This window comes from Saccostrea cucullata, unplaced genomic scaffold (genome assembly GCF_032062105.1).
Source record: "Saccostrea cucullata isolate Sc308-1 unplaced genomic scaffold, CSIRO_AGI_Scuc_v1 ctg2713, whole genome shotgun sequence".
NCBI lineage: Eukaryota > Metazoa > Mollusca > Bivalvia > Ostreida > Ostreidae > Saccostrea > Saccostrea cuccullata.
The window spans coordinates 53-72,141 of record NW_026936214.1 but is presented as its reverse complement, the minus strand read 5'-3'; the positions used below and the strand labels follow the sequence as shown (position 1 = coordinate 72,141).

At 33.0% G+C, this 72,089-nt stretch overlaps 2 protein-coding genes across 2 annotated transcripts; one reads left to right on the top strand and one right to left on the bottom strand.

Annotated features, from left to right (window-relative positions):
- The first annotated feature begins 19,000 nt into the window (after positions 1 to 19,000).
- Positions 19,001 to 38,447, top strand: LOC134244999 (uncharacterized). Its single transcript, XM_062727244.1, has 3 exons — positions 19,001 to 19,157; positions 34,918 to 35,142; positions 37,798 to 38,447. Exons 2-3 carry the CDS (start codon positions 34,929 to 34,931, stop codon positions 38,445 to 38,447), a joined length of 864 nt encoding a protein of 287 aa, XP_062583228.1. The 5' UTR covers positions 19,001 to 19,157; positions 34,918 to 34,928.
- Positions 38,448 to 51,906: 13,459 nt separating this feature from the next.
- On the bottom strand, positions 51,907 to 55,306 carry LOC134244998 (toll-like receptor 4). The gene has a single exon (XM_062727243.1). It carries the CDS (start codon positions 55,283 to 55,285, stop codon positions 52,787 to 52,789), a length of 2,499 nt encoding a protein of 832 aa, XP_062583227.1. The 5' UTR covers positions 55,286 to 55,306; the 3' UTR covers positions 51,907 to 52,786.
- Positions 55,307 to 72,089: the final 16,783 nt, after the last annotated feature.

Genomic DNA, 72,089 nt, shown 5'->3' with positions numbered 1-72,089 from the left:
TATCTCCTCATAATATACAACAAATTCATTTTACTTATCATGATCTTGAGATTTTTAAACTGTTTTAAAATGTTGAAGTAGATTAATAAGACACCAAAGATATGTCCTATTGGCCATGCTAGTAATTGTCAATACGATTATTATAGTATATTATCCTCTGGAATCAAAAATACACGGTAAGGTACCTTAATTGTTTGAGATGAAACTTGTTAAAGTAGACATACTTCAGTTACAATTTCTTTGGAAAAAGAATTATAAACTATTGGAGCATGGATCGAGTGACCTAAATAAGATATAGTAATGACAAGGTGAATTACCTTCCGGTCTACTTTTCCCGAGAACATATAACGTACTTGTCGTGGCAAGTCCACATACGAGAAGGATAAATAGAAGAACTGCCAAAACATGCTTCAAAGATCTCCTTGATGTGGTTGGATGCTCAATGCTAATTTGTTCTACCTTTCGTGTTTTTGTTGGCTGACCCCAAAGCTTTATATTATTATCAATAATGACTTGTTAATGAGACGTTATGACAAAAATATTTTTAAAACGTAGTAAACATTAAATAAAATAGATTCATAAACTGAAAACGTTTTGTTTCTTTAGGATTTACCTCTTCATATCTGTGATCATCTTCCGTTTTTAAAAAAAGAAATAAGAATATATGATTTATTTGAATACATATCTTGTAAAAGTGTCGTGCAATTTATTCTATCAGTGAAAAAGATCGTAGACCTCATATTTTTGAGAGTAATAAACATCGACAGGAACATTTTATATGCATGCAGAAATATATACGGCATAAAAGATAAAATTATGATAACGAACTTACTTCTATTAAAACTTTAAAATATATAAAAATATTTCCATTTCCAATTGTTTTCCATATGATAAACACTACAAAAGTGAATCTTGTTTATTTCGCCGTGATTCCTGTGGCATGTATTTCTCTGTAGATTGAAATACTACTGAAAGGTCAAATGTCAAACTTGCATGTATATGACTGGCGTATAAATATATTGAAAGAACAATGTTTTGTTTAATTGTTTACTAAGTATTTAGATGTGATAAATCTTTTTACAAACAAAATAAATAATGAACTATCTTCGGATCAAAAGCAAATCACTTGTGCAACGCTGTCAATTATCAACGAGGCCTCGCGAGACCGAGAACTTCATTCCGTAAACATGTAAACAGCCCATCTGAACCACGTGGAGAAATCAGCATTGCCACTAGATCATCCGATACAGACATCGTCCGTCAGTCATTACCATCCAACTTCTTATGCAATTCAACGTCTTCTGTTTTTTTGACACACACAATTCTTTTTCCTGACCATGCTGACCAACTCCTGTTTCATCAACTGCAACATTGCATTCAATATGGCGGCGGAGAAGTGACCTAGTGCCTACAATCGTAACTACTCGGCCATTTTCCGAAAGAGAAATAACTTATTTATCGTTCACGGAAATGGCCGAGTAGTTACGATTGCTAGTGCCTATACACGTGATCCTGCTTCTGACAACCTAAATCTAGGTCACATATATAATTAAAGTTAGCAAGATTGCTTTGATCGAAATATAATTTTTTTTTGGTTTATTTTATAAATGTTGATATTTGACTGCAATATAATTTAATCATTATTAAGATTGTTTCGTGTTTGTATGGGGCTATTTTTTTATAGTAAAATTTGACGTCACAGGTCGGTCAATGAAAAATAACGTCGAATGTCTTGTCTTGTAGATTTCCAATCTACTAAATTGGACGATTACAAAAACAAATAAAAATGAAAATATAAGGAATCACTGTCTAGTTTTGAGAGTCTGTCAGGGACATCAACAAATAGTGGGAAACATGGGATAATTTTTGCATAACGGGCGAAGCCCTGACATATACTATCAAAACTAGACAGTGATTCCTTAAATTGTTTCCTTCGAATGTTTTCGGAAGAGTGACAGGGACAACTGCACTTTACCGGTACGTACAAATTACATGGAAATAGCAATTAAGTGCTCTTTCTCAATAACAGAGTCACGTGTCAGCGTGACGATTTCGCTAAAAACGCAATAAAACCCAAAAATAACCCCGTTTTTAATTCCTCGTCATTTTTTATGTTAATAAACTTCGTTTTATTAACGAAGTTATTAATTAGAAATGAATGTATTTTAAAAACAAACCATTCACTTTCATTCTGTCGGCCACATTCTAAAGCCATGACGTCGTTAAGCATGCGACTTATTTCAGTGTTGTGATTGGTCAAGGTAAGTGGCGTGAAATAGAAAGTTTGACTTCCACTCTATATGATTGTAAACAGTGATTTAAAGAGAACCGTGTTTACGATGGTTTGTATTGTGTTTTCTATAAATGGAGATTTTTAATTGACTGACTGCTAAATTCTGGACTTATTAGGAATTGTAGCGATAGCCTAAATGTGACCCTTGATTTTTGGAAATGTTAAATTAGTGGTTGGACAAAACTTGTTAACATGCAGCATGTTCAGTGTCTTTTTTGTAGATGAACATTCGGCAGTATCGAAAAAAAGAAACGTAAGAGACACTTGGATTTGTGAAAATAGAGGATGCACGTAATTTAACATACTCCTGGATTTACGAATAAACTGGTAAACCAGAACTTTAAACAAAGTGTCCATTGCTTTGCTTTAAAATCCAACAATATGAGAGAAATTTTTGTTTTGCCGTTCTAATACGTATAAGTAATGGCTTCGTATCTTTCGTAATTTCGTGTAACTGTTCTTAGAGGTTATTGCAGAAACTTTGATTTTTTTCCTAAAATCGAGATTGACATTATAATACCCATCGACCTGAAGAAAATAAAGCTAAAGGTAATAAGTACCGCCTTCAGATTTACCTGGTCTGTGTTCCCCGTCAATCAAGTCAATTAAGATTGATCATTGGGTACTTCAAATTGACATTTAGCTACTAATCCCTGTGTATAACTGTTTCACCTTGTTTGACACTCGTGGCCACCATGAAATTACCTTTTGGTCGTATGATGGTTTCCGCTGAATTACTAGCGCAATAAGAAAGGCATTCCGATGCTCGAAATTTTAGCTTGATTATAATATATTAATTGATTTTCATTATCTGTATTATTATAAACATGCCACTGAAAAAGGAAAATTATCTCATAATGTTTCAGTAAAATTATATTTTGTTTTTCCTCAAATGTACACAAAAGAAAACTACGTTTTCGATATTTCAACCATATTTAATTAAAAAAATATATAATTTTATTTATTTTGTAAATCTTATTTATAAATCCGAGTCGGAATTTATGGATTTATACTCACCGTCAATGAAAACTAACATTCTACGTTTAGGGTGAAAAATTATATACGGGATTAACTATGTACGAAACAAGTTAGGACATCTTTTACTTTGCCAAATTAGATATTTAATGGTTGAATAGTTTTCATTACTGAAAATTGATTTTTTATCCCTCTGAACAGATAACATTTAAATAACCCCCCCCCTTCCGACCATTTAATCAAAACATGCTAGTCCGCCATGTACAACTTACATGTAAGCAGTCCGATTTCTACCATGCATTATCAATGTCTGTATCTGAGCGAAATAAATATTCTTGGGCATTTTTAATTGCCTGTTGTTAAGATACTGTGGTCGAATTTTCTCTAACTTGGCGTAGTGTAGTAACTTTTGGACTTCAGGTCAAGAAACTGTTATTTATGCTATTGAAACACATGAGCCCGATGAGTGGTTAATTAGTGCACTTTTGCATCTGCAGCTCTTCAGCATTAGCAATAAAAATCAGTCATTATGAGGAAATATAGGCATCACATCCGGTAAAGAAAAAAGGATTTTTTCCCGGGATTTTAGTACAATACTATGATAAACAGCTACAAAACCTTGAAAACCCAAAATATTGTTAAGAAATTTATTAAAAATGCAAAAAATTGATTTCTGTAAGGAGGGCTAAAAAGCAACTTCTGGTAGAGGAAAGAAATTTATTCAACCGTTAAATAACTGATTTAATTTGGCAAAGTAAAAGATGTCCTGACTTTTTTGGTACATATAGTTATAATCCGTATATACTTTTCACCCTAAAATTAGAGTGTTGCGTTTTCTGTGACGGTGAATAAATGTATTATGTGTATATATTTGACAATTCAGAGTTTAAATAGTTGAGCCTGGCCAATGATGGTCATTATCTTCACATTTTATGCCAATAGAAAGAAGGATCGGTAAGTAATATTTTGTTTTTATTTTTTGATGATTTTTAATGGCATCCTTTGAGTCATTCTATTAATAGAGATTTTGAAGCTCTTGTTTCCGTATCATATTTTTTTCGTTTTCAACCAGCTTCCTGAAAGCTCCATAAACGCTACTTAAAAAGTGTCCTTACGATCTATAAACAATAATATTCATTTTCCGGATTTTACAATAAACAAAAGTTTCGGCGCACAAGAACAAGGTCGCTCGGGTAAATGTAAACAAATATCATCTGAGCTTAGGTTAATAAAAAAATACACTACATTTCGTTAAAATGTCACTGTTATATATATATAAAAAATAACACTTAAACTTTTGCAATGATCATGTGAAAGTAAATACATAATGCATGTACTAATAAATTTACAAAGAACTTTATTCGGTTATAACCGATATTTACCCCCCAAACCAAAATTTGATGGAGAAATATTTAATTGCAATAGGGGGGTATATGCTGACTTCAACGCACTGAATATTTTCATAAGTAATGACGTCATATGTAGGAAATGACGTCACAAACATAACGTAAATTTCATTTTTTTATGAATTCTACAGAAAAATTAGCTGCAGATCTGTAGCCATCTGCTTGAGAAAATTCGGACAGATAAAGCAGAGAGCTACAGATCCAAGCGTTGTAAAAACCTTCAATTTACGCCGACGATTTTTTGTCGCTCACTTCGGGTAATTTTTCTTGAATTTATACTTTCCCCAGCTTAAAAAATGGTATACACTAATTAATCATACATTTATTGATTTAACTTCAATTCCTGATAATTTACTTACCGTTTGAACAACGCTAACAAATGGCTGTTCATGGTTACAGACGTTGATATGGAACTCGTTTAAACCGACATCACAAAACTACACACAGGACTGTTTCGGACCGTTAAAAGGTAAATAAAGTATCAAAAATAAGAGTTAAATATCTGATACCATTCTTTAAGCCAGAGAAGGCTTAAACTACACGAAATAAATACCTAAAGTAGCGACAAAAAATCGTCGGCGTAAATCGAAGGTTTTTAAAACGCTTGGATCTGTAGCTCTCTGCTTTGTCTCTTCGAATTTTCTCAAGCAGAGCTACAGATCTGCAGCTACAGAAAAATGTACTTATTTCGTCGATATTTAGAGTAAAAGTCACCGAGCGCATGTGTGTTCAGGCTCAATATTTTGACATAATGTGTAGAATGATAATATCAATGAAATATATAAATATTGTTCCTGAACAAACTTGCGCTCTATAATTTTTAAAGCTAAAATTGTTGAAATTTTGTCCATTTTGTCCTCTTTCTGAAAAAGGATATAAAATCGGACAAGTTTGTGATGTCATAAAAACAAAAATTGTGAATGAACTACTTTGCAACTATAATATGTTCTGTTAATTTATATTTCTCATACAATTTATTGAATTCAGCACATTTCAGGAAGTTTTCAAAATTTGACTTTTGTGGGGGGCAAATATATGCAATGTACCGCATATAGTTCTTTACTAATCCCAACGCTTTTTTTAATGAACACCTCTTTTTTTACTCCACAAGTTTTTTTCGTTTTTTTTTTTTAGAATTTTATTTCAAAGAATATCCATTATTAGACAATGAGATTCTATGTAAGAAGTACGAATTCTTTCATTTTTAACTTTATGGATAATAATTATTATTATTTCATTTATAGGTACCGGTATTTTATATCGATATTGGACTTCGTGTTTTATATACCGTTGTATCTGAAAAAAAAAGCTTAAGGTAAGTCACTCCTGAAATTTGTTAAATCAAGGATTTTTTTTAGAATTATATTTTGGATAAGTACTCATAAAGTGTAACTCAAAATCGCAAAGAAAATAGGGGGTCAGTGTGCATTCTACTGATCTGCTGTTAATTTAAGTTGACCTTTTTGCACTTAAATTTCATCTCTTTGGTTAATTACTTTCACCCTTATTATATTTTATCAGATGTAAGCATGGCAATAAATATAATGTTATTTTACGTAAAATAGTTTGAATAATATTTATCATTAATCAAATCTTGCAAATTAATGCGCGTAAATTATTGTGTGACCTTTTTGCACTAAAAAATAACATATTTGGGGTATTGAAAAACTTAATAGGCAATAAAAAAATTTCTTATATCAAACTTTTAACGACTTAAGTGCTGATCAGTCACAGGTATCGAGTAGTTTAAAATAATGAAAGAAAAAGGTGGGGTCAGTGATGTTAATTTTGAAATATAGGTCAAAATATGTGATTTTCTGGCAAAAAATGGTGTAAAATTGATCGTGACTTCTTTAACATTTTTTCATTTTTTGGAAAAGTTTGTTGAGGGAATGTGTAAAACTTTGTCTAAAAATATAAATTAAGACCTATATTGAATATTTTTAGCAATATCAAAACGGAAAATATTCTCCGAGTAAAATCATGTGAGGCTAAATTTCCATTACATTTAATTTTATAAATGTGCAGATTTGCAGAATTTTTTGCTAAATATCTTTCCACTAAAAGAAATAGTCCCTCATAAATCTTGCTTCTTTGTAGATTTTTGAGCAGTTTTTTCGTTGAATGTTAAACAATTTACATTGTTGAATTTAAATATGTTATAAGAATCGAATTTTAATAAGCAGTTTTGAAGTAAATTTAAAAGCTTACGCGTAAATTTTTCAAAAAAGCTTATGAGTGACATACCTTAACTTCGTTTTCTTTTGCATTTTACGTCAATTTGAATATTGTTTCATCTGCAAAACTTTATTGGGTAAAAACAAAAGAACTACAACACCCTCTTTATAGTCATGACTTACTTTTGATTCATGTGATGTGCAGGTGTAATGTATGCTTGGCTCCATATACTCATTTGGCACTGCTGCCTAGTAAGTTATAAACCAATATCAAGGAATTTAAATTAAGTTTAGCTACTACATGTAGTCAAACTGTAATACTATTACATTCTTTTTCATGTACCAATTACTGTAAATGATTCAGTTTATCACTTATAAACGCATTTTATATCCCGAAGAGGTTGAGGAATTAAATTTAATAGATACATGAGACCACAAAATACAATCTCCTACATTTGCATTGATAATTATTTTCCTCTAGGTCTCACGAAGTGATTTTTTTCTCCATAATTCAAAGGAAGAAGATAAAAGGAAAGTCGGTCCTTTTGGCGATTACCGAGAAAAATGCATTCAACTGGTATTTTATGATACGAAGTCCATTGGGGGACCTTGTAATGGTTATGTTGTTTTGAAATAATAACTTCTGGTTTATAAAGTTTAAAAGGGAGAATAAATAAGAGACAAACCCACGAACGTCTCATTTTTTACAACCTCTCTCACTTATCATAAATGAACCAAGGAATTACAGGATATTAAATAAGGGGAAAACTTACTGACATTCATATATAAACAGGAAATAATTTGAGTTAGCGTTACATTCAAAGGAACTCCAGTCTAAGATCTTACTATAAATCTGATCATAATCATAAGCTAATAGCATCAGTATCCTTGGATGGAGATAGAGAGTTTGCAGCATTTTTTTTTCTATAGATCAAATAAAACAAGTAATTTTCAATTATTAATTTCCAGAAAATCAATTAAAATGCATTATTTTTAATAGTACATCATAAGTGCATTTAATTCGAATTCGAAATTAAAGATTGTGTCCCTATATCAAAATGTAATGTTATGTAACATCAAAAAGCATCCAATACTTACCATCTTTTGCTGTTTTGATAATTTGTCCAACTTCTCGTGTTCTACAGGATTGTTTACATTGTGAAATATTTTAAATACAAGAACAATGCAATACATAAATTAAACAAAAAAAACTACATATTTTACCAAAGAAATGAAAAATCACATACACATGCATAAAACATATTGTTACAAATAATATAACATCTTATCCGTACGAATTAAAATTATTTCGAACTCGATCGATCATTTATCTATTTATTTTTCACTTTAAACATCAAAAAAACAAAACAAATTACTATACCTTCTTAATTTCTTTATTCTGGGGGTGGGGGGGGGGGGGTGGGGGGGGGGATACACACTCAGAAATGAAGGAAAAACATATGAGAAAAGAAGGTTACAACCAAAATATCATACTCCAAAGAATGTTATCACCGGAAGCATCGTATACTCAGTATCTTTTTTTTTAACATGACCCACTTTTTCACCCAATCTCTTAAATATTTTTAAGTGTTTCACGTAACCGTTTATACTTTTTATTTAACAGATCTAATGAGAATGAATTAGAAAAAAAAATATTAAAAAAATAAGCCCGGATCAGCCAATGAAGAGTCGACGTTTTCTTTAAAAATTTAATCATATTAAGGTACTTTGATCCTCAGTAAGAATGGATAACTCTTTTATTTTAAATAAAGCCTCACAATGAAGCTTGAAAATTAAATCTTTTCATGCAACACTTTTTTATATTACACCTCCCAATGTTCTCCAATGTTCTTTGAAATTCTCAGAAAGGTCTTAATTAATTAAAAGTCAACATTTTAACCTAAATGAAGTTTTAATTTCATATCTAAACATTATGTTTTTTAAATCTAACCAAATATATCAATGTTTATAAACATCACATGAGATTAGAAGCGAATTGTAATGTGTTGTTACAATATGCAAATCTTTATACACACACTTAGCATTGAAAAATGATTGAAGTAAATAGAAGAAACTAAATGTACCTCATTTAAGAAATAAAGTATCATTTTTAAACATCTATCGGGTTATTAATACGGGTTGGTCGCGAGATTAAATTCCGTAAAGCCCGTATGGCTATATGATGATTTAATCTCGCACTAAGCAGTATTTATAGCCCGATAGATGTTTTAAAATACCTTATTACTTATATTTACATTTGTGACTTATTCATACTTTATATTTGTCTAATCGTGACTTTTAACGTGTGAAATGTGTTATTTTTCAACCCCACCGGTATGTACATGTATTGTGGGTAAAACACATTATTTTGGGAATTCAGGGACATTTAACAGGTTATTTCATTTCCTTAGAAAACGGGAAATGTCGATTATTTTTTTAAGTTTTGAAGTAGTCAATGCGTCGTAAAATGTCTGAAAACAATCGCTTGTTCACGGTAGAAATGTAGAAAATATCTCTTTTAACCAATACATCTAATTTGATTTCCAAAAAAAAAAAAATTATCAAAAAAATCTTTTTCACGAAAAAAGAAAATCCACGTGTACTTGCGCTCTTTGTTTACGGTTTCTCATAGGTGTGTCACAATCCTGTTTTCTGATTGGACAGAACACCATCTGATGTGTTTAGGAAATATATTTATAGCAATTTACTTGCGGTTATCGTTTTTGACCTCCATATTTAGAAATCGTCCAGACCTGTTTAATTAGTCAGTTATATCACTGAGGGTTTTTTTGGGGGGTGGGGGTCTCTATCGTTTCAACGCCTACCGTGACACTGAACTTTGATTGTTAAGGTATCAGCCGAATGACCCGTTACTTTTACTTCTAAAGAAAGCTGCTTGCAAAATGTCGATAGCAATCACTGCCATATGATACCACCGTATGTTTCATGCGTGCCGGCAAATGAGAAGCTAGAGAAGCTGTTATTTACAGTAGAAGCTAGTATAAAATGTTATGTAAATTTATTTGGTATCTTACTTTTTGCATCAGACGAAGCATTACATAATTATTCTCGCTACTTAGTGCTGTATACCATACGTCCGTCTACACCAGTGTCGACTGATTACACTGAACAGTGACTTTTTATACGGGTTTGCAGAGTCGGAAAATAAATCGGGTAGTGTATTAGAATTCTAATATTTACTGTTGCTGGGTTTTGTCTACTAAGCCAACTGAGAAAAATATTCAAAAACCATTTTCGTGTTTACTCAAGCTTAGAAATATACCCGGAGAAACGTGCGTTAATTGACGTCACAATAGGGCTACAGCGACGTTAATAAATAGAGGATATTCAATGTTTTGTAGTTGAATATGTTCACGAGTGGGACAGGATTTTTGATATTTTCACGAGTGCAAAGCACGAATAAATTCCATATTCAACTACAAAACATTGAATTTTCTGTTTATTACATTTTTAAAATAAAATTCTTTGATTTTCCCTTTGCCTCTGTCTTTTTGTTATACAGTCATAGGCTCGTGACGTCATACTTGAGCGGTTGAGACGTCATAACTATATGAAGTGAAAACACTGTAAACACTGTAAACATGGATTAAGCAACATATTTTTGGTAATTTTAACCATTTTATTCGCTGTCAGAGTTGTTAATTTATTTTTATCTATCTTATATTAGGTCAAGGAAGATTTTTTTTACAGCAATCTTCGTAATGGAAAGGGAAATCGAGTTTTCCCGCACTTCTGATATAGGGGGTATAAAAAAGGACTAATGTAGGCAGGCAACCATTAATGTCTATGCATTTTTTTTGCTATTCGATGTCTCTGAATGTCTTTCTCAAGATTGTTGCAACACAAAAAATCTATCTGAAACAGTTGTCTGTATTTGAAATAATGACTCACTTAACCTCCCGATCAAAAATTTTAAAATTTATTTTACACCATGTTCAACTCTCATGAGTACTTTCAGTACTTTGCTTTTAATATTAATATTTTACAAGTTGATATCGACATTTAAAAGCCGGATAGGCTCATTTCTGAAAAGATAAAAAATATTTAACTCGTTATAACGAGTTAATTATCTCGTTATAACGAGTTAGTATCTCGTTATAACGAGTTAATTATCTCGTTATAAGGGGTTAATTATCTCGTTATAACGACTTAGTTTTATCTCGTTATTACGAATTACTTATCTCGTTATAACGAGTTAGTATCTCGTTATAACGAGTTAATTATCTCGTTATAACGAGTTAGTTATCTCATTATAACGAGTTAATTGTCTCGTTATAACGACTTAATTATCTCGTTATAACGAGATAACTATCTCGTTATAACGAGTTAATTATCTCGTTATAACGAGATAACTATCTCGTTATAATGAGTTAACTATCTCGTTATAACGAGTTAATTAACTCGTTATAACGAGATAGTTATCTCGTTATAACGAGTTAATTAATAAGTTTCCCCTTTATTTCCAAATTTAATAGCAATACAGGAATTAAATTAATGCTGTAGTTTTAATGCCATTGAAGTTTATTTAATAATTATCAGTCGTTCTTAATTTTGAAATTGATATAAAGTTGCAAATTTAATTTGCGATATGGTTTAAATAATATTAATCCTGAGCTATCTTACGGAAACGTATAACCGCCTCGTGTTGTTGTTTTAGAACACTATATTATGATATATACATGTTGGCAAATACAATTTCTTCAGGGTTTGGCGATATAATTATGACAACAATCTCTGATGAATAATGCTTTTCCGATATGTTTTAGACACCTTATACACTTTAATATATCCAAGTTGAATTCCTAAATGTCGCGCATAAAATAATGTGTAAAAATTAATCCGTTAAAAATTTAATAGTGCAAACATTATTGCAATATTACATATATGAAGACTTCGCTTAGACGACTCGATTTAATCAAAGAGAAAAATTCAACAAAATTCGAACGACTTGTAACATCAGATTTATACAAGATACAAGATTTTATAATTCCAATTCGGGCCCTTGGAGGAGCAAAAAATATTTACAAGTTTTACAAAAGAGGGAGGAGGATCCAAATGATAGAATAAACATGGTCATGCATATAATTAGAGCAGTTGATAAAATGTACTAGTATATAAGAGATATACTGAATATACATACATGTATTGCATATATAGTATAATAATATTATAGTCAAAGGCAAGAAACTGGGAAAAAAGTACATATATGCATATCAAAATATCCTAAATTAAGGTAGATTACCAAGGAATCTAGCAATTGATTTAAGGATGCCAGGGTCTTAATTAGTCATGAGTCAATAAAATTTATTATCATAAGATAGAGACTGAAAATGTTTACATTTAAATCAACAAATATTTAAAAGTTCAAGTTCAAGTCTATTTACATTAAGATGAGGACATACAAGGCGAAAGTGAATTTCATCCTAAATATAACGTATTTTACTGAATTGATGTCTGATTTTAATAAAATAATAATTCAAATAGTTATAGGATATCGTGCAGGCTCTTCCCTAAATGATAAATCTTATGATTGTTGCTTCAAAGGACAATCATTTTATTTTGTAACACTTGTTCACTATTTAATGCAAACTTTAATAACGATATCTTTAATCATGTAATTAGCTTGAAGAACATGTGCTAACATGGAAGCATTTAATATTTTCGTCTGATGTGATGTCATGCATTTAAAAAGACTTTAATAAGACTTTATATTCTAAAATTAGGTGTAGATTTTGTCCTCTTTCTTTTAAAGATTTAAAAAAAACTTTGCAATTACCGACAGCATGGAATTCTAGATTTTTATTTTTAAAAATCATATATATTTTTAAACAATCAATATCGGAAAATGAAAATCAGGCACGTAGCTACGGTTTTCAAAAGTGTTTCGTCCCGAATCCTAAGAAAAGCATAAACTCAGGAAAAGGGAAAAAGCATTGTCTAGACATGCACTAAGGGCCTGCAACTAGTGCTATAACAATTTTATTGAATTATTGTATTTAAATGAGACATCAATGCAATCCAATACGTTATATTAATAAATCTTATGTTACAAGTCGTTCGCATTTTGCTGAATTTCCTCTTTGATTAAATCTAGTTGTCTACTCGAAGTCATCATATATGTAATATTGCACTAATATCTGCGATATTTCATTTTTAACGGCTTAATTTTTACACATTATTTTAGTGCGACATTTAGAAAATCAACTTGGATATATCAAAGTGCATAAGTCGTCTAAAACATATCAGAAAAGTATTATTCATCAAAGATTGTTGTCATAATTAAATCGCCAAACCTTGCAGTATATGTATTTGACAACATTTTTATATCATAATATCATGTTCTAAAACAACAACACGAGGCGGTTATACGTTTCCGTACTATCTGGCTGTCAATAAACACTGTTTGATAAGTATAGCAATCTTTATTTGAACACATTTATATGTGAACGTTTCCAAGGACACAATATTAAAAAATATACCGGGTATATTGCCAAATTTACTTGCTTCAAAGTTTGGCAATTTATGTTATGACAACTTTCTCCGATAAAAGACTATTTTTTATATGTTTTGGATGACTAATTAGCTTTCATAATGTCTAAGAACCTAAATTAAAACATTATAATAGCAAGCTAACGCAGGCATTGCAACATATATTATATACACTTCCAGTGTGATATATATTATTTGAGTGTCAGAAATGTTTTGAAGAAGTGGATATGGAGACATCAGCAGTTGGGTCATGGGCGTAGAATTCGGGGGGTACTGTCAACACAACATCACGAGACAGTCATAAGTTTCCGTATACATGTATTTGTCTTCGGTCTTTTAAGTAAACAATACAAATCAACTGCATCGTTTATACATAAACAGAATACAATCAAAAGCACAACTCCTCGAAAAACAAACACAAAAACTAGTTTGCTGTTTTTCAATAAAATCTTTATCATACACACTTTAAACGAACTTGATCGACTCGGTTTTATATGCTACACTTCCTATCATTTAGATATATCAACTTTATAACGAGAAAATTAACTCGTTCTAGCGAGAAAAATTAACTCGTTATAACGAGAAAAATAACTCGTTATAACGAGATAACTAATTCGTTAAAACGAGATATTAACCCGTTATAACGAGATAATTAACTCGTTATAACGTAATAACTAACTCGTTATAACGAGATATTATTAACTCGTTATAACGAGATAACTAACTCGTTATAACGAGATAACTAACTCGTTATAACGACTTAATTTTTTTATCCTCTCAGAAATGAGCCTATCCGGCTTTCGTAATACGGACATTAATTAATGAATAAGGCATATTTGAACTTATGTATAACCTCGGCAGTTTACGCCTTATAAACCGCGAAACACTTTTCCCATACACCAGGGTACAAGATTAAGTAGATATTAAGATATGTATTTCCTTGCCACTTTCTGTCACTTTACTCATTTTCCATATCATCTTGTTTCTTTTTTGTGTCTGATTTCAAGGATAATGCTAAGTGTTTTACTTAAAATTAATTTTTTCCTTGTTGAGACATCTTCATTCTCTTAAATTTATCTCTCATTTTGCTGTCTGCTAAAGTTTCCAGAGAGTTTCCTAAACTCCCATACGATAATTTTTGTAGCTTTTTCTTATCCAATAATAATGTTTCTGAATTACCGATATTATTAGTTCGTGAGTGTTCATAACAATAATTGTATTCATTCTGCAAGGTTCTTGAAGACAAAATATTCTATTGTAACAATTATAATCAAGAGAATTACATTATAATTAAGTAGGATTTATGAACGATTAGATATCTGAAAGATTTTTATTTCAATCTAATTTCGGTATTGTCAAAATTCTGCACAATCCATGGTGTTTTATTTCAATCACGTTTATTACTTATAACTGACATCATTAAAATATTAATTCTGTTTATTTAAGCTGGTTTTTTTTTTTTTTTTTTTTTTTTTTTTTTTTTTGCTCTTTTGTAATTATTATGTTTTCATCAATATTAAATAACTTGATAAAATCAATCGTATTGAGTCTCTAAAAAAACAAGCTAATTCAGAGAATTTGTGTCGCCCGCTTAAGGAAAAAGTAAACATGCACAGTTCGGGGGGAGGGGGGGGGGGAGTCGGACCCCCGTCACTGAATTTGTAGAATTATTAAATGTATACATGCATGTATTCTGAAGCAAATAAAATATACCATTATGGATATAAAGATTTAATTGCTTATTCTTTGTTATGTGTAAAGAAGATTCATTTTATATGGAATATTTATCTCACTGTAATGATGATTTTATGAGTTTGTACAAGCCAGACCTCGTAAATTTTTCATTTCGCGTGCATTATTAATACTATGATTTAGTAAAAAAAAAAGTATTTCTAAAAAAAAGGTGGTCCGTCCGGGACTTGAATTCGGGACTTCCCCCATGGGAGGCGAGAAACATACCACTAGACCACGGAATCGCTTAATGGAATCAAGTACATATATATATGCAGAATTGAAGTCACATACATGTATACATATGTATATTCATGTTTGGTATTGTCAAAATTCTGCACAATCCATGGTGTTTTATTTATTTAGCCTTTATTAAACAGTTCTGATAGATGTAATAAGAACATAAAGCCCGCCGAGAACCTGTTTTATACGCAATAACTCTCCTCATGCCCCTGTGCTAAAAATAGCGACATGTAATATTATAAATACTATAAAAACAAACGGGTCGGGGCACTTTGAGAGGGGTGAGAGAGGTCCTAGGGAGTTTTGGTAAAATTACATTGCATATGCTCAAAATTTTCTTAAAATATCGCCCGAAAATGATAGTGTTACACACAGACAGAATGTATAAATTTACGACCTTGAACTTTGACCTTTTGACCTCAAAATCAATAGGGGTCTTAGCTTCATTAGGCCACAGGGAGTTGTTATGTAAATTAAATTTCATTGCAATAGCTCAAATGTTTCTAGAGATATCGTGTGGAAACTAAAGTGTTATAACAGACAGAAATTGCTTATTTATGACCTTGACCTTTGATCTTTTGACCTCAAAATCAATAGGGTTCTTCTTTAGTCCATAGAGAGTTGTTATGTTTAATTTCATTGCAAACGCTCAAAGGGTTCTCGAGATATATATCGTGTGGAAACGAAAGCGTTACAGACAGACAGCTAGACGGACGGACGGACGGACGGACAAACCCAAATTAATACCCCCACTTTTCAAGCGGGGGACAAAAAAGGAGACTAAAAGATGAAGATACGGATATTTCAAAGAATAAAATGAATAAAAATCTTTTTTTTTTTTTTTTGGTATTCAGTATATGAGTTGTTTTCTTTGGAAAAAATGGACCCTCCCAGAAAAAAAATATATATTTTTATATATATACTCACAAACAATTATAATATATTATATTGATAAAATATATCAATAAATACATCAACTTATCATCTCATATGTGCCGTTTTGATCAAGTGCCGTTTTCACTAGGTACCGCTATGACCAAGTGTCGTTTTGCATATAATCCAGGTGGGCAAGGATCAGCTATTTGTAAATAATAACGGCCGTCACTTTTGAAATTGAAATAAACAAGAATATAATTTTTTTATGATTCATAAAGTTGTATTTATAATTTTGTAATATGAAAGAGAAACAATAAACAATTAAATCTTTTTATTTTAAGAAATGAAATTATAAAAGTTACCGAATTTGTATAAAATTGTCCAATTTTTGCGCATGCTTATAAGAGATTTTCCAACCTATGTGTCAAAAATGCAATTTTTAAAAATACCTTTAATTAACACATTTTTATATACAACTATTCTAAAAGATGGATGTTTACTTTACAATTCTAGATAAAAATAATTACTATTTGCTTAACATTATCCTGAGAAAAATAGCTTTGAAATTGAATAACGGACGTTACGAGTGTCGGTCAACATGATGGGTTAACTTTAAATATTGAAATTAATGTAACTGTATTAAAAATACACGAATATTTTATATTTAGCTTTAACTTTAAAGCATACTAAACGGATTCTTTTCAATAACGTTTGTGCTAAAGGATTAAAATAATAAATTTTCGCACATTTATCAAAGGTGCACAGGTGTCGGTCAAATTCGTAACGTCCGTAATTTGGGTCGTAAAATGGCTTTTACAATGCGGAATATAGAATCAGTTCGGTTTTTTCTATTAGTTTTACCACACATTTGCTGTAAACGTCATGAAAAGCGACCGCGATACGTAAAATAGAGGCAAAGTGGATGAGTTTGTATTGTCGGTCAATAACTTCTTACTAGATAACAGACGTCACGCTAATTACCGAATTAGATTCATATAAAATTTAATGATAAAATGGACAAGCCATGTTCTCCAATGTGTTAAAATCTATAATAGTTATTGTTTGACACAAACGTTTAAGTATTTTTCTAGAACTATTACGATCATAGAGGTCATTTGGTGTTCGGCAGTTATATTTTGACTGACATAACAATGTCAAACCATAACTGCTGAAGCAGAGTGATTCGATTATGTTACGTAGAAATTTTATGGACATATTTTTTTCAATAAGATAGAAAGAAAATATAATATTTACCATTACTTATCTTAAAGTCGCATTTTTTCCTGTCTTCGTACATTATTAACATAACCATATTTGGCTGTTACATGTTGACAAGAAATTGAAAAACGGATATGACATGTTGACACCTTTTCTGGTCAAATAATAACTTCTTTACACAGTATGATAATATTATCATGAAATTTGGAGTATTTGTTTATATTTTAAGGTAATTAGCAGAGGTATACATTTATTTTCTTTTCAGGTGCTATACTACCAGCTCCTCAGGATTTTCTTGGCTGATTGCCTGTTATTATTTGACCATTGTCAAAATTTAAATCTGTGCTGATACAAGATTTTTTTCGTATTATTTTGTTAAAGATAAAATTTTATTAGTAAACTTCAGTTGTATATTAATGAAGAACAAATAATAAAATTACTAAATAAAAATTACAAAGCTGTATAGAGAGTTAAAATATCCCTTCCACGAAAAACTGTGAGGGATGTTATAATGTAACATCCGTCACAACGCTTAAAATTCATGGAAATACTTTCAGCAGTTTTAATTAGTATTAGAAGAATGTTTAAATGGAGTTGTATTTGACAAATTAACTTCATTGCATGTATTAAAAGTCGCGTGTATTCTTAACAAAACTTAGGAAATGCGTTAAAAAGCGTCGTCAATGTAACCTCCGTAACTACCTTACTTTAGTTTGTCAATTTGTCAAATATAACATCCGTTTATTATACAGGATAAAAAATTCTTCAAGAAAGAACTAATGTATCCTGTTCTGCTTTTTAATGAAAAACTAGTGTTATTTCTTCATTTAGTGAAGAAAAAACTCACGGTAAACATGATTTCTGTGCAGAAAAACGAATGATGAAAATGCTATAGTAGGAAAAATTGATGTCACCTCCGTCACGATTAATTGTGCCTTATTAATTTTACAGATAGGTCATAGAAATTTGTCTACTTCGTCCGAAGTAAAAGTGTGGTCAGGTCCATGCATATGATGGTCTTTTTTGGTTCTCTGTAACGCGAAATAACTTAAAAATCCACATTGTATGTGTCAACATAACGCCCATCACTTTTTGATCACCTATATTTGGATGCGATTTTCTTAAAAAATAAAAATGCAACTATCTTTTCTTATTAAATTAATGAAAGAAGGTATAGATATAAATGTATTTAATTAGAAAAAAATGTAAAAATATTGACACAATTTTTTTCACTGTGACGGCCGTTATTATTTACAAATAGCTGATCCTTGCCCAGGTGCCGTTTTCACTAGGTGCCATTTTCACCAGGTACCTGATCATGGATGCTTTACGAAAATGTTTACGATTGGAAATCATATCTGTATTTAGGCAACGGATCTTAACTAAGAGATTTTGGTCGTCAAAACCTCCGGCATCACTGACTTCTGTAATCAATTCAGCCTTAGAGGACTACAGGGACTTGCAGCTAGTGCTCACCATTGAAGATTAAAAGTTGCCGTATAGGTGACAGTTTTTCAAGAGCGCATCTTGAGTATGAATTGATAACCGTCAAAAACAACAATGACTTAGTGTTGTGTGAGAATTTTTCGAATATTTATTCACAAGGATTTGATGCATTGCATCGATCTGTGGGCAATGTTGGTGTTGGATTCTTCGACTCGCCCACAGGGAATGACAGGGATTATTTCTATGCCCTTTCTGCCTTGAGAGATTTCCTCATAGAATTAAGTTAGTAACTATTAAGCTCTGAGATTTTACTGGAAAAGCCTACAGGTTATTAAATAGTTTTGAAATATTTCATTATTAGCACTTGGGGGCAAGGGTAGTGTATCATTTTCCGTAGGCAATGTAATTTAGAGGAAATTCGAACTATACTCTAAACATTTTTTTTTCAGTGCACAGTATCATAGTCATGCTTATTGTAGGTTGCACAACAGAATTAGATTCTGCTATATATTCTTACCAAAAATGTGCAAGTTTGAGTACATGTAAATAATTGAAATCAAACTTCTGAGAAGATTCCTTTTCAGATCTTGTAAAACCATTCTTTATAAAGATTTTAGTACCAAAAAATACATAGCCATTCAGCAAGGCACGCAAGTTTGTTTCGTTTGAAGTCAAGCAGGTGCATGAAAATCTAGCCCAGGGCCTAATCACTCCCCACTCTTGACAGTATATAGAAAATAGCACGCCCTAAATTTTAATAAATCTGGTCAGTACAGGAAGTTTACAAGTTGTTTTTCATCTCATAAAAAAAATTCAGCTCCAGTCTTGTATCAAAATGCCCATTCAGAAGGGAAGATTCGGTATTTCTTTGCGTCAGCCATGATTTGAAGTGAACCCAAGCGAAATACTATTATGACACCTGCATCTCTACTGATTTCCCGGTGTCAAGTGGTTACGACCCGATTCCGTGTTCGACCTGCGTGGTCCCCAGTGGTTTCGACCTACTTATAACAGGGTATTATTTCAACTCGGAATAATTATTTCATTCGGAATTTAAAGAATTAAAAAAAATAAGCTACTAAGTCTCCTTACATGTATTTGACTTGTAGCTCAGTAGAAAAAAATGTTGCCTTAGATCTCTGCATATTTTGTGAGTATTTGGGTAAAGATTTTGTTTATAAACTCATTAAATAAGTTATTCTATTTTCTGTTTATTATTTCTTCTTTTCTGTTTATTTGCTTGTTATTTGTTTGTTTATTTATTGTTGTGTTTGTTTGTTTATTTATTGGTGTAAACAAGGTTGCATGTACTGGCAGGGGTTAGATGAATTTTTTTACTGGGTTAGTTGGCGCATGCTCAAAGGGGTTAGTCGCCGCCGGGTGTCGACTAACCCCTTTGGGCATGCGCCAGTTGAGTTAGTTAAAAATCCTGTAGTAAATCCATATTCAATGTGTATTCGGTCTGTATTGTTAATCAGTCCACGCAATGTACGTAATAAACGGTAATTAACACGGTAGAAGTGTTATTTACTGTCTCGATGCGCTTAAATCCTTAGTATTTCATTCCAAGTATCCATGAATGAAGACTAGACCCGGGTCCCTACACCATGTGCACATGCCGATCTCCCGAAGAAAATAAATCACGGAGCAAAAGAACGAAAATACATACCAATGCATATTCATCACGATAACTGAAAACATATAGTCGTAAGAACGATTAAATCCAACAAATAGCCAGTGAAACGCGGCGATGTTAACACTGCCAATGCACTGCAAACAACTCTTGTTCGACATATGTTCGACGTCATTTTTCAAAGTACGACGTCAGAGGTACACTGTTTTCCCGAACTTTCTCTCTGTATCAAAATGGCGTATAGGCATTGTACGTAATATAAGGTATTCTGTCACTAAGGTACATCATTTAAACATTATTTTTTTAGCTGAACGTTTTCCTTTACTTGGACAACCAAATATCACACGAGGAAATGAAAGTGAAAAGTGTTTAGTACAAAAAACAGGCTTTAAAAATTGCAAGATCCAGGATCCGCGCACTTGTTTCACCTCCGCTAAGAGGTGCAGTTTTAGTGTGCATATCTCAAGTTTTCGATCTATTGTGACGTAGGCCTATCACTCGAGGACAGAATATTTAAAATGAAATGCAGTATGTCTATATAGATCTGCAAGAAGATAATAAAGGCTAATAAGGTGTTGAAAATATTTCTTGTATCTTTCTTTTGATTTAGATCCAATTTATTCATCATTCATAATTATAATATTTTGATAAAAGGAGGGGACGAGACAATATTCTTTTTTTCTCATAAATACTGCATGGCATTTAACCCCTACCTCCGTATTGACAGAATATTTTTTTTTATCAATTTTGTATTATTTAAATTTAATTATATTTTTTGCCGACTTTGAAATAAATCATGTGGTGTGTGTGTGTGTGTGTGGGGGGGGGGGGGGGGGGCATATCGACGCTTACGGAAAGAATGGATCAAGACAGCGTTTAAAATCTGGGACATTTTCAGGTAGAACACTGCACTTTTCGGCAATGAAACAGGATTGAAGGCCCAATCTATGAAAACTTTTAAGGAAGAAATCACGAACTGCGAATAAATCACTGACATCCAAATAAATGGATCTCTCTCTTTCTGAGGCACATACAATATTGTTAGTGTTGTGAACTTTCGCCCATTTTTTAGGTAGAACTTTTAGTAGCAGAATTGAAGACTTAACATATGAAAAAATTAAAGGAATTAAATCATAAATAAATCACTGAAATCCAATTTCTGAGTTTTTAAAATCTACCAATGAAGCAACTGTATAATAAAATTTCCCCGACTTTTAATTTAGTGCATGCACATTAATAAAATATGGCGAAAGAGTATGCTCATTGAACTCTTTTACCTAGACTTTGTACTACATGTTTACGTGTATGTGCAGATGGATTTTTATATTTTTTATCAATATTTTGCAATAAATATACTTTTAAAATTCCATTTTCAATTTCTTGGAAAACATGGAATTGCCGCACATGTACAGGTAAATTCCGGAAATAGTAAAAAAAAAAAAAAAACTGTCGGAAATGAAATAAAAATATGTCGGAATGCTATGCAGATTTTGAAAATAAAATGCAAACGAGGGGCCGTGTCCCCATTAAGTTTGGTGATATCTTCTTCCTTTTGTTGAATGTACTCTCAGTTTGGATATTTAGTATACTTAGTATTATAGAAAAACAAAGAAACTAGACGCTGGTGTTTTGTAAAGAAATTTTTAGTAGTAGAAAGTCCCCACAACTCCTGAAAAAATGTGCACCCCTCCCAATGAAATTGCTTCATGCAGGCCTGTATCAAGTACTGTTAACAAATATGGGGACATTCTTTTGTTTAAAAACGCTGTGCGTACATGTAACGACAGCAAATGATTTCAGCAACCGGACAGGCATCAACAGATCAGTTTCGATATATAATGTACATAAATACCTAATGATTTGAAGTAATGCAGCGCCATATGAGAATTTTACCTTCTTTTTCAATTTCTGAACTAAATAAAATCCTGAAACAGTATACAAAACGGTACAGTATTATTTCAACATACTGTCTTTCTTACTGACGAATCTTTTGCAAACGAAGTCGAGAACGAGAAGTTATATTACTTATAAAGCTGTGCATGCTTTGCTGTAGTTAGATGCTACGGACAGACACGTAGCATCAGGGGTTTTTCGTCAAAACTTTTTTTCTATTGAAAATTATCATTTATAGACCGGTTGCCCCCCCCCCCCCCCCCCCGTTTTGGTGTACCACAGCCAAATAAAGGTAATATAGTATTTATACGAAAACATTAAGTACTAAAAGAAGTTCAATGCCCCTCCAAGTTTCAATTATTTACTTTTAAGTTTTTTTTTATCAAGTAAGTTGAATACACCCCCGCCCCCCGGTAAAAAACGATGCTTCGTCCCTGACGGGTGAAATAGAATCAAAATTTAAAATCAAAGAAGAAGTCTACAGTATGTGCCAGAGTAAGTATGACTCTCTTGAAATAAAAACTCTCGTTAAATTATTATGAGCATAATTATATTGAAAATTATAGCAGACACACGTATTTCCCTCGATGAGAGAGAAAAGCTGAGAGATATTCCATCATGTTTGGGGAAAACCCAGGAAGATAATCTAATAATAATTTGTAGGATTTACTTTTAAACTATTTCAATGATAACGTGTTATTTCAGCAGCGACCTGAATACTGTAAGTCAAAGATGACAGCTTCAAAAATTCGTTTCGGAACAAATACTAATGTAGTACACAAATGAAAATCTATAGAGAGTATTTCGTCTTCTTTGATTTACTCTGTCCATCAACCAATCAGCTTAAAACAGTTGACCAATAATCGAGGACAATTAAAATGGAGAGAAATGAATTGAGAACTAATGAATCATATATCAATAAACTTTAATTTTTTAGCTGTTGACTTGGTACACTGGATATGCTATTCATAATATATATATTTTACTTTATTTACTTTATATTTGCGTGGACCCTGGGGTCCACGCAGCTGCGCAGTAAATATATAAGCGATGTTAAACCGGATGCCATGGGCAAACGACAGGCTACGCATGCGCGAGTTCGCCCCTTGGGATATTTCGCCTTATTCGAAATAGAATATGCTATTCATTGGCAAATCGCGTTTTAAATCCGCATAGCGTATTTAATTATTCATTGCGGATCCGAATTCCTCTCTTATACATATACTTTTATATACAAACTAAACATTGATTCTGTAGCACAAGTATTTAAAAAAGTAGGAAGAACTTGCAGTATATAGATACATGCGAATTAACAACTTGAATACAAAACGTCATTCAACGACTAGTTCTAGCTTTCACCGGCATTAGTTTTGTGCATCAAGGCTCGCAAAATTTTAGTATTTCAACAATCCAAATACCGTTTGATAGAGGTCTGTAACAACGGTTTTTAAGATGGGGAGGGGGATGCTCCGAAAAAAAAATCTGCGTGCTACAGAGCTGTGCTACACGCGTACCATCAGATCTATTGTCTATTTTTCCCATGAAATATTTAGGCCATTCCAAGTTTTTTCTCTGTTTAGTGTCCACCCATCTTTCAAAAACCAAGCTACCTATTCGCAAAAAAACATACAAGTCAAAAAAAAAAAAAAAAAAAAAACACATATATTTCATAGTAATAAGAATGACGTAATTCAAAAGATATGATTTCATTTATCTATTTTTCATAAAGAAAGTTATTTTCTTCAGCAAAATTGAGGTATTAAATACTGAAACTATTCCAATAATGAAATATCATACAAATAATTAGAAATATTCCCGGAAATCACAAATTTTGACCTTAATAATTATTTTACGGACTCGTGGGACTCCTGATTCTGTTTGTTTTTTCTGATATGGATGTCACAAACCAATGCGCACGTGAACGCTAAACATAGAAAGAACTTGGAATGGCCTTATTCTTTATAAATCCAGAACAAGTGTCAAGTAGAAGCCTCTGTAGGTTACATGTATCAAAATAGCCGATTTTTGAAACTGACAAAACTAAAGGCGGAGATAAAATTTAACAATATTTTGCTTTGAGACTACAATCAGTCATAAGTACTGTAAGCAGATCATTGTAGAAAATGTGAACAAACCTACATGAATACTTACTAAACCTAGAAATTCCCTTAAATTGATTTCGGTTAGAAACACATGCTTATGGTCCACGTATTGCAGTCCTATTTTAAAGGACAGCAACTTGTTTGAAACATTGACGGGTCACGTCGGGGTTTTTCGATTATATTTTGCATAGTTGTTAGATTTATATTTTATGCAATATATGTATTGAAAGAAAAAATAAGGAACCATCCAAAAGTCTTTTTGTTTTCAAAGTAACCAAACAGGAACAATAATATTATATTTACAGGCGTATTTCATCAAGGCCAATAGCTTCCCCAGTTATATATACGAATCATTTTCTCCATTTCCGGATCACGTGAATCATGGTCTTGTAATATTTATGGATCGTTTGGAACACGATTTTTAAATAATGTTGAGACATAAAAGAATTTATGCAGCTCTGATTAATCTAAATAATTGCAGAAAAAAATGTATTATATTTAAAAACAGTACCGACAAAACAAAGTAATTTTTTGTGAAAATATTTTCCAAATAGATTACTTTTAATAATCAAGGTAAATACATGGTTGTCACTTGGTTTTGACATGCTTAAATCGGTGTAATTTTATTTGAGCAGTGATCATTATGATTGATTTCTGAGTTAAAATTAAATGCATGTGCTATACTTTTTAGCTATTAATTTTTATATAGAACTTTTATATCAGCCTTGCTGCAGCGAAAAAAAAAAAAAAGAGAGAGAGAGAGAGGAGCCCTTGGTAGATTCCTTATAACCGAGTTGTAGCCCTCCTACTTGTCCGCCTGAAATTGAGACCAAAAATTTCGCCTGTAGTGTTGATTGTACTATCTTTATGGGTGGCAAAAATAGTTCGGTCCAATGATCCTCGTGCAGATATCTACTTCAAGCTAGTTTATAGTTAATTGATGTCTAAGAAAGATTATAAAATCGAACTTTTAGGAATTAGGGGGAGAGGGTGTCCAGAACCGAGCGCAACTTTTTGTGCGCAATAAATATGCATTCGTGTTTTTTTTTCCTATGGGTGGTACTGTAACCCTCTGGTCGACTTAGCTGCAGATCTGTAGCGTTATGGCTTTATGTATTTGTCTTTGACCATAACGCTACAGATCCGCTACTGCAAAAAATGTGCAATTTTTGGCGCAAGATTTTTTTTGCGCACTGTTTGGGTGAATTTCTCCAATATTCAACATTGTAAATCATCTAACCTTCCCTACATAATGCTGGACACATTTTTCAATAAATCTGTATATTTTACACACATCACATAGTCGTCACTACAAGCGATAAACTCGCTTGAATTAGAATTTTTGCAATACCCCAGAGAATTCAAATCAAGCCAGTAGAGGCGACTATAAAGTGTTGAGAGGAGGATAAAATAAAAATATACATATTGGTTTAAGAATGTGTCTGGAATGGGGTGAAAGATTGGTGATTTACCAAAGTTGGAAAGAGGAGAAATTCTCCCAAACAGTGCGGAAAAAAATCTTGCGCCGTAAATTGCACATTTTTTGCATTACAGGATCTGTATATATCGTTATGCCATGGTCAAATACAAATCTAGAAAACCATAACGCTATAGATCTGCAGCTATGGTAGACTATTTTAATTTTGTATTTTTTTTTATCAGCGAGCTACAGTTCTGCAGCTAGATACCTAGGTGATAGATATTTTTATGTATCTCTTTTAAACGAACAACTCGCCAAGATGTTAGATTTTGGTTTTGAAGAAAGAAAAAAAAACACCATTGGTAATATGTATTTTTGTGGCGATAAAGTTTATTTTAAAGATGGACATATTTCCTGAATTTAGGAATGATTAAACCCCAGTACCGCTCCAGATGACTCTTCAGGAATCATGTGTACAAAATATTGTCTTATCAAGAATGACAGGTTTGGCTGAAAACAGGTGAAGAGACCTTACAAAATCACTTCCAAGCCATTTCTCTTTAGGAAGTCAATGGGTCTGTAGTCAGCATGCATATCATAAAACTTGTAACAATTCAATTCGACTTGACTTTTTGCGTCCATATGAGTAGTCGTTTCCCGTTATCTTTCTGAGTGTGATCTCCGGATGATCCATTCTATGTGTGATTTTCTGGTCAAATACGACTTCAGACCTGCCTACCCTTCCGCTTTTGGCGTAATTCTTCCGCTTTTTACCACTTAATTACGCTATTACGCCACTTATATAAATTTTACGCTTTTTTTATTTTGGTTTAAAATTCATTATGAACGTATAATTTTAGAGTCAAAGTACGACCTCCTGTAATGAAATTAGAAATTTTAGTAAAACTAATTACTAAAGGACCAGTTCGATAACATACGCAATATACCTAGTTGTTTTATGTGTACTGGTATGGCGAAGATTTGGAAAAACACGAGAACGCACTTGCGTTAACTATTAAATTATGTATTAAGTACAGCTCTTTCTATGTTCAATTTAGTTCACTTTAACATTGCTTAGAACAAGATAGAAAATGCCAGTGTGAAAAGATGAAATATAGTGTTATTATGTACGATTTGTGTAAATATGCAAACGCAAGGCTTTAAAGACCCAATTTTTTTACCGTACGGTTACCTGAGGAGGGGGAGTGGACCAAGTAACAGTGGTGTTATTTACCTCGAGACCCCAAATACCCAAGATGTCAAAAATCTATATACACGTAGCATTACACAGGAAGTCTGTGTCTGGTGATCAGGGTCAACATTCCGTGTTTCTTGTCTAAATTTGAGTGAAACTACTTGAAATAATTGAAATATTTCAATATTAAAATTATTTATAAATACTTGCAGCGATATCTAATAAAGAAAAAAAAAATATAAAGAAATATCGTTTTTAAACTTAAAAAAAAAAATTAAAAAGACAAATTAAAGAAAAGAACACAGAGTAAAACTACAAAGTAAACATAACTTTTTTTAATTAAACTTGTGTAAATATAAAAATTTAAAAAAATAATAATAATATACTCCATTCATTGGTAGGCCTATCCATTATGTGAACATACATACAACGTACCGTACCGCGATAGGAATATTGCCTACGTTCTGATCAACAATAGTGTCGAAAATATTCACCATTTCCGGGTGTTCGTGTGTTTAAATTTTTTTATTGTTTGCAAGATTTCTTTTATACTCTTAAGAATTGGTCTTTGACTGTATATATTCACTTTTTGATTTCGAATATTGGTTATTGACAGATCTTAGGAAATTCGAACTAAAAGTTACAATCTGGAAACTCCTAGCTGTTTCTGACATTTCAGAACTTTACAACGAAACATGGTATAGAATTTATTCATATATACGTAGATAAAACATAGGATAAATGAATTTTTTATCCGTGCCGTTTGTGCTAAATATCTTTTCTTATTTATCATATTCCAATTTTAATCGGCAAATAGCGTTTCTGTGCACGGACTGGTCTAAATTCAATAGCAGATATCTTGGACGACATATCTCCTAAAATACAATATAGCCGTTGAGATTAAAAGCAAATATTTTATAAAGTCCTGTTTTAATTGTTTTTAAAATAAAATTTTACCAAGATTCTTTTTTTTTTAACCCCCGTGTATATACAAGGCGGCTACATGAAAGTGTTTGACGCGTGACCAGGCAATCGTTTTCAATGGACACAAACTCAGACTATCCGGCAGCACGGGTAGCTGGCCTGTCAATCAAATCAGAAGCTATTGTTTTTTTAATGATTGACAGGCGGTAAATTATTCATCTTGAATCAGGTAGATTTTGGGGGCGTTAACATAAAATTGGGTGTTTAATTAAATGATTTGAGACAAATTGACCCAATGTTTCATAAAGGGTGTGCGGTTGGTTTGAGTTTAATATAAGATACTGGTATTTTACACGTTTTTGCCAATAGATGATTCGAAAAAGAAAAGTTTGTGCAAGCTTTGTCTAGTAATGTACAATTTCCGTTGTTATGTAAAACTAGAGTATTGTAGTAAAACAACAAATTAGGAAATATGATTGATTACGCTTTCACCTTTGAAATTCCGCCAAAAATGTACTGAAATTACACCCTTGCAATGAAAAGGGTAGGCAGGTCTGCGACTTATTTTTTCGGCAACACATCCTGGGGGTACATAAGATATGAACACAAATCGTTATGATTTTCCGGGTTGTAATAATTGGTATTATCATGTCAATAAAATTAATTAATCATATTACATGAATGTAAATTGAAAAGTTGTTTAACTACTAAAAATATATTGTTTTGAATATGCTATTATTGCAAATGCAACCACAATAACTGTTAACAACATTTTTCACATTATGCGGTGTAGTTGCAGAACTGTAGCTCTCTGCTTGAGAAGATTTCGGATCGAGAGATAAAGCAGAGAGTTACAGATCCATGCGTTGTAAAAACCGTCGATTGACGCCGCCGATTTTTTTGTCGCTCACTCCAGGTACAAATTCTCATCCTAGGCATCATCATGTGACTAAGATCCAATACAGTACTTTTTAAAATGCTAATAATCTTTGCATTTCTTTTATGGATATATTCAACTAGTAAGCACTGAAACCTGTAACGGTCCCGGTGATGGTACGGGAGCGAAGCCCCCGCAAGCTGACAAACTTTTACAAACAAGAGACGTTTTCGCTTGATTACAATAATGGAATATAAGTTATACATATACATAAATTCACATGTTAAAAAATTAAAATATGACAAAAATATTGGGTTTAAAGGATTTGTATATGTTTATAAAAAGAAATGCAACAATATGCCGAACATAATAGTAAATTCTCCTATTTCGTTTCCGGAAGTCGTGCCAACGCTTCCTGAAAACGACACATGTACGCAGTTCCATTGCTCTAGGTGGAAAACCTTTAAAAAAAGCGAAGGAATATTTCTTTCGCTCAGATCTCGAGATTGATGATCATATTGCAGTTAGATCGTGGAAATCAAGCTATAATTGAATGACTGAGAAGGGGGGGGTGTTTTTACAGTCATGTGCTACTTTCTAAAATTGAAAGATTATCATTTAACATTGTTATTAAATCTCTTATGTTTTTAAATCAAGTTTAACCTTATTGTTTTCATCAGTTTAAGAAATTCATTATCATAGTTAAAGGTTCAAATATTTGTAGTTTACTATTTGTTCCGTTTCTTTTGCGTTCCGGTATAAATTGATATTCTTCTTCGAAGAAAAAAGTAAAAAGGCCTAAATTATCTTATTAATAATTCAAAGCATTACACGTCACACTTTCTTTTCAGGAAGGAGGACTGTCCAATAATAAAAGATGAACTTCTTTTTTCTGTATTTATTTTTTGGAATAAAAAGTATCATCAGAATATATTTACATCCACTGAATAGTTCCTCCTATATTTCTTAAGAAAACCCATTGCGTTAATCAGTGCATGAACTACACTAGGCATGTCACCTGTACAGATTTCTTGATCAGTGGCTGTTCCATCAATGAAACATACAAAGACGTTCGCATCGTTAAATATAATTAGAACGTTTTTCCTCCAATATATAAATTTTCTAATCACTTAATTGTTAAGATTTAATGTCCTAACTCCGCTTTAAATTATTATTTAAACAGATATAATATAAATATAAACAATAAAATGTCTTTCTTTGGTTGTTATTTACAAAATTTATATAACCCGCTATTTTTTCTGCAACAGCTGCGGCATTCATCCCCGTACTAACAACCATAGAAAGCATTTTGTTGTTTAAATGACCACAGAGACTGAATCTTTTGGGGAATTTGTGATTCGGAGACTTACAGTACTGCAGTTATCTGGTTGTAGTAAACGTGTATCCTGTGACCATCTACACGAACACCGCGTGGAAAAAAATTTTGTTTTTTTTATTTTCTCCTGATTTTTTTTTTTTTTTTTAATGAAGAACAAAGCCACAGCTATTTTTCCCCAACATCACCTTTACTATAGGCAAGTATTTAAATCGTCCCTTTTTGGCCATAACACCCCCACCCCTTCCACGAAATAGGATTTTCGAGTTTGGGGAACTTTCAATTTATCTTTCTTTCTTTCTTTTTTTTTTTTTGCTTGTCAAAGAATTTCTGGAAAAAATTTTCACTCTTATCATGCTTTTCATTATTACTTTGTGATCGAACCTGCCAATGTTCTGCCGGAAGTGGATTAATTCAGTGAGAATGAAATCTTGTCGAAGAATCGAAGCTGTTTCGTTCAAGTTACTTTTTTATATTTCACCCCCCCCCCCTTCCTTCACTTTTAAAAGGTCTTGTCTGATGTTTAAAGATTAATGAAGAAATTGTATTACTGAAACTTTAATGCTTCTTGTGATTTTTATTTTTGTGCAAGCTAGGGGACGACCATTCTACTATTCTAAGGAGAAAAAAATATCAAGGCATGAAAATAGAACATCGAAATTTAAACTCTAATTCGCTTTGGGTGGGGGTGGGGGGTAGCACTGGTCAGGGACAGATTATTTATTATCTTGTCCCTCAAGGACAGATTACTTATATTCAACATTTAGACTATCTTTGGAAAATTATTTATTGGTTATTCGACCCCCCTTCCTCAGAAAAAATGTGAGTTTTTTAATTTAAGAATTTCAAAATGTATAGATTATTTTTCACATTTTTTTTAAAATTATACTTTTATAATATAGATCTAGATATATTACGATGTAAGGCCGGAACAATTTTCTGGGAAAGGGGGTGGACATTTTGTGAATAAAACAAGAGAGGTTGGGCATAGAATATTAATTTACATCATCGTTTAAAACATAAAATACTCAGTATTTAAAATGTTAATTTAATCTTTTTATTTACAAACAGCTGTAGAATATCTTGCCTATGTATGTTCTTGCATAGCTAATGTCATTTTCATGTCAATCTGTATTTGGTTTTCCCCGAGTGATACGTCACAATAGATTGAAAACTTGAGATGTGCACACTAAAACTGCACCTCTTAGCGGAGGTGAAACAAGTGCGCGGATCCTGGATCTTGCAATTTTTAAAGCCTGTTTTTTGTACTAAACACTTTTCACTTTCATTTCCTCTTGTGATATTTGGTTGTCCAAGTAAAGGAAAACGTTCAGCTAAAAAAATAATGTTTAAATGATGTACCTTAGTGACAGAATACCTTATATTACGTACAATGCCTATACGCCATTTTGATACAGAGAGAAAGTTCGGGAAAACAGTGTACCTGTGACGTCGTTCTTTGAAAAATGACGTCGAACAGGAGTTGTTTGCAGTGCATTGGCAAGTGTTGACATCGCCGCGTTTCACTGGCTATTTGTTGGATTTAATCGTTCTTACGACTATATGTTTTCAGTTATCGTGATGAATATGCATTGGTATGTATTTTCGTTCTTTTGCTCCGTGATTTATTTTTCGGGAGATCGGCATGTGCACATGGTGTAGGGACCCGGGTCTAGTCTTCATTCATGGATACTTGGAATGAAATACTTAGGATTTAAGCGCATCGTGACAGTAAATAACACTTCTACCGTGTTAATTACCGTTTATTACGTACATTGCGTGGACTGATTAACAATACAGACCGAATACACATTGAATATGGATTTACTACAGGATTTTTAACTAACTCAACTGGCGCATGCCCAAAGGGGTTAGTCGACACCCGGCGGCGACTAACCCCTTTGGGCATGCGCCAACTAACCCAGTAAAAAATTCATCTAACCCCTGCCAGTACATGCAACCTTGTTTACACCAATAAATAAACAAACAAACACAACAATAAATAAACAAACAAATAACAAGCAAATAAACAGAAAAGAAGAAATAATAAACAGAAAATAGAATAACTTATTTAATGAGTTTATAAACAAAATCTTTTCCCAAATACTCACAAAATATGCAGAGATCTAAGGCAACATTTTTTTCTACTGAGCTACAAATACATGTAAGGAGACTTAGTAGCTTATTTTTTTTAATTCTTTAAATTCCGAATGAAATAATTATTCCGAGTTGAAATAATACCCTGTTTTATATAAATGTATGTACATATATACAGGTAAAGAGAGGGGTTCAGGCTATAAGGTAAAGGCCCTACACGTGGATATTCTGTAGCTGTATATCGATTACAGGTCTACAGTGTGCGAAACTACTGTATACAGGGTTATTTCGCCCTGTGTTATTTTCTCCCTTTTGCACTTGCAGGCGCGTAACCAGCATTGAAATGAAGTGTACGCAGAAAATGGTCGGGGGCCTGTGGGCCGCCCTGAAGCCCCCAGTAGGTCCAGGGCGAAGCCCTGGTGGGGGGCCAGGGGGCGAAGCATCCGGAAGCTCCTGGATTTTACGAAATGTTTCAGTCATTTTTCTTTAAAAGAAATCACGCTACAGCTCTTTTCTCAAGCAAACACTTAGCTAAGTTATACTTCCATGGATACTTCAGGAAGAGGAGGATAGTTTAATCAAATTAATTTACGAATATATTGGTATTAGAAAAAAAGTTTCCAAGTGTGACAAGATTAAACAGAGAAGTAATTTAATAAGTTATCATTGGCGTTAAAGTATTTCAAAATATAAACGGGGGTTTGGGTCTTTTGATAACCTTTATATTCTGTTAGCTAAAACAGTGTGAGAGTAGTTAAATTCTATAAACTGGTAACATCAGTAAAATAAGATATTCATAAATGATTTATATTTACTTTGTTCAATAATTTGAATTTTTTTTTTTTTTTTTTTTTTTTTTTTTTTGTTTATCGGTATTTATTCATTACTTCAACGGATATTCTTGTGTAGTCGTCCAAAACCCTTGTAACTTTTTCTTTAAATCAATGTCACTTAGATCTCTTTCCTTCATCAAATACATGCATTTCTCCGGATAATCAGGATTACGCGGATTTCCAGTTGAAAATTTTGATTCAACAATATTTTCTTACTCAAGAATTTTGGAATTCAATTTATAAAAGACTTGATTATAACGATATATTCTGAACAAAATTTGAATAGAAACAATAAGACGTAAAATAATTTGAAAGACAGATAGGGCCTCTTTTTCTCCGAATAAATCTTTCTCTTTCTTTTTTATTCTTTTTTTCTTTCTTTCTTTTCTTTTTTTTTTTTTTGAAAATGATGTGTACGCACTTGCGTACTTGCGTATAGGCAGCTACGCGCCTGACTTGCAAACTATTTTGCCCCATTTTAAATTCGCCCATATAGTCATAGTTTTGTTTAAGAAATTATGCAGTGTAATTTCAATTCGCACCATTTTAAATTTGCCCAATCAGGAAGAGGGCGAAAGGGGGGAAAATAAAACGGGGGCGAAAATTTCCCTGTATACAGTAACTAGGAGAATGAGATAGCCCATGGGTCTATCTCATTTTAAAGAAGGATAGACCTTAGAGAAATGGGACTGTCCATAAAAAAACACACGCACAAAAATAATATTCATACTTCATATTTGCCTTATTGTGACTTTTAACGTAAAATACATATTTTTCAAACCCAACGGCATGTATGTAATCCACTGAACGCGCGTCAACCCTTATGACATCACTGAGAAATTATGTCAAACATTTATCCATACGCACATCTATGACCTCTTGACCCCATACCTGTATTCAGGTATTTATACAGTTATAGATATGCATTGCTTTCAGTAGTGTTATATAAAGGAAAACATTTGCAAATGTTGGGTGTAAGTCAGACATTGTTACTAAAGTTATTTGGGATTACGGCGGTGCTTAGACTTTAATACTATCATTTTTAATTGTAAACACAAATAATTCAAAGTTGATAATTAAGAGAATATTACACCAGGGAGTGTTCTTTGAAGAAGGACAGCAAACAAAATTCAACTTTTTAAATGTGCTTACGTATTAAATCATCACGTAACAAGTATCTGTGAAAATATTATTTGGGGCGCTCAAAATGCTAATTTGCGACGATCGTGAATTATGTTTGGGGCGCTCGTGATTAAAATTTGGGGCGCTCAAATTTGTACCTGGGCGCTGGTAAAAATCTTTGGGGTGCTCATGCATGGGGCGTTCTGGTTTTGGAGCAAAACGACAGTAACCCAATTTTATAGGTAACTAAATTCACTTTCAGAAATACATAATGATAAGGTCATTCTAAAAATATTTGACTTTCAGTAATACTATGCGTAAGAGTTACCCTATAACCAAGTTTCATTTGTACATGTACTTTCTTAAAAAATGGAGGAATTTTGATACTTTAGATGATTTTAATAACAGCACAGGGGCTCCTTATTTCCCAACAATTGAATAAGACCAAGATGGGAGAGAGAGAGGGGGGCTTATAGGGGGGCAGGGATGGTTAATAGCTATAGGGATCAAAGGGTATAAACCAAGTTTGTGTCTTAATTGCTTTATCATGTTTTCTGGTACAAAAGATAAATTATAACATATTTATGAATAATTATTTAAATTGATTTAGATCACCATGAGATGTGTCTAAAGCAAAGACATCCATATGGAGATGCATTTGACAGACAGTCAGAAGTTGTTGTTGCTGTTTTATTGACAAATCATCTTCTATCCCGCCTTGTATATGGTAACAGATATCTTATAAGCAATGACTACGAAGGACGACCAAACAAATGTCCATGTCTGAAGCCATTAGATTGTGCATCCCTTATAAATTACGGACAAACAGGACTTGGTAAGTATTTGTGCACTGCATTAAACAATGAATATTTACATTTCCAATGTCTTTCTTTGAGATATAATTACAAATAGTTAATGTTCTTCATTATACATGTTATACTTCTGAGGGGTGGGGCCAAAACCAGTAAAATTAATGAAATCTTTAAAAATCTTCTTCTTTACTCCTTGACATCAATTAAGGAGTCAAATTGTTGGCATGATTGTAACTATACTAAAATTGTGAATGTTATGGCGCCTGGGTCAGGGGTTTTGGTATAAGGCCCTGAGTGCCCAGTAAAGGACAAAATTTGCAGCTCTCCACCGGCAAGTGATATGTCTCCATATGAGCGGAAGTGATGAGCTTTTCAGTTCACATTTTGTCTGTCATCCGTCCAGCTGTCTAGGTGTCCCTCTGCCAAGCTGTCTAGCTGTCCGGCCGTCTGTGAACTTCACATTTTCGACTTCTTCTTAAGAACCACTGGGCCAATTTTAGCCAAACTTGGTACAAAGCATTCATGGGTAAAGAGTTTAAATTGTTAAAATGAAGGGCCAAGTCCTTACACAAGGGGAAATAATTATGAAGAAGACAAAAATAGGGTGGGATCATTAAAAAATCTTCTCAAAAACTACTGGATCAGAAAAGCTGAAACTTTATATGTGGAAAGATCCCTGGGTAGTGAAAATTCTACATTGTAAAACTCATGACCCCTGGGTGTAGGGTGGGGCCACAATAGGAAATCAAAGTTTAACATAGAAAGAAATTGGAAACATCTTTAAAAATATTCTTTTCAAGAACCACTGGACTAGAAAAGCTGAAACTTATGTGGAAGCATGCTGGGGTAGTGTAGATCATGTAGATTAGATTCAAAATTCTGCAAATTATGGCCCCTGGGGGTAGGGCAGGGCCACAATAGGGAATGAAAGTTTTACATAGAAATATGAAGGAAAAATCTTTAACAATCTTCCTAAGAACCACTGGGCCAGGAAAGCTGAAACCTATGTGGAAGCATTTTTGGGTAGTGTAAATTCTAAAATGTTCAAATCATGAACCTGGATTAGGATGGGACCACAAAAGGGAATGGAAGTTTAACATAGAAATAAATAGGAAAAATCTTTTAAAATCTTCTCAAGAACCACTGGGCCAGAAAAGCTGAAACTTATGTGAAAGCATCCTCGAGTAGTGTAGATTTTAAACTGTCTAAGTCATGACCCCTTAAGGGGTAGGTTGGGGTCACAATATGTATTACTAGGGGGTAGGGCTGGGCAATAATATCGATATTTCAATATATTGCAATACAATGACAACAAATATCGTATCGCAATACGATTTTGTAATATCGATATATTGGCAATAAGCTTAGATTAAGGAATTTTGTCATAAAATATAAAAATGGACTTATGAAAGTTGGTTATTAAGCCAAACAGTAAGACAGAAGTTGTTTTGTGGGAACATTTCGGAGCATAACTTTAATGAAATCAAAATTTTTTTTGTCAGTGTTGGTTACTTATGTACATTCTGCATGTATATTAAAGTAAATATAGTAAGAGAATGCCATTTAAATTACATTGAAAATATTGCAATACATATCGCAATACAGTTACAAATATCGCAATATATCGCAATACGAAATCTCGGGCCAATACCCAGCCCTACTAGGGGGAAATCTGGTAAAGAAGAGCATGGTCAAAGCTACTCATGTGAGCGATGTGGCCCATGGACCTCTTGTTTTTTGTAGTAGGCATATATTTCTTTTACTGTTAGAATTCAATTGTAACATTGTTAATGTATTTCTATTTATCATGGTTATAGACATGATATCTGGGGTACTTTTACGCACAGTATTTTGTATGAACACGGATTGTGATTTGATTACATTAATAAATTCAGTTTTATGATTAAAATCATTAATACGATCTTGCTTGTGATAATTATGAATAGGTAAGCATACATATTACATGTGCAGTAAATTGGAAAGCAGAAATAAATAATGTTTTCATATTAATAATGTTCCATCCAATGACAATTAACTATTATAATTTTATTTAAACAAATTTTGTTCTTACTTGTATTTTAGTATTTAAACAAAAAAAATTATGATATTCAGACCCTAAACCGTGCTACTACACGACTTGAACGGTAGGGTTCGGTACACTTTGTGCACGGAACGGTACGTTTTGTGAACGGAATAGGTTTTTTTATCTATGATATAAAAATGTTACAATGGAATTACAATATATTAGTATTGATGTTTTATTTAGTTGCACCTTTGTTTCATTCATTATAAGAATAATGAGCAATTATATTTTCACTGTTAATTTTTGTAAGAAAATTGTGAACACCTCTTAGAGCCATAAAATATATTTGTGAATTGGCACCTTCTCTGAAAAACCCAGCGGGGGTATTTGTCCTTTTTAGACAGTTCTCAATATTTTAATGGGTGGCACTGTAGCTCTTTGGTCCTCCATCCCAATTTTTCTTTCAGACCAGTGAGCTACAGATTTGCAGCTAGTTACTTTGACACCAACATCAACAGATCAAGCATCAAAATATTTCAGAGTGAACAACAGATTAAGCATCAAAATGTATTGCGTCCGTCCTTTGGGTTGTATGCTTGACATTGCCACAGGGTACATATTTGTTAATATAAAGAAAAAAATTCTCTTTTATTAGGATGTGAGGAAATTTGGTACGGTCATCCTGATATAGTTTTGGTTCCTTCACGCTTTTCATACGTTCCACTGTGCTTTATTGGTGATGATCCTGAGGATGAATTGCAAGAGGATGAAGAAATTCTCACAAAAGATTGCCTCCAGGAGAATTATCCGACTGACATATGTGAAGATTTAGGTGCAAAATTGATCTTTGAGAAATATGCTGAGCAGATACTCAGTCAAGCTATTACTTTTTCTTTTTGTGAAGCAAATGTAGCTTTAACAGATGGAGAAGGGCTGTGTGGTCCTACACTGGTGCCATCATTGGTTTTAACTCCTCTCTATTATTACATTGTAATGTATGATTATGAAAATGACATATTGTTAAGTAGTGGACATCGACCTACATCATTGTGGGATGAAAGTGGAGTGAGATTCAACTTGTCTGCTATTTTGCAAATTTGGATGGTTCTCAATCACCGCTTTTTTGGCCCAAAATTAAATAATACACTTTTGAAAGACTTTTCCCAAAGTTGCAACTTTAATAAAATATTGAAAGAGCTGCAGATGTTTGATAAAACAAAGGACATCTCCTACAGTCCATCTGTTAGACGAAAAGAAACAAAACATTTCATGCTTTATTCAGAATATATGAAGTTGAATAAATGAAAAATTGAAAATGTCCTTTGTTTTGGTGACAGCAAATGTTAAATGTTAAATGTTAAAACCTTGTTCTCAAAAAACTGTGTAGTTAGAATGGTTAGATTTAACATATGGAGATAACAGACAGCAATCAACATCAGAAGTCCATAAAACAATTCAAAATAGGAGCAGAGCAAACACGGACCTCCAAAACGTCAGAGGTGGGATCATAGAATGACTTTCCATTCTACATGAATATATATACATGTATATACAGTTGTAATTTGCACTGTTTGACATGATGAAAAGTAAATCAAAGTATTCTAACATTATTTGAGACCAAGATACAGTAGTTCACTTTATTTGCATGATTTTTCTCCTTTTGAGTAACCACAGAGGTGACTTTTCTTTTAGGTCACCTAAGTCACTCGTGACCTATTGCTATTTGTTTTTGTCCGTCATCGTACATCCTTCGTTGTCATTTGGTGGTGTCAAATGAAGATTTAGATAGTTATTGAAATTATAATTTCAAAAGTGATTTAAATAAGTATTATGATAGTTGCTGATAATAATTCATACCTAAAACCATAATTTAATCCACCTTGAAATCTTTATTTCAAAAGTGAACATTATCTCAATAGTGGTTGCAACCTATGTTTGTAATTGAAATGAATCTCACCCACTATTGAAATAAATATTTCAATAGTGGTCGTATTTCAATAGTGGTTATTGCCTATGTTTGTTATTGAAATACAATTTCAACGACTATTGACTTAATTATTTCAATAGTGGTTACTAACTATGTTTGCTATTGAAATGCACTCTTAACCACTATTTATATAATTGTTTCAATAGTGGTCGTATTTCAATAGTGGTTACTAACTATGTTTGCTATTGAAATGCACTCTCAACCACTATTGATATAATTATTTCAATAGTGGTCGTTATTTCAATAGTGGTTGCAACATACGACCACTATTGAAATAATTATTTCAATAGTAGGTGAGATTCATTTCAATAACAAAATAGGTTGCAACCACTATTGAAATAATGTTCACTTTTGAAATAAAGAGTTTAATATGGATTAAATTATTGATTTCAATAGTACATTGAACAATGAATCCAATATATTGAAATGATTATTTCAAGAGTTGCGGACGCGGTGAAACTTTTCTTTCAATACTGGTAGTATTTTAATAGTGGTTAAAACCTATGGTTACCAAATTGAAATGTACTCTCATCCACTATTGAATAATTATTTCAGTAGTGCTGGTATTTCAATAGTGGTTGAAACCTATGGTTACTAGTATTATATTTAAATGCAGTCTCACCCACTATTGAAAACATAGGTAAAGATTACGAAGCTCACCTCGACAAATGTTATCAGTTTAAGTAATGCAAATCTCACATCATATTATCTAAATATCAAGTATTCATCCCAACAACAATATTCTTGCAAGTTGTGTTTAACCCCTTACATGGCATATACACATTTCTATGCGTGTAGCGTGAAAAACATGTATCGTTTAAACAAATATTCATAACTGTTAATACTGCAGATATCAAGGTCTTCAAGTTCATTTGGATAGATCTGTTCCCAAAACTTTAACCTGGTCTCTTGTATGGAAAATTAATATAGGTCAGATCCAGCATCCGAAGCAGGTCTGATAGTGTCCATCCTTAGATGCATTATCCATGCAAGTTTGGTCCAAATAGAGCTTATAGTTACTTGGGAATGAAAATGTAGGTCAGATCCAGCATCCGAAGCAAGTCTGGTAGTGTCCATCCCTAGATACATCATCCATGCAAGCTTGGTTTAGCTAGGGCTTACAGTTACTTGGGAATAAAAATGTAGGTCAGATCCAGCATCCGAAGCAAGTCTGGTAGTGTCCATCCTTGATGCATCATCCATGCAAGTTTGGTCCAAATAGAGCTTATAGTTACTTGGGAATGAAAATGTAGGTCAGATCCAGCATCTGAAGCAAGTCTGGTAGTGTCAATCCCTATATGCATTATTCATGCAAGTTTGGTCCAGGTAGGGCTTATAATTCCTTGGGACTGAACCTGCTCTAAAAACTTTAACTTGCTCCAAAAACTTTAACCTGGTCACTCATCTAGAAAATGTAGGTCAAATCCAGTATCCGAAGCAAGTCTGGTAGTGTACATCCCTAGATGCATCATCCATGCAAATTTGGTCCCAGTAGGGCTTACAGTTCCTTGGGAATGGACTTGCTCCAAAAACTTAAACCTGCTCCAAAAACTTTAACTTGGTCACTCATCTAGAAAATGTAGGTCAGATCCAGCAACCGAAGCAAGTCTGGTAGTGTACATCCCTAGATGCATCATCCATGCAAGTTTGGTTCAGGTACGGCTTATAGTTACTTGGGAATGGACTTGCTCCTAAAACTTTAACCTGGGACGCCGACGCTAACGCCGACGCCGACGCCGGGGGTATAGTTTCGTCAAGGTGAGCTAAAAAGTATTTCAATAGTGGTCGTATTTCAATAGTGTTTATTAACTATATTTGATATTGAAATGCACTCTCAACCACTATTGATATAATTATTTCAATAGTGGTCATGTTTCAATAAAGGTAACTAACTATGTTTGCTATTTTAATGTACTCTCATCCACTATTGATATAATTATTTTAATAGTGGTCATATTTCAATAGTGGTTACTAACTATGTTTGTTATTGAAACACACTCTCAACCACTATTGATATAATAATTTCAATAGTGGTTTTATTTCAATAGTGGTTACTGACTATGATTGCTATTGAAATGCACTCTCAACCACTATGATATAATTATTTCAATAGTGGTCGTTATTTCAATAGTGGTTGCAACACTTCTCTCTCTCTTTCCCTCTCCATCTAATAATAAAATAGATTGTTTCTGCATATCCACAGTAATACAATGATAAACATACTAAGTAAACACTCCACCTTATCTCTGCCCTTCCTCGCTTGACACACACATAGACTTCTTTGTTAACCAATGTACACATGCCAAACATGCATATCAAGAGCTAATAATGAGTCCATGGTCAATCTTTGGTAAATAAATAAATTATGTGTTATTGGTTAGAAATTTAATAAGACTATCAAAAATATGCCAATCAAAGTTAAATTAATGCTTTATAATTTAACACAGTATATTCAATATAGCTAAAGTCAGGGTCAGAAAAACGATACATCGTAATGTATTTATGTCCGTAAAAGCCCTCAACTTTGATCTCCTACAAAACCAAAAGTACTGGTTGCTAAAAAATATCTTCTTCTCCATAACCACCAGGCAGATTTGACCAAACTTACATACAAGGATCAGGACATGTCGAAGATTAATATTTGCACGGGGAATTACCCTTGGGCGAAGGGCGTGGTCTCAAGGTCACTTCAAAGTTGACCTTAATTTATAATTAATAAATCGTGTATATTTTGCTTACTATAAGGACTAGGATCATCAAATCTTGTAAGTTGATGCATCTTACAACTTCACATCATGTTAATTCAAAAGTAGATCACGGTGACCTACTTTTTAAATTTTGCGGGGATTTGTTTTCAAATTGATTTGAAGACATATTTTGGACACTTTAAGGCCTACGATCATCAAACTTTGTCACGCAGCACAGTTAAGGTTACAAAAAGGAGTCGGAGCCTAATTTTACGGGAAAACTTGACAATGACATCATACACATATACGTCATACAACATTTCTTTAAAATACCACAAAATGAGTTTATCTGCTGATTTAACCAGTAAGAAATCACTTAACTACATAAAAACTTACTAAAGCGTGATGTTTTGTCGTTTGTTAGATCCCACATAACAAGTTATAAACAGATCACTGATCGCAATACACTTGTCAATATGACGTCATTTCTTACAACGTCACGTAGTTTGTATGCAGTGAGAGACAGATCAAGCGATATTTTCTCAACAAAATATGTATTCTTTAATTAAATAAAATATTATTTACAGTTATTCTATGGGCCAATAACTTGAATTTAATGTCTTCACTATTTTATTAATATATTTTATGTACATTACGTATTTAGTTGACACTGCCGTATATTTGTATGGAAGTACATCAGAGGGTAACGTGGGGGGGGGGGGGGTCTTAATAAATCGATCTAGTGCAAGGGCATACACTCTATGGATCAAAGAAAGCTTTTACATTTCAACTCTTTAACTATTAAGGTATCTGAAAAGTGCTGCGATCCTGATGAAATCTTGACAACAGTTTAATTATATCAATAATTCATGCCGCTGGCCAGCAAAAAATATAGCTTTCGGTCATAAAAATATAATTTTAACAATAAAACTGCAGAATTTAGACAGGCTCGCAGCACTTTTTAGAAACTACAATGCGTGTTGAAAATATTTATATACTAAACTTGGAAATTCAACTTGGTTATGCCCTTGCACTATTGATATTTATATGTAACATCAATACTGCAAGTCAGTGTACTAAAATCGCGTGACTGCCGCATCACGTGACTAGTCTAAATATAAAATATAATCGTCCTCGATATGTAGTTATTAATCATAATTACAATTATCCGATATAAATAATGTACTAAAAATAATCGCCATCCCGATAACGAATACATTTTTAAATACAAAATTTAGTCGATATTTCTATTGTGCATCTTAACTGTATTGCGCAGTTGATGCATCTTGGTCCTCGAACAATGTCAACATAAAAGTAGGTCACCATGACGTACTTTTTGAACTTTATGACTTATCCTTTTAAAAACATTAAATCTCATTATGTCAGACTCTGGGAGGTTTAGAATCATCAAATCTTGATGCATCTTCGGACTTTAAAACATATATATGAAAAAGTAGGTCACTGTGACCTATTTTTTGAATTTTGCAGACATTTGTTTTCAAATTGTTTAAAATGCATATATTGATTACCTTCAGATCTACGATCATCAAACTTGGTAAGTAGATGCATCTTGGGTCTTTGAAAAATGTCGACCAAAATGTAGGTCACAATGACCTACTTTTGACATTTTATGGCTATATTTAAGTATCTTAGGTAATTATTGGTTTTGAATCATCAAACTTTGTGAGTGGATGCATATTTGGTATTTGGAGAGTGACGACCAAAAAGTAGGTCACGGTGACCTACATTTGACATTTTATAGCTTTATTTAAGTTTCTCCAGTACTTATTGGCTTAGAATCATCAAACTTTGTGAGTTGATGCATCTTGGGTTTTCGGAGAGTGACGACCAAAAAGTAGGTCATGGTGACCTACTTTTGACATTTTGTGGCTATAATTATGTATCTCTGGTACCTACTTTTGACATTTTATTTAAGTATCTCAGGCACTTATTGGCTGGGAATCATCAAACTTTGTCAGTTGACGCATCTTACGGTTTCATTGAATGTCCAACAAGACGTAGGTCACGGTTACATACTTTTGAATATCTCAGGTACTAATTGGCTTAGAATCATCAAATTTTGTCAGTTTAGGCATCTTGGGTTTTTGGATTACGTCGACCAAAAAGTAGGTCACCGTGACCTACTTTTGACATTTTATTGCTATATTCAATTATCTCTGGTACTAATTGACTTATAATCGTCAAACTTTGTCAGATGATGCATCTTGGGTTTTCAGAGAATGTTGACCAAAAGTAGGTCATGGTGATCTACTTTTGAATATCTCAGGTAGTTATTTAATTAGAATCATCAGTCTTTGTCAATAAGTGCATCTTGAGTCCTCAGAAAATTTCAATCAAAAGGTAGATCACTGTGACCTACTTATGGTATTTTATAATTATATCATACATGTAATATCTTCCGTCTTAACTGGCTAAATATTATCAAACTTTGTAAGTTGATGCATTTTGGGTCTTACATGTATGATACTAATAGATTTGGAGGCTTCTAATAGAAGTGATTGATTGTACAATTTATCAGAAGAGCGATTCAAGGCCCTTGGGTCTCTTGTTTGTTCAACGCAATAAAAAAAAAACAATAATTATATTTTGTTTTACATGTATTACATATTGTTTTATTACATTTTGCGTTGTCTTCAGTGCAAAAATGAAATAACGTAAAATGTAACAACGAAAAGGCACGTTTATACATTTTTGCGTTGATCTCGACGCAAAATTTAATAACGCAAAATGTAATAATCTAAAAATCGTGTTATTACATTTTGCGTTAGTACATTCTGCGTTGATCTCAATGCAAAATGTAAAAACGCAAAAAGTAAAGTAATTATCCAAGTTTATTACATTTCACGTTGTAAACCTCACAAAATGCATCAAAATAACTTGGCAGCGTTCAGCTTGCCAAGGAGGCTGACATTTTTTTTTTACTAGCGACACCTACATATATAATCTTCCAAAAGTAGATAACTCATTCGAAGAATCTTAACAAATTCTCCATTTTAACATGTTTAAACACCCTGTATCTTTTCAATCCTTCGTTTGCACAAAAATATTACAGTAAATATTTATTAAACGTTCCATTTTCACTTTAATTATGTATTAAGATTTTGTACATCTTCTGGGGTTCAAAAGATATTCTTTTCTGAAATAGGCAATAATGTACACTACACAAAATTACACCTAGAGTACGTTATTCCTGGCTAGATGAAAAAAGAATTGTAGCAAAATCGTCTATCATTATTCATTTTAGACCCAAATACATACATTAAACCCAATTTAAATGAATTTAAAGATTATCGATGTAGCGCCTTTTCTGTGTTATCTGCATGATTTTTACACGGAGCCGTACTTAAATAGTTGAGCGATTGGATTGATTTCATCCCCGAATAATTTAATTTTAGTTGTAACACGTCATTTGATTGGTAAAACGTTTTTATCCATTTTGTATAACATAACTTGCCTCCGTAACAATGAGTTACGTCAAAAACGTTTTACTCCGCTTTACGTTAACTTTTAAAATATGCGATATTTGAAGCCCTTTTCCGAAGGAAACGAAATAGAAAAGTTGTTTCATTGTCTACATTGAATTTAAATTATAAGGAATGAAGCTTATTTTAACTTATGTTATACGATATGACATAACTTAAGGCAGTTTACGCGCGCTTTGTTATAAATCGCTTCGCAGTTATAAAGCGTAAACTGCCCCAAGTTATGTTATATCGTATAACAAAAGTTGAAATAAGCTTCATTCTTAAAAAGTGTTAATATCGAAAAATTACTTGTAAGTGGCTGTTTACATCGTGCTTTTTTTTACACGTACTAACATTCGAAAGGTAAATAAAGTACTATAGGACTTATTGGACAGATAAGTGGATAAATTTAATCTTAATCCAACGTTTTTTCTATGTTACTTACACGTAACGTGAATAATATGAAATTATTGCATGAAAAGAATAATAGCTTTTATAGTTCATAATCATTTTTGAACATTACTCGAAGCAATACATAATGTTCCTTCAATTCTTTTTACGGATATTGTTTTTTGGTTAAATAATTTTGTTACTTTTAAATAGACTGATTAAGAAATGAACTTATTTAAACTTTTGTTATACGATATAATATAACTTGGGGCAGTTTAAGGTTTATGGACCGCGAAACGGTTTATAAAAAGGTAAACTGCCCCAAGTTATGCTATATCGTAAAACATAATAATTCCTTATAATTTAATTTCAGTGTACACATTGAGACATTTTTTCCCCCGGAAAGGGCTTCAAATATAGCATATTTTAAAAGTAACGTAAAGCAGAGTAATACGTTTTTGACGTAACTCATTGTGACGTAGGCAAGTTATGTTATACAAAATATTATACGTTCCTCTGAATGATTCAGCCAAAGAAATGGCTTGATACAAGTACAATTAGATTATTATGCTATAAATGAGCAAGACGATGACAACAAATAATCCATAACTACACTAGGTATACTTATACGAATGTTGTGATTAAGCGATCAAGCTTTTTGAAACAATAAACGAATGCATAATGGAAAAAATTTTCCTTGCAGCATATGTTTATTCAATACACAATGTGAATATCTTTAAGTTAAGTTGCATGCATGTATATGTAGTCTAAATTTATCAGGTAACATCTGAAGTCCGTAATAATATGCAAGTTGGGATGCTTCTTTCTGAAAAAATAGTCTTTTGCTTTTGTTTTGATTCATGTTCATGCCTTTTTCATGTAGACACGCTTGCCCCACCCCAACCTTTTTTTTAGTAATCGTAAAGTAGCTATGTTCCTTTTACTCTCTAGTTTGAAAAAATGAGATTGACGACCAAAGTGCCACCTATACAAAAAGCCGAGCTTGGTGCTAATTTATTCATCCAGATTCTTATCATAACTGCACAAAAGCTGAAAAATATAATCCTAAGACCTCTGGCAGCTACTCGCGAACCGCGTTACAATTGAATGATTTTTCTGTTGTCATCTTAAAAATGGCAGTTAAAATGCGAAATTCGCTGGTCTTGATTTCATATCAAGATGGGATATTTATACAACAGTTGGAGCTACTGGAGCTCACCGTCTGTCAATATATTTTTGTTGGAGAGCTACAGGCCTGTAACTAACCACAGGATTGGACTCTGTCTAATCCAGCTGTTGGGAAAATTGGAATATATGATGAAAAGTCTTCCACACACCAAGAAATAGACTCTTCCTCCTTCCTGCAGAACTGTATGTATCGTTCTGGTTGGGAGTTAATCTATGATCAATCTCCCAAGGTCATCACACATTTAACATACGCAGTAATTTGCGTTGATTATAAAGAGCCGAAAGCGAGGCTTCTTTGTCGTCCGATTTACTCCGGAGATATTCAACAGAAAACATACATAAACATCTGCCACAAATAGTTCATGTCATTTTCTCCTGAATTGATCTAATTTTTCATAATTTGAAATGTAATGTAACCAAGCGGGGATGAAGAACGCAGGTTCAGTTTAATAAATTTATTAGGAATGAAAAAGCAATGGCAGATCTACAAATACAAAAACATATATAATACAATATCATAATACACATAGACAATGAGACAAAATACTTTTATTTCCTATTCACTTCAAAAATAAGAAAATTTAAGTTTACTAAGCCCAAAAACGTCAATTTTATAGTTTAAAATACCCTTCTCTCAAAAATATGAAAAATACTTGAGATTATGACTTGGACTTAATAAATAAAATACAAAAATTTAATAGACTAGGAAAATTACCTTTCAAGTGTTGACAACGGGCAGCTGGTAATAAGTAAGTTAAATTTCCTGCACTGACAGGAATGGGCCCATGCCTCAGTATATATAGCAGAAAAACCGGTTAAACAAGGGGAGACAAATATACTGACCAATGAGATTTTGTGAGTAGAATTCATAAATGGAGACTACTGCCAAATATGGCATAAAGTAAATTATGGCTCAGTAAGTTATTAAATAAAGATAAAAAAATAATTTTAAATAAATATGACTGCCACAGTAAGTAAATGCACGCAGCTAGGATAAGGCTGCCCGTAAAATATCAAACTGTTCAAACTGTACTAACTTCTCTGTACTAACTTCTCTGAACTACCTAGACATGACGTCATTATAGAATATGACGTCAAGTCACTGCATACTTGAGCTGACATGACGGGGGAAAGTGTCATAATTGTTACATGGCATGTAAATTTATTTTGGGGACTTGTTGTTTAATTCAAGTGTAAGGATTGGTTTTTTTTAAGCTCGAGTGTGCTGTTATGATGTTGAACATTTGTAATCTAAATATCCGCATTCCGTTTGCTTGTCCGATAAACACATATTCAAACAATAGCAAAAAATTATGTGTGAAACGCTCCCCTTACACGTTCGTAGACAGATTTAGAATTTATGAATCGTGTTTATAATTGGACTGGCACAAGTGATAAACAAGGACAAATTGAAGATATTCAATGTGAATCTATAAGAGAAGAATGGCCTCTAACTGAATTTTGCTGGGAGATTGTGTGTTGTTTAGCCATTTTTGTATAAATCTCATTAAAGAGTGGAAAACACCCCTTATTATGTTGGTAAGTTGAATTTCTTGTAAAATATTTTCTGAACAGGTAAAAATTAAACCTGCCCCCAGCACTTTCTATGTACCAGAGATCAGGATAAATTGATCTATGTAACAAACTTTGCACAATATTTTTGTTTTGCACTTGTGCCGAAGCGATTTTTGTGCAACAACTAGGAATATCATAAATCCCCGTCACGTGATCAACACAGTCATATGACATCACAAAAATGCTTTACAATAGAACCTGATTAAACTACTATCTCAAGTTGACTACAATTTTAAACAAGGATTACATATTAAAATCTAAATCTAGCTCAAAATATAATGTATATTTTCAAGGCATTTTCAGCCTTCAGACAGCCTTATTATAACTGTGTAATGATAAAGTAATTTTATTTTGAACATTAGATTTCGTTCATAGTAAAACAAAATTATAAAGAATCTCAAAAGTTTTTCGTAGCTTCATACACTGAAAGAGATACGAACGACAACGCTACATACTGACGACAAGCGGTAAATCTAGTGTTCCCGGCTCCCGATGGTCCCAGATTTTTAGCAATTTCTTTTTTACCGGTTCACAGAACTTATTCAAACTTTTCATGAACATTTTCTTGGTAACTTAATACTAAATCGGCAATATCACCAGCCAAAAGTGGTAAATCTAGTACTCTGTTATAAATGTTAAAACCAAAAAATTAAAAACAACAAAATGAAGTATATTTTTAATGACAGGAAAACCTCATTTACTTACCAGATGATTTGTACGAACATTAACTCTTACATATATCACTGTATTTATGTTTGGTCATTAAATATTTGTTTTAAACTTGGTATTGCTTTTTTCTTCACAATATTAAAAAGGGTATAAGTTCTGACATACTCAATGTATAATGTTCGTGTAATTGAAATACATTTATATTCACAGAGAAGTTTTATATAACAGACCTGTTAGCTCTGAAAAGAATGTTGTTTGAAAATCCACATTTTATCAACATTGATATTATTCCTGCGAAACTGAAATTTTCACATGGGTAAAGGTGCCAAGGAAAAATATATTACAGATTTGAAGAATGTGAGCATTAAATTATATAAATGATCAACCGGCTCTTACATGAATATAATGGCAGTGTCCATGTTTTGCAATGTAAACACAAAATATGTGTAGGATGAAAAAGTAATATTAGGTGCACAATGGCAATATGTAATAAAGATTCTATGAAAATTTCGTTCAGTGATAAAAAGAGGAGTTGCGGATAAGAGATGGGTATACCTAAAGCGTAACAAACAGATGGACGGAAATCCCGATTAAGAAATACCCTCCCGCTTTTCAAACAGGGTTATGAAAAAAGGACTAATGTAGGCAGGCAAGCATTAAGGCCCATGCATTTTTGCTATTCAATGTCTCTGAATGTCTTTCTCAAGATTGTTGCAACTCAACAAATCTGAAACAGTTTTCTGTATTTGAAATAATAATATTGTACACTCACTTGACCTCCCGATCAAAAGATTTTATTTTACACCTTGTTCAATTCCCATGAGTGCTTTCAGTACTTTGATTTAATTCGTCTTTGTAGTCAAGCACTAAAACATAAAACCATAATACTGTAACTGTGTATCCACTGCTCTCTCCCTCTATGAACACATAGCCTTCAACTGCATTCAAAACACTTTAGATGCAACTGCTTCTGCTATGAATGCACTTGCTCTTTCACACTCGTGGAGTGTAAACTCTATTCACTTAAACATCGTTTTGAGAAGTATATATATATACGAAATGTTTCGTAAAAGGAATAAATATAAGGTTTAATAATATTTTTTGGGAAAAAAATATTCAGAACAATTTAAAATTGCTGAATTATATCTTTAAAAATTTAATTATTGTCAATGTATTTAATTGTATAATAAAACTTTTTCAAATTGAAGGAAACTGCCATATTTTTATTTTTTCTTATCGTATTTTTGCATATTTTTACAAAGAAGGATAACTCTTCACACTTCGGGGATAAAACATTAATAAAAAACCAAATTCAAGAAGGATTTCAACTCTTAAAAACAAATAGAAAAAAATAAAAAAAATCATACAGAAAAGCATTCCTGGAGTTAAAATGATTATTAGAGCATTCTCTTTTTATCAAAAGGTTTAATTACAGCATTGATTTTGTCAGAGGGTTTCAATAACGTTGATCGATGACGTCACATCTGCATCAAAACAATAAAATATTAAGAGAATTTGACGACAGCGCAGTTTGTATCTGATAACTGTGTTTTAAAAGAGGCTAATACTTTATAAATTGTTTGTGATTTATTAAAGAAAAGGTGCAATGATCAGGTATACTAATTTCTAAGCCGTGTGTTTTTCTTTACTGAAGACAACAAGCCACATCCTTATGTAAGCCGGGATTTCCTTTGATATTCTTGACACTATCAAAGAATGCAAATACAAGTAATAAACAACGATTATTTAGTGAATATGGTATTATGAATAGCAAAAGTTCTGCTTGCATATTTTCCATGATGTGCTGTTCACTAAATAACGTTGTTTATTTCTTTAACAGTTCTGCAGAGTTATTCTTTCAAGACTGGATGGTTTATTTTTGCTGGCTTGTCAATCACCTGCGACCATCATTCTTCCTCCATGGTTATACATTGAAAAGAAAAGTCACGGTTCTGCTTGTGTAATAAATAGACAAGTCTATTTATGTCATTCAAATATGAAAATATTTTGTAAAAATATTTAAATATTTCATACAAGTTACTTATTGGACATATTCTATGCCTGTCAATGTCATATTTCCAAGTCAATGGTTAAAAACTAATCAGGGAGTGAATAAAAAAGTTAAAACACACTTACATGTATCAACGTCTATTTCCTTCAAATACATGTGCATGACTCTCATTGAGAGAGGTATTTTTTTTTCGGGGAGGGGGGTGTTCCAAGGTCTTTTTTACGTTTCTTAGTAACTCTTAAGCAGACCGACTGTGGTTTCCATTGCGCAATATTTTGCGGATCATAGTAAAATGAAGCGTATTTACTGTTTTAGAGTGACGTTTTTCACTTAATTGAAAAAACATAAGAAATTAGAGGTTGAAAATTTCTCTACAATTGGAAATAACTGATTTTTAAAACGATTGTTTTAACTGATAGGAAGATTGACGTCGTAATCGTGTGTTTTAGACGTTAGATAAAGTGACACTCTTAAAGGAGTCGCAATAATATTGCTATAACCATACGTGGCCATTACAGGTACTCGAAGTCGCACAAACAGCAACCATACACCCCACTGTATATCAGGAAACTTCATTTTGCATCAAAAGTTTTAATCTTGTGAAACATTAGAGAAATGGGTAATTAAAAATGATTCAAACAATATATATTCACATCACCTTTAACAAAAATAACGCAATGTAAATCAGTTTAACATGTAAAAGCATATATGAATAGATCTAGTGAATTACATTGAACAGATGTAATCTAAAGCAGTTACTGGATTGCCCCTTACAGTATTCAACTAACAAGCAATTCTACTGCATAAAATAATACGGAACATGAATGATTACGTCTTAATCAGATATTTTATCATTTCTGATCGTTTAGTTGATATAATCTGCCTCATTGATGTAAACCAATAGTAGCTGGTGTCCGAAACCAAGATTTACTCGATTCGCACATTACCAACAGTGGTGTATATACAATCATACTCTTGAAAATTACTGTAAAAACAAAATGTACCCTGTTTCATTTAATTAAATATATTTTAAAAAACCCTTCGATAATGTACATTAAACACTCGCAAGTAACATTGTTCATCTCAATGATAAAACAAATATAAATATACCGTATATAGACTTTAAATATTTGTACGTAGCATCACATTCTGACTTCACGTATATTTCCCTGTCGATTTAAAAAAGAGTTCAAGGGCATACTATGCTGAACTTATAATTGTAATACAGTGTTTATGATCAGAAGAAGTATGCAGACCTCATGTACATACTTTATCTTCAATTTGTTCAAATACGAATTAAGAGCGAAGTATGCCTAGCTCACGACAATTTAATGATACAGTTTGAGTTGTAGTATTTTGACTCTATTAACGTACATGTATATGTTCAGTGTTTATGCATACAAGGTTGGAAAGTAAAAACATATGCCGAGTTCAAGACTTTAATACAGTTTAAAGAAATAACCCTATGCCCGTCTTAATAACATCAGTTCACAGTTAATGCAACAAGATCTTAAAATCCTTTTAAATGACGGACACAAAGAGACATTGAATTCTTGATGTGCTGTTTTACTCCTACTCTAAGACAAGGGAATCTAAAAATTAAAGATGATTATTCACTCTTGTACAAGCAATGCATAATAATACAGCAGGATTTACAATGGCTTGGAACAAGTTTCTGCTATTTTATCCCAGAAAACAATGTTTCCCTGGGGATCAGCAGGATATTCAATATAGGATCTACTTTCTACCAAAGCCAACATTGATAAAGGCAACGTTTTAGTAGAAACGTGCCGATACATAATGAGAAAGAGAACATCTTTACCATTCCGTGTATATATACTCTCCATCCGTGCCATATTGAATTCAAACATGCACCAGTTAGAGTGAAGGAAATTTTCTGATAGAACTATTATTGTTTTCCGGCTTTTCGTAATGGCTTCTGTGATATTGGCAGCGATTTCTGTGCCTGGTCGGAAATCTCTTTTACTGAGGCACAACTGCAAGCCTCTTAAATTCTCCAGCTGGGCAATTGACTCGTTCATAGCAAAGTTTCCATCCTCTTCAGCGTACGATATGAAAGCATCAAATATAAAGGTGTCTTTGTGCAATGGACTTGATAACCGGTATTTGTTTCTTGTCATGTAATATAAATAGCGCAGTTTCCATCGGTACCGGTAAATCAAACCGGTGATCGTTATTACAACAAAGAAAATTATGAGGGAGGATATAAGGAATGTCACTATTTGATAATTTGTGCAATACACTCCAAGAAATCCTGCAGCTTTTTGAAGTCCAATTCTCGTTCCATTATCAAGCGTGCATGTAATATTTTGAAAATCTAGGATGTATTTGCGGTTTTGAAAAGACCATTGTATGAAATTCTTTGATTCACAAGTACAAGCAAACGGATTATATGCAAGACTCATGGTCATAGAGGTATTCCTTTTTAAAAGTTCCGAAAACGAATGCATAGCCTTACCATGGAGCTTCCGCAACAAGTTCCTAGAGAGATCGATTTCTGCAAGGTTCCTCATATGATGAATTTTTACATTCCATTGTGTCAAAAAGTTCGATTTCAGTTTAAGACTCCGAATATTTCGTAGGTTTTTGAAGATTTTTACTGGCAAGTTTTGTATTTGGTTGTCAGACAAGTCCAACTCTTCAAGATTTACAAGATTTTTGAAGGTTTCACCATCTGTGTCGTTTTCAAGGTTTTTCCCTAGAAAATTCTTATTCAATCTAAGAACTTTCAATGCCTTTGTGTAATCGAAGAAGAATGTGGTCAATGACTGACAAAGACATTCAGAGAGATCCCAATATTTTAATTTTTTTAATCCCTGAAGGGGACCAGTAAAACTTGTTATTGGGTTCTTTGACAAGTCAAGATATGTTATATTGTTTTCTGGATAGAATCGTGTTTCAAGAATATATGTCCTTATACCATTCCCTCTTAGAATCACGTGTATTAAATTTCTTGGCAACGATATTATAGGATCAAAATGTGAAATTGGAGATTTCTCCGAAATTTTCTCATACTTCAAAGGAAATTCGTCCATTTCATTCTTGCATATTCGTACTGGATTTTGACAATAGAACGCGTCCCTTACCTCAATAAAAGGAGGGGAAATAAACTGAAAGGATGCATCCAATTTTTCTAAGCCTAAAAATAAATTAAACTCCAGCAAGTAAAGACCTATCGCCAGTCTGTTTCTGACAAGCGAAATAAGTTTTAGAGTAGGAGGGAGGAACTTTATAACATGCTTTTCTACAAATGCTAACCTGTTGTTCTCTAAATAGAGCTCTTCAAGGGTTGAATTGTGAAAGTGCAAGATGTCACTGACCTGTATCACAGTTCCTATTCCAAACGTGCAGTGAATTTTGTTGGCTTTGAGAACCTTTATTTTGGAAGACTCTACACTACGAGAAAGATTTTCAAAACTTGCAAAAGTAAGCCTTTCGTTGTAGGAAATATTCAGAATTGTAAGGTTTCTTTGTGTTACCAATGCATCTGCTGCAAATGATCTCAGCTTACAAGCGGACATGTCAATGATTTCCAGGTGTGGCACATTTATGAGGAAACTCTTTGTCAATGCTCCTATAGAGCAGAAACCTTTGATGCCTGATACGTCCAGTTCTGTTAAAGACGGCAGGCGCCGAAACGGCCGTCCAAATTGTGTAGGAGAGAAGACATCAATTCTAAGAATCTGAAGTGAGGGGAGATACCCCCAGATTCTCTGTGGAAATGCATGTATTCTTTTACTTGTACAGTTCTTGATATTAAGTTCACGTAAAGCTTTTAAGTCTTTAAAGACATTTGGCCGAAAGACATTTTCGTCAAGGTCAAGGTAGTTTCCTTCTAAATTTAAAGTTTTTAACCTAGATAAATTAGTAAACGCCCCATCTGAAAAATTTTGAATTTTGTTGTAAGATAGATCAATGTTGTGAAGTGAAGGACAGAAGGGTGTTGTCAAGGAAGTGATGTTGTTGTGTTGTAAAAGTAAAATGACAACATCCGGTCGGGTAATCGGGACTTGTGTGATTCCCAGATTTGAACAATTGGCAGTGTACAACTTGCTCATGTTCCCAATTAGACTACAGCGGCAGGCCGAGTTGCTTGTGCAGTGTCCGTCAAATTCATTCCTTGCAACCATTGCAAAGTCTGCAACCCAAAACAGGAATATCTGAAAATTAAATGTTATGAAAATAAAGAATATTCATTTTTTACAGCCTTTGAATTATTCAACCTCAAGGACAGTATCGTTTGTCAACGGTGGTTTACAACTGTTAATTAATTGATGTGCATGTGTTTCATTGGCTTTCATATTTTGGACAACATACTTGATTATTGTGTATATGTATTGTCTTTCATATTAAAGCTTTCTCTAATAAATATCTTTGTATTTACACGAAGCAGAATTTGTCAAAAATCTTGTAAGTAAAAAAAAAAAAAACCACTTGTTGTGGCTTTTCCATTCTTGAAAATATTTCCTTTGCATTAAAATAGACACTGATTGTGAAATGTTTTAATGATACAAATCAAGATAACAGGAAGGTAACGGGAAGCATCTACAAACTAGGGGTTATCAAAAAGTTCGTGGATTGAGGCGATAAAATTACTACCTAATGTGGTCTGTGCTTACACACGGAACATTAATCAAAAAAAATATGTGTTGAAAAATTTAGCTTGATACGTTGATGATTTGAGATTTATCATTACAAAAAATAGACTTGATATGAAAACCCGGTGCAGTCGATGTTTAATACACATGAGCTTTATAAAAAAATCAAAACAAAAATGGGGGTCAATGCAATTCTGTTGGCGCTACTGAGCATTGAGTGTGACCTTTTTTGCACTGTTTTGGGATTTTTTTTCTAAAAAAATATCAATTTTTAAAGTTTTTCCTCCATTTAAAAAAAATAAATAAATTATGGGAACAAATACAGTCTTAATCCATCTTAAATAGACACATTAAAATTTGTGACAACGAAGAAATTTTCAAAATACTGCACATGTTCAATTATTTGACCTTTTTGCAATCAAACATTTTCATTTTCCTGAAAAGAAAAATTTTACAAGCAGAAAAAACATTTGAAAGTAAAATTGTAATGTAATTTTACTAAATTTATGAAGAATTGTTAGAAATATGGTGTATATTCAGAAAACAAAATTAAAAGTAAGGGTCTGTGATGTTAATATTTAGATATCACTAAAAAAGGACTATTTTTCTTCATCTTTAAAATTTACTAGCAATATATTTTTCAAATATGATGATAGAATTCATGAAAGTTTTTTTTTAATAGATATTTCGGAGCAGTATAATACAGTGCACTGCACAAAATGACTATTTGGACAGACTTCTTGTAAGAAAAATAGGAATCCAAAATTAACATATTGTCTTTAAATACTTAAAAAGAGAATAAATGATTATTTTCTTCTAAAAACCCTTCCGCCAAAAAATATAGTTCCCAACTAATGCTTTTGGTTTGGAATTTAATCATGATGTTTTAACTGAAAATAGTTAAATTGGCATAGTAAAATCCAAATTTATCGTAAGAATTAAAACATTATGCAGAATTGTTTTTAATATAGGTTAAGATAAAAATCAAATTAAAGCATTATATTGTTTAAATGAACAACTTATTTCATTGCAAATTATTTCGTAATTTTTTTTATATTAGGATATATACACATGTAACAAAAAGGCACTATATTAGCTATCGTTTACTATTGTTAACTATAGCATATCAATATACATGTATAGTACATGAAAATCAAAATTGCTTTATTTTAGATTTCAAATAGATATATTTTATTTTTAAAGCTTTCTACGAGGGTTGTCCCGTAAAATCGTGGACAAGTTGTCTAGTGTAAAAAATATACATTACTGCGTTCTGAAATTTTCATTATTATTTAGTACATATTTTAGTAATATACACAGCAAATTTCAGATAAATATATGCATAAATAAACAAATGAAGTGATTTTATGCCATGTATTGTATCACCTTACGGCGCATGGATTATAACGTCAAAGTGTCTAAAACAGCGTAACGTTTTATCTTTGCTGAAAATGAAATTGGATAAGTCCGACTTAAATTAAGGAATTTCATTGATACACATTCTTTAGTCTCTATAAACAGCCGAAGAACCAATTGACACCCTCATGCGATCTTCTGAAGATTTGTCAGTAAGTTACGGACAATATTCTCACCATCATTTAACTAATAGAAAATCTCATATCGGCGGTCTACTGTGACAGCGTCTTTTGCTATTACATTAGGAGTTTGTCCGTATGTTTTGTACTCCCCAGGGACTCGATCAAAATAGAATTCGCTTAGAAAACTCCTACTTCATTTGTATACTTAATATATGGTGATATTTTTATAAACTTTTTTCTTCTTTGTTAATTTCAAGTCTCTAAAGCTGTCATTACAACATCAAATTAGAACTGACTGCTCTCCGGTGCGCCGTAACGTCATAAAACGTCGCCATTTTTCGTGTGTTATGTTTACCACTTTCCCATTTCGAATGCCCGAGAAACTGCCAAAAATTAACCACATGACTTTAAGATTTTACAAATATTACAAAATTTATTGCTGATTTGAATGAGGATAAATTTAATCCAAATCTTATGTATTTAAAACTTTTATTTTGAATTCAAACTTGTGTATCCTTAAATAAAATCTTGGTTTTTTTGTCCGTGCGCCGTAGGACAATACCCCGTGCACATTCAAGCATGATAAAATCTTTATTTTTGCCTATATTTTTTAAAAAAAAATTATCATGCACTTAAATATCATAAATAAACATTTACTGAAATTTTCAGCTTAGTGCGCCCATTACTTTTCGAGAAAAACGCTATGTCCACGATTTTACGGGACAACCCTCGTACAAGTAATTTTCTGGTATTTAAATGAAACATTTCTTATGTTTTTTTTAATTAAAAAAAATTATATCACTGATATGTAATTTACGATGTATTAAGGCTCTAAAAGTATCAAAGTATTCACTAATGTAATCTATATTAATTTTTTGTTAGGGATATATCCTGTTTGAACATTCTGTTTGCAGTAGACGTATCTAATTCGAAAAATCTTATTTCTATATAGTACATCCACCCTGATTGATGGTGATATCGTTCATTCAGTCCCGACACCAAACCCACAGACTCCCACCTATATCTTATGTCCACGAGCTGTCATCCCCCACACACTTTTAAAGGAGTGCCTAAGGGTTTAGCCACAAGAAATCGACGCATCTGTTCGTCCCCTGCCTTATGTCAGGAGCAAAGTGATCTTCTTAAGTCCCACTTATGCAAAAGAGGCTACAATGCCCGCACCGTACAAACTGCTATTTATGAGATGGTGGGGCATGACAGACAAGGCCTATTACGCTATAAGGAGAAAGACAGGGCGGGGTCACTCTGGTAGCCACATACCATCCCGTCCTTAAGAACCTTACCGGTATCCTTCAGAAGAACCTACCAATTCTCCATTCAAGCAAACAAATGGCAGAGGTCTTTAAGGAACCCCCATTGGCTGCATACAGACGCCCAAGGAACCTAAAGGACATGGTAGTAACAACCAGACTAGACAACCCATTACCTAACGGGGGCTTTAAAACTTGCTCTGACAGAAGATGTCTTCTCCATAAACCCAGCACTGACACAGACAGTTTTAACAGCCCCAACTACAAAATACTAGGGAATTTGGCCTGACAACTGCATTTATCTCATCAGCTTCAAAGTTTGCTCCAAACAGTACATTAATGAAACAGGAGATCTCCGCAGGAGAGTCAATAACCGCCGTTCGACCGTTATGACCAAAAATCTAAATGATTTGATCCGGATGGAAATTAATATAAAGCACCAATGACACGAACATTAAAAATTGTCAAATTTTTGGGACGCCCTGTCCCTTCCTCAGGACAAACAAAAAAAGTTAAAAAGTCATAAAAACAAAGGTAAAAGAGAAACAACTAGCACTACCACTAAACTAATAAACACCATATTTTTACAAAGTTACATGTTGAGTTTGAAATTTAAATAAACACTAATAAAGAAAGAAATATCTATGAAATAGGTCCGGTTTATCGGGTGTTCATAATTGAACTAATTGATTACGCTATTTATTTACGACTTTCAGTAAATTGTATATTGTTTCATTCTCATAAAATTGCGTTACTATACTTGATTAAGAATTATCTAAGAAAAAAATAATATAGAAGGGATGTTTAAACATATGAATTTAGATCTATTATAAACTGGGAAATGTTTAGGATTATTTATCAAGAAAATAATAATCAACATAGGCGTGAACAATACATAGGTATTGGGGTTGTTCGAGAGTTCTTAACGCAAATTAACTGTAGAGTTTACACTAAATTGATAGAATAATATTGTTTAGGATCACCAGAAATATACATAAATCAAAAAATAGACGGCTAATGTTCGAAAATTATTTTATATTATATGGAATATTCAAGTTTATATAAACTTACCAATGTGTAATATTTCATTTTACATGTTAGCTAAGGATAGCTTCCAGTCATATGTGAATAATTTCAAGCTTTTGAATGATGGATAGCTATTTCAATTGTCATTTACTTTAACATTATTAGAAAAAGAGCCAATATAATCTTAAGTGTTATTTTGAGTTACAAATCAAATTACATTAACGCCCATGAACTAGATAATTGATCGTACAACAAGGAAATGACTGTAAATGATTTTAATATTAATATTGTAAGAGTGAACAAATTGTTGCATGCAATATCTTGGCATCCAGGCACTTCAATTAAACAATGTAATCTAAATATAGTTTAGTACGAGACAATAAGATTCTGGCAATATTTGATCAATAGCATTTTGTATATCTATTGTATAGTAGGAGTAATCATCCTTTTAAAGTGTATTCTGTTCTTGCGTCTATTAAGTACACCAGTTCTGCGAGGTACTATATTCTAAAATAATGATTGTCGAAATTACCAAACAAGAAAATATATATAAATAAAATGTAAATAAAAACCGGTCGGCAGGGAATGCTCACTTCTGAATGCCAACTGATCCTGCTTCTGACTGATTGATTGTATATTGTTTAACGTCCCTCTCGAGATTTTTTCACTCATAAGGAGACGCCACCACTTGCCGGTGGAAAGCTGCAAATTCTATTCTATACTCGGCACTTAGGACCATTGATTAGGGAGGGATCGTTTTCGTGCCAGCACCTACTACGATACGGGACCTCGGTTTATACGGTTTCATCCGAAGGACCGGTCTCCATGTCCCGCTTCTGATGTTTTTGGAGCTCGATGTATTCTATTCTCCTGTCCGTATTGATAAATTGTGCACTTTGAACTTGAATATTGTTCTTTAAATTATCACCATATTTCATTCACATATGAATACAATATTATTGCTTCGTAAAACAGGGCGTTGCGAAAAATGTGATTAAAAGAATGATATACAGTGTATATAGAATATCACACTGCTGTTTTGATCTCGGCCCTGGTATCAGCCCTAGCGGTTGGTATCGGCCCAAGCCCGGAGGGCGCGGGCCGAGACCATCCGAGGGCTGATACCAGGGACGAGATCAAAACAGTAGTGTGATGTTGTTTATATCATATATCTAAAACCAAAGAAAAGAACAAACATTTAGATATTTTTCAATCAAAAAGTTTATATAATTTTGTCGTAACAAAATTAGAGTTATCTTTCTTTATTTCGATGTTCTTCGAGATGTTGCTTGACGGCGAATAATCATATATAGAGAAAGATTTACTTGGTCTAGTCATTAAAAAGAAAAGCCCTGATGTTTTGAAACATTTCCTTTCGAAGCACATTATATATAACAAAATTTAAAAAGGTAAAAAAAAATCTTTAAAAACATTCTACTTTCACTTTAGATCGAACCGGGGTTACAACTTCTTCAACGAATCGTAACAAGTTGTAAATCTGAAATTTAGAGTAACTGTTTGTTTTGTTTACGATATATATCAAATTAAAAATGGAACATTTACATGAAAACTTTGTATTGTCTTACTGTCAGAGCAAATAAACGTCCATTTTTTCAAGACGTGATTTGTTGCTGTCCTAGAAGTAAACAAGAGTTACCTCTCTTACGTCACAAGTGCTATCATTTGGCGCACTTTTTAAAAACAATTTTCTCAAAATTCTAATATAAATAAATATTTTTTAAAGATTCTGGTTAAATTTTTAGATATATAATGTTTATCTTTATTACTAAAATACGAATTTTACTCTTTATTCACCCAAATAAAACAGAAATAATGATTTGAAATTTGAGGGCGAGACAGCCCCTTGACGACGGGCCGAGACAGAGATATCTCAGCCCTGAGGGCGAGACAGCCCTACTTCCAAGGTGCTGTCTCGCCTAGTCCAAATCGCCTGTATCAGGTCTGATACACTACTAGGTATATAATATATATAAATACAATGGAAAACAATTACTTTGAATTCGATGAAAAATATTACAAACAAATAATAGGAACAAGTATGGGGGCAGTCCCAAGTCCAGAGATTTGTGACATCAGAATGTATCAAATCACAAATCATATAATGGCACAATTTCGCCATGCCAGCAAAATTGTCTTCCACGGCAGATACCGTGATGACGGTTTCACAATATTCAATGGAACGCAACCAGGGATAGAAGAATTCTTCAATATTGGCAATTACTGTCATAAGCATCTCAGATTTACATTTGGAATTTCTCCATATGCTGTGAACTTCCTTGATACTACAGTTTATAAGGGACCGAAATTTCAAAATTTTAACAAACTTAAATTGATATCAAGACGTTTATCAAATCAACAAATAATTTTCAGTATCTACACAGACAGAGCGCTCATAGCACAGCTGTGTTGAAAGGATTCATTAAAGGAGAATGCATTAGACATGCAATGTTACAACGCACTTTGAAAAATTACGCACTTTGAATTTTTTTTTTCAAAGTGCGTTAAAGTAATTTTTTTCAAAGTGCATTAATATCGACCATATTAACGCACTATGAAAATATGTAAAGATTGGTCAATATTCCTACAAATAATCGGTATCATAAATAACAGATCCTGCACTGTAAAAAATGATGTTTAACTTGTGCTTTATTTTTAAACAGTCGTGTTTTACAATTAAACATAGAGGGTTTAAATACAAAAACATTAGTGTTTAATATATAAAATATTTGAACTGGTGTTCAATAAGTACGGTGTTTAATCATCCGTCTTAAACACGTATTGTTCATATGCATCAAATCAAAAAATAAATTAGGTGTTGCCTCTCAGTATGGTTGGATATATTTTTTTATGTTTAAGATCATTAATTCTTTTCTTTTTTTTTAAATTCTATTCTTTGATAAATAGATGTTAAGATGTAAAGGGGGAACTAACAGTGGACACCTTTAAGCAACTTAGCATTTATCATAATAAAAAGGAGGTAATTTGGTTGTTCAAAACTATGAACATTCTTTCTCTCTCATACGTTTTACTGTACTTAAGCTGGTTTTCATCTGTTTTAATTAACTCATTTAATATTGAAAGTTTTCAACGTCATACCAGTTAGGTAAATGCATAATCATATAAATGTTTTGAGTAAAGCATCGACATCGAGACCGGGCGAAGGGCCAGGGGAGATTGATTGATTGATTGTATACTGTTTAATATCCCTCTCCAGAATATTTCACTGATATTGAGACGTCACCATTGCCGGTGAAGGGCTGCAAATTTAGGCCTATGCTCGGCACTTACGGCCTTTGAGCAGGGAGGAATCTTTATCGTGCCACAACTGCTGTGACACGGGGCCTCGGTTTATACGGTCTCATCCGAAGGACCGCCCCATTTAGTCGCCTTTTACGACAAGCTGGGTACTGAGGACCTATTCTAACCCGGATCCCGCCAGGGGAGAGGGGGGAGGGCTAAACCCCCCACTTATTTTGGAAATATATATACATCGTATAAGCATTGAAAATGCAGCTTACCCCTTTTGGGCTTATTGCTCGCCTCCCCCGTTTGTTACCTATGTATTGGAAAGATAAAGATTTGGACTGAGGCTAGGGATCTTATACCCATCTTCTCCTCTTTTCGACAGGAATAAATCAGTTCTTTTTTGAGGTAAGGGTTAGGGTTAGTTTGTTGAAAGATAAATAACAAATAAAAGCTTTCCTTTTACTAAAATATGATTTTTTTTCAAAGCGCGTTAAGTGTCTCCATGGTAAAATATATATTGATGTTGACTCTTAACGCACTTTGAAATTTTTTTCAAAGTGCGTTGATTTTGCCCCCAATTTTAACGCACTTTGAAAAAATTTTTCAAAGTGCGTAATTATTTCAAAGAGCGTTGCCACAATGCAAGAAATACTACTGCCCTTGCAATATTACATGCAACACTTAATGACTTCAAGACGCACTTATCAAAGCGAGGTTACTCTACCTCGGACCTTGATCCTATTATCAAGGAAACGGTCAAATTGAATACAAACCGATCAAAACTCATCATCAAAGAGACTAAAGAACAGTCATTACGTAACCCTACAGTACTGATTACTAAATTTAACCCTTGCGTTAAAGGACTAAAAAAACGAATGCTGAAATATTGGGACACCATTCTTAGAAATCCAGAATACAAAACTTTATTCAATTCTCAACCAATCATAGCTTACAGCAAACACAAGATTATAGATGACGAAATAATCCGGTCTCACCTAAAACAAACACCATGATTTATGTCCGTGTCCCCTGATGAGGCTTCTTAATAGCCGAAACACTCTACAACTACTTGCATAATTCAACTCAAATATTAATCTGTTCTATGCTAAAAAATCATATCTACTAGAAGTGTGGTTTGGAGTGTCGGGTCCTAATAAAACTCTTACAAGTTTGGTTGATTGTTGTCGCAAATTTTCACACTTTGACTAGGGACAATGTCTCACCGGCATCATCCCTTGCATCGCCCTGCCTTGGACAGCGATCGACTTGTGTGGTTTATTTGGTCATCCAACAATCCGGCCACACTCTTTGCTTCTATTGTCTTCTAAGACATTTAATTACCCGCACTTCCTCTACCAAATCAGCACATGTTTGTAAAGGATTGATCTGCGACTTTTCAAAGATCGTCTTTTACGCTTCTCTTATAATCAAATACTTGGGCTTGCTTAAGTATACACATACAATAGTACCCTTCATTCAATTACTTTGTACCAACGTTTTACCAAGCAAGAAAACCACGAGAATATCAGACTGTGAATACTAAGATACATTGAAGGACCAGATCAACATAAACCAGGAAGAATTCATTGAGGATTGGGACAGTTATGTGAAATAGGAATCCTCTTATTATCATCATTTGATATTAAGATGGATCTTTATTTTAGTTTCCTATTATGACACTATGTACATCAGACGGCTTAGCATCCCCAGGATTTGATTACCATTAAATTGGTGTGCATTAGCCATCCATTGGACGAGCTCTTAAACACCGCCCCTTCGCACGTGACCATAACGAATCACCGGAATCTGGCTATCGGCTTCTTATAGCCAAATACTCTTCTTATCCTCTAATCTATCAACACTTATTGATAATTAGATGGATTCGTTGTTTCATCAAAATACTCATTGTTGATCTATAGCGCCTCGTTATACATGTTATCAATATATTTACCACCTACTGCTCCTCTATTTGAATGGCTCAACGAAAAAATAGACGTAGTAAACAATGCAAAAATGTTAAACGCACTCGTAAATATCTACGGGAAGTTAAAGCTCACTGCAAGGAAGCTACAGCCACAGGGGGAAGTTTGTTCTAAATCTATCAACATACAACTTATCCCAACATGAACTCTCAGTTCTAAGCAAAGGCTTAAAATTTATTCTAACGCCTAAAAGCGACAATGCTAAAAGCCTGCTGCTCAAAGATTTTGAAGAATTTGCCAGGAAACTCAGATGCAAATTCCACTTTGATACCGGAGACAACATTGCCATTCACCCCTTTAAAAAAAATCTGGCGTCAAACTGCCATTAACATGCAGCGAACTCGAAGAATATATAGATAAAACAAAACCGGAACTTTCCTCTTTGGAAATTGTAAAAAAAAAAAGAGATCAAACATCTCAAATGCTGAAAGAGAAGCTATTTTATCTCTTAAAAATAACAATGACATTGTTATTAAAAAAAGGCAGATAAAAGCAACACAATTGTTATCATGAACAAGGACCAGTATGTCTTAAAAGCAGAACGCCAACTGCAATCTAAACACTATGTGCAAGTATCTGAACCCAACATGCTCAATTTGCTTGAAAACATTCAAAATAAACTTGCCGAAAGGCATTCAAATGGGTCACTGGACAAAGAAACTTACAAATTTCTTAATGACAATAAACCTTCACTCAAATGTAGGCATTTGTACCTTTTTTCCTGAAACCCACAAAATATCAGCAAACATTTACAATGCTCTAATAAACGGTCAGTGTGCAGCATTTGGAAATTACCACCTGGTAGACCAATTATCTCGCAACGCGATACGCCAACGAGGAAAATAGGACAATATTGCGATTACTTTCTTGTACCTATGGTACAAAAACAATCAACTTATATTCTAGGCTTACACACAGGCCAATAAAATGCAATTAGACATTTCATATCCTAACCCTGAGGATCTAAACTTCTTTCTGAAATGCGTATTTGAAAACAATTACTTTGAATTTGATCGAAAATATTACAAACAAATAATAGGAGCAAGTATGGGGGCAATCCTCAGTCCAGAGATTTGTGACATCAGAATGTATCAAAACACAAAGCATGTGATGGCACAATTTCGCCATGCCAAAAAAATCGTCTTCCACGGCAGATACCGTAATGAGGTTTCTAATATTCAATGGAACGCAACCAGAGATAGAAGAATTCTTCAATATTGGCAATCACTGCAACAAGCATCTAAGATTTACGTTTAAAATTTCTTCATCTGCTGTGAACTTCCTTGATACTACAGCTTACAAGGGACCCAAAATTTCAAAATCGTAACAAACTTGATATCAAGTCGTTTATCAAATCAAAAAATAACTTTCAATATCTACACAGACAGAGCGCTCATAGTCCAGCTGTATTAAAAGGATTCATTAAAGGAGAATGCATTAGACATGCCAGAAATACTACTGAACCTGCAATATTACATGCAACACTTAATGACTTCAAGACGCACTTATCAAAGCGAGGCTACTCTTCTTCGGATCTTGATCTTATTATCGAGGAAACGGTCAACACAAACCGATCAAAACTCATCATCAAAAAGACTAAAGAACAGTCATTACGTAACCCTACAGTACTGGTTACTAAATTTAACTCTTGTTTTAAAGGACTGAAAAAAAAAACGAATGCTGAAATATTAGGACACCATTCTTAGAAATCCAGAATGCAAAACTTTATTTCATTCTCAACCAATCATAGCTTACAGCAAACACAAGAATATAGGTGACGAAATAATCCGGTTTCACCTAAAACAAACACCTTGATTTATGTCCGTGGCCCCTGATGAGGCTTCTTAATAGCCGATACTCTACAACTACTTGAATAATTCAAATCAAATATTAATCTGTTCTATGCAAAAAATCATATCTACTAGAAGTGTGGTTTGGAGTGTCGGGTCCTAATTAATCTCTTATCATTATTAATGCATTTAAATCATCAAAGCATCATAATGATAAGACATTCAAAAATATAGAAATAATTTTAACGACGCTAAAAATACACTAACAAAAAGATGCATGAGAGAAATCATGTATAGTATTACAAATTAAGGAAAAATTGTGTATTAGAAATATAAAATTGTTATTATACCTTTTATAAAAAAAATTATCATTAAAAAACAAAATTAATTTAATTCAATATGACGCTACATTTTATCCCAAAGTCATTTTGTCATTATAGACTGTAAAATGTCAATAAAACGCATTGTTGCATGCAATGGTACGCTTTTATCAAGAAAATCTGTTAGTCTATTAAATATTTTATCATCTGCATTTTTATTTTATGTATTTGAAAATTAATGGTTCTTGATATATTATGAGTGCAGATTTTTAAATATATATATATATATATATATATACTTTGATTGATTGATTGTATATTGTTTAACGTCCCTCTTGAGAATTTTTCACTCATATGGAGACGTCACCGATGCCGGTGAAGGGCTTCAAATTTAGACCTATACTCGGCACTCAGGGCCATTGAGCAGTGAGGGTTCTTTATCGTGCCAACGCCTACCGTGACACGGGACCTACGTTTTTAAGGTCATATCCGAAAGACCCGTGACTTTCACTTCTAGTGCCGAGCGCTTGGCGAAGGAACAGTCACTACCTATGTTTACGTCTTAGGTATGACGCGGCGCCGCGATCGAGAATCGAACCCGGGCCTCCCGATCACGAAGCGAACGCTCTACCACTAGGCTACCGTGACCGGTTTATACTTTGATGTTTTGGAGGTCCGTGCTTGCCCTGCTCCTACCTTTTTTTTTTTTTGGACTTTGATATTGAATACTAATTTTTCTCTCCATACCCTTCATTAAAAATCGGTTTTCCCTGAATTTTGAACTATTTACAATTTTTGATTGAAATTCGTCTTCCTTATTGTCTATATTTACGTCACCAGTAATAACGTGTCCAGGAGGACAATATCTACAGGATGAAGAAAAAAGAACACGTATTGAGGCTATGAACACGATGAAGGATTATGATTCAGATCTTCAATATTCAGGCCCTGTAAAAATCGGTTTAGGCAATATTTATTTTTTAATAATCAATTATTTTAATTCGGTAGTATCATCTTAAACAAACATAAAAATTGTTCTATTTTTCGAAGAGAATTTGTGAAAAGATCATCAACAACAGTATTTTTTACGATTAACGTCAATGGATATCAAACTGCCCTTGGCCTGATTTTGCTCTTAAAATGGAGTGGTCGACTTTATTATTATTGATATAATCATGTAATGATATATCATTCTCTTAAACCTTCGTTTTTCGTCACTCTCAGCAATTTTTCAATCATATGGACTATTGAGACTCTACAGCTTGCCAATGCAGGGATGCAAATTTTGTCCATGCTGAGAACTCAGGGTTGGCAGGGATTTTTTTTTGCCAGCATCTACTTCGAGACGGGACCTCGGCTTATACGTTCTCATCCAAAGGACCAGTCTCCACGTCCAACAGTGGGATTCGGACCTGCCACTAAAGAATCAACTCCTTACTTAACGACTCAAAAGCAGACGCCCTAACCACTGCGCCATTCGAGCGACTCTTGAACAATTGAAGATTTCATTAAATTTAGAAGAGGAATCTCTCTTGAAGTCGATTGTTCGCCGTCGTTTTACATACTTATTGTTCGGAATTAATTATTTAAACACTTGATTGTCAATATTTTTTTCTGTTTGTCCATGATATGATGCACAGAGCGAATGTGACTTGTTAAATAGGAAAGCTTATGGCTTCATGACACAGATCCTCCGACTAGTTTTCTTAAAGGACCATGTTTTCTGCTCTTCGTATGCAGTTTAGGGTGGACTTTATACCTTAATAATTGTTTGTAATTGTAGATTGTCTTCCAATCCATGTTTAATACATGTAATACATGTACATCCTCCAGTTATGCAATTATAGATGACGTATTCATCAAGAAGGGACCTTGTGCGGGTGGGTTATACACTCAATAAGATTTTGTTTAGTTCTTATTTTGTATTGATATAATGATTAATATCAATGTCCAGTTTTCCCTTGTTTTTGTTTGTGTGTGGTTAACGTCCGAGATTTTTTCACTCATATTAAGACGCCAATACCTAGCCGGTGGTGAGCTGCAAAGTTTCACCTATGTGCGGCAATTAAAGCAATTAAGCAGTAAGGGAATTTTTGTGTCAACAATTACTGCTACATGAGACCTTGGTTTACATGGTCTCATTTGACAGTCGTAGCAGTTGGAATTGATTTTGTTACGTAAGGATTTATCCCTTACTCTGCTGCTCAAAAGCAAATACTTTTACTACTGCGTCATGCAAGCGACCCCTTTTTGTACAAAAATACATCAATGTAAATTATCTTTTTTATTATGCTTATAAAAAAATATTGAAACAAACATTTTGTAAGGATCCTGAGTGTGTTCCAGAGAAAAAGATAAAAAAAAAAGTTCACTTAATACGAGGGTTGTTCGAAAAGTTCGTGGACAGTGTCAATCTTCGTGATACTACTTCCGAGAAATTTAAAATAAGCTCAAAATCCTGCGTAAAAATATTTGTTTTGTTGATGTCTGAAGTTTCATTTCATTCCATTTAATAGAAATCAATTTACTTCATTTTCAAATGAACATGTTTTGTACCCACGGAGCATACTTAACGACAATATAACGTCAAAAACAGCGTAAAAATTTCTTTTAAGATACTATCCCTATACATTTCAACGGTTAAGTTCAATAATCACTTATTAAATATCCTTTTCTAGCACTTGAAATTCATTTTTCTAACCACTGTTCTCGCTGTATAATTTCCATCGTCAATGTTTTCTTTCTCTTATTCTTTTACCACTTAGCTGTGCTTTCACGAGATAAGCAACCCGGAAGCTCCTATGTCTTTCTAAGGCGTTCCAATACGCGAGTTTCGAGATTGTAACTCTCCTAGCTACGATAGAGGCACAAAAAGTATCATTTTCAGCGTGAAGTAGGGCAGGTTGTATCTGTATACAAACGTGCATAAAGAAATGAGCGATTTTTATGGCTTTTAAAATTTATTAAATGTGGTAGAAAGATAATAATGTTAAGCAGTGATGTATTTGATGAATTTATCAAACTCAACTGTACACTTTTACAAATCTACTTTCAATAATAGGGTATTAGAAAACGAAAGAAATGTCGTAGTCGTTATAAAAAGAAATCGATTTTCTTGATTGTACAAACACTTCCCAAAAAGTTAGTGGGTTTTTTAGAGTTGTAATAAGGAAATAAAAGAATCAATGTGTCATTTAGATTGCCGCGACGTGCTATGATCAGATGCATGTGTACCGTATTTATTATTTTGTTACGAGTTTTTCCTTTTAAAAGTTTTTCCTTTTTAAAAAATGACGCTTTTACATTAATTCGGTTATTCTCGAGTTGAAGAGTACATCCCGACAATCACGTAGTTATGATAAACCAGTACACCTATGACGCAATGTGTCCAATATATAAATATCTATCCCACCTGTTTGTTAAAGCGGCAAAGAAACTCCCCTCTTCAACAAAAGAGTGCATCAAGGGAGATAATCTCGAAACTTTCGTGTGGTTTTTTTAAGTTTCTGATCAGATTTTATCAGATAAACTGTTTCTTCAGAGTTGGTCCTCGTGTGATACAGAGTTTCTGTATCTCAAATACCCCCTGTACCGTTTATTAACACATGCACAACTTAATTGTGACATAGTTTTTTTTAAATTTCTTTATCATTTTTAGAGTTCATACAGGATTTTTTACGAGTATAACGCAAAATTGCATCCTACTCTGCTGTTCTGTGACGTTCAACAACGTCATCATTTTGTCGCTTTAAATGAGGACTACTTTAACTTCCCAAATTGATTTCTTTTCAACGAATTAAACCATAATTTTGGATATGAATCACTGGAATAGTTGTTAATTTAAATGTCTAGGATTCGTTTTTCGTCTGTGCTCAATTTTACAGAGAATATGACTACAGACATTGTCATATTTATTTTGTGTGTTGTTCGTAAATTACTCAATTTTGACCTGCTCCTTGATCCAATTTTTGCAACTTTTAATTCTTGATAGGTTTGAAATTAAACATGACAATTAAAAAAAATAATACAAATCATTTGGATTTATTAAAAGATTAATTGTACCAAATATGGTTAGTATATGACATTAAATAAAAAAGATATGACAGGAGTACACGAACTTTTCGAACAACCCTCGTACAAATATGTGTATGTACATTGCCGACACTATTGATTCTAATTGGACAAAGAATATATCAGATATTATTTTATGTTCCTTGAATTCCTGATTTTATGTTGGAGAATTTTATGTTTCCTTTTCAAAGAAATTATTTTTTTTTTAAATGTGAACTCTTTTACACTCTTATGAATGTTTGTTTTTTTTTTTAATCAAATTTGAATTTTCTTTCTTACAATAAAGTCACAGTGCACTGCAAAAATATGGAGTTCCGATGCTTTAGAAGTAAGGAGTGTATACCAAGGACTTTGTTTTGGACTTTAGTTTTGTGACGGAAATTTTAAGATTGTAACGACAAGAGTGACGAGGAAAATTGTATGAATTTTTTTAAAAACAATTTTTCAATCATTTTTAAGAATGTTATAATCATAATATGCAAAAATAAAATTTAAAAAAAATTCAAACGTTAACCTATATATGCAATGCTTAATCTTATTTTAGGTAAATTAGATAATGCTACTGATCCGGAGAGTATGAAAAATCCTTTCTTAATATGCAATGGCTCTAAAGACAATCACAAAATCAAGAACAGAAGACGTCATTTGGATAACGATTTTGAGACTTGGCACCAAAATTTTACAGTACCTGGTTTTATATTAGCTAATCAAAATACAATTGACTTTGACAACTCTACTGTGGTAAAAAAGCAGAATGGTTTAGTAAAAAATTGTCTGAACAGTTTTACAAATCGAAAGAGTAATATTTCATCAATGTCTTCTGGATTACAAAGACGTTTTCAGGATTGTCCAAAACACTGTATTTCATTACCATCCAAAGTTCCAATGAAGTGTGTAAGCTACAGGTCAAACTTTTATCACTACTTTGAATGGAGAAATATTTTGTGTGACAATGTTTCCTTTCATGAACTTTATCCTTCTTTTGTGTATTCATTGAATATCATTGCGTCAGATATTAAGCATTTTCGTTTGGACAGAACAGTTGTTGATAATATGCAATATTTACAAATT

Coding starts and splice junctions, on each gene's coding strand:
- LOC134244999 (XM_062727244.1), top strand. CDS start 34,929: ATGTGTCTAAAGCAAAGACATCCATATGGAGATGCATTTGACAGACAG. Junction 35,143..37,797: donor TTACGGACAAACAGGACTTG/GTAAGTATTTGT, acceptor CTCTTTTATTAG/GATGTGAGGAAATTTGGTAC.
- LOC134244998 (XM_062727243.1), bottom strand. CDS start 55,285: ATGGTTGCAAGGAATGAATTTGACGGACACTGCACAAGCAACTCGGCC.